General features: G+C 33.6%; 2 protein-coding genes across 7 annotated transcripts; one reads left to right on the top strand and one right to left on the bottom strand.

The window, feature by feature from the left end:
• The first annotated feature begins 26728 nt into the window (after positions 1-26728).
• LOC8276660 lies at positions 26729-30751 on the top strand. Its single transcript, XM_002520874.4, has 3 exons — positions 26729-27257; positions 27976-28106; positions 29736-30751. Exons 1-3 carry the CDS (start codon positions 26952-26954, stop codon positions 30493-30495), a joined length of 1197 nt encoding a protein of 398 aa, XP_002520920.1. The 5' UTR covers positions 26729-26951; the 3' UTR covers positions 30496-30751.
• On the bottom strand, positions 29752-52418 carry LOC8276659 (ENHANCER OF AG-4 protein 2). 6 transcript variants are annotated; one of them, XM_015720326.3, is made up of 14 exons: positions 51877-52417; positions 51594-51670; positions 48369-50513; positions 47756-48275; positions 46593-46701; positions 46388-46500; positions 46053-46240; positions 43716-44367; positions 43105-43600; positions 41598-41693; positions 41389-41482; positions 40466-40666; positions 32699-32816; positions 29752-30551 (listed from the first exon to the last, which is right to left on the bottom strand). In XM_015720326.3, the coding sequence occupies exons 1-11, from the start codon at positions 51985-51987 to the stop codon at positions 41412-41414; spliced, it is 4578 nt and encodes a 1525-aa protein (XP_015575812.1). In that variant the 5' UTR covers positions 51988-52417; the 3' UTR covers positions 29752-30551; positions 32699-32816; positions 40466-40666; positions 41389-41411. The 6 variants fall into 6 exon arrangements, with proteins under 6 accessions (XP_015575812.1, XP_048233917.1, XP_015575811.1 ...); XM_048377960.1 differs by lacking the exon at positions 29752-30551 and adding an exon at positions 32317-32358; XM_015720325.3 differs by lacking the exon at positions 29752-30551 and having other exon boundaries at positions 32438-32816; positions 51877-52002; positions 52142-52417.
• Between the last annotated feature and the right edge of the window lie 19671 nt (positions 52419-72089).

Genomic DNA, 72089 nt, shown 5'->3' on the forward strand with positions numbered 1-72089 from the left:
GTTCATTGGTTAGGCTTGGATCATCCAGTGGGGTCGGAAGTATATGAAAGTTGAAATGTCCAATGGGGTGTTCAGACCACAGATGTCCATTGAAAGTGCAGACTAATAGTGTAGAGACATCAGTCGTTCCTAATTCATTTCTTAGTTGGAGGGCCTGCTTCAGATCTTTTGTGATTGGTAGAGGAGCAAGATGCAAAGGTATATCAAGTGTTCTCCAATAATGGCAGATATTTTGAGTTGCATAAGTGTCTTCCGAGAACTGAAGGTAAGGCCCGTGGAAGATGAAAATGGCATGGTATTCCGAAGCTCTGGGATTATTGTCTGTAAATAATTTATTCTCATGCATAAGCTTAAGGAGTTTCCTTGTCCATTGGTACGGAGTTTTGAACCAAGTGAGGTATCTCCATGGATATGATCCCGAATTTGTTTCATTATTGAAGAAATGTAAGAGATCCATGATGGGAATTTCAATAGCATGATGACAAACTGTAGAGAGACACCATAAGAACCATAATTCACTTTTAATCTGCGGATGCGTAGGAGACAGGTGATAAATCAGACACCAAGGGTAATCTGGGAAAAAGAAGTTGGGTTGGATGGATAGTGAGAAAGTTTGTTAAAAGGTTGCCAAATAATGGAACATCATATTTCTGGCAAAATCAGTGACCTGTTTGGTTGTGAGGTTGGTGGGAAGATCTGGTGGTGAGGGAGGTTGCAGAGTGGTTTTTGAAGATGAAGAAGCCATAAAGATTATAGGAAGATTTACTGTCGAGGTGAGGAGGACTATAGGTTGATTTTGTGGTTTTGAAAGTCTGGATAAGAAATCTAGAATTAGATTTCTCGTCCCTTTTATATGCCGAACTTCAAAATCATACCTGCTGAACCATGATTTTAACCGCAATAATTGAGGTTCTGGTAAGGCTTTCTGGTTGGATTCAAGGATTTTTGGAAAAGAACAATTATCCATCCGAACCAGGAAGTGTTGTCCAATCAAAAAGAATTCGAATTTCTTTATCCCATATTTGACTGCCAAAATCTCCTTGTAGATTGTGTGGTAATGTCGGATGCATAACCACACAGTTATTCTTTGCCATTGAGGTTTTCAAGGAGGATGGCCCCCCATACATAATCAGACGCATCTGTCTGGAGAATGAGCTTTCCTGTGGACGGGATAGTAAGAGGTAGAGGATTGTGAGCCAGCTCTTTTAGTTTTCGGACAACTGTAGTCTGCTCTGTTCCCCAAGGAGGAGGGTCCTTCTTGAGCATTTTTTAGAGATGGCACGTGTAACTGGACAGGTGTGGTATGGCTTCTCTGACATAATTCAGAATCCCAAGGAACTGTTGAATTTGTTTTACTGAGAGATTTTCTTCTGAAAAGTGATCAAGTTCCTTTGTCAGATGGGGACCATACATGTATTGGCCATTTTTGAATTGCATGCCAAGGAATTCTATCTCTTGTCGGCCAATAAGACTCTTCTTTTCTGACAGCATGATGCCATATTTTTGAATAATGGCGAGGAATTGTTTTAGGAGTTAATAATGTTCCTCAACTGTTTCTGAGAATAGGAGAATGTCATCGATGTAGATCAAAGAGGAGTAAAGGATAGGCCCAAAGATCTCAATCAGGGTCTTTTGAAATTGTGAAAGGGCCGTTTTGAGCCCAAAAGGCATGACTGTCCATTGATACTGGGCATTAGGGATACAAAAGGCTGTTTTGTATCTCTCTGAGGGCTGGATACCCAGCTGCCAAAAGCCCGCTTTCAGGTCAAATTTGGAATAAAATTGGGCCTTCTGGATATAGACCTTGAGGTTTGAGATTCGAGGGAGAGGGAATTTGTTGTCTTGTAAGAAATGGTTTAGGGGCTTATAGTCTATGACAAGTCTCTTTTTCCCTCGTATCTTTTCAGACCGTTTCTCCACATAAAAGGCTTGACAAGCCCATTGTGAGGTTGTGGGCTCAATGGGTTAGGCATTCCCGATCCGGCAAAGGCTAGACATTCCCAAATGTGTGGCCTTTGTGGGGTTGATATCCTCATTGAGCTTGAAAGAGAGACTGATATAGAACTGGGAATTTTTCCATAGTGGAAGAGGGTGTTGGAAGTGTGAATGAGATTCTGGACAAAAGAAAAGGAATTTTTCTGTGTATTGCAAATGGTGGACCGGTATCTGCTATAGTGAACAGATTTGAGGTCTCTGTGTATAGTCGAAATTGTCTTTTGAATTTTAAGCCAGTGGGAAGAATCTGAAGCTTCTGAGCTTGATGATAAACATCAAACCCTATTAGGATGTCCTTGCTTGGAAGTTCCGAACCAATGATATGCGTCCATACTACGCAATCAGGGAAAAACGTATCCGATTGCATTTTGTGATCGAGTAGTTTTGAAGGTTTGACCATTGCCACTGAAAAGCGATCATGGGGCTTCCAGTATTCAGATGGAAGGACCTCTGGATTCATCATGCTTCTTTGGGCTCCAGTGTCAAAGAAAGCTATAACTGGAACAGGTTTTTCATATTTTGAGGGTAGGATTTGTATAGGAACATAGGGTACTGGAGGGATTTTAGTTATAGGCTGAGAGAATTCAGGAGTAGCGAGCTAGCGGGGAGTGGATGTGGAGAGAGCAGGTCGCATTACATCTCTCAGAATGTCTTCTTTTTCCTCTCTCAAAGAGAGACTGATCATCAAGATTGGGATCTCACTATCATCCGAGTCTGAAGAGGACCCTTCTGAGGATTCCGTGGAATTTAAATATTCCGCCTCAATTCCAAAAAGACTTTCTGGAGTAAGATTATCCTGTTCTGAGAGGAGAGATTATATATCCTCTTCAAATGAGTCTGGAATGGACATAGACATACTGACTTGTTGAATCATTTTCACGATTTTCCGGATTAAGGGACAGTTCTTAGCATAGTGTCCCTTTTCTCTGCAGATGTAGCATCTGTCAGATTTGTGACCTTGATTCCGCTTCTTTCGGAAATATCTGAACCCTTTTGAGCGCGTCTTTCTTTGTCTGAACTCCTTATTCCTGCGCGGGTATTTTTGGAAATGATACCCAGTTTTCTTCTTATGATTGGAACAGACACAGGTTGAGGCCTTGCACTTGATCTTGAGATGATTTTTATTACAGGCTTTTTGAACTATTAAATCTCGTTGAGATAGCCTTCTGAACAAATCCTGTTGGTCACAGAGTCTCTTGATGGAAGAGAACGTGAATTGCCAAATTTCTCCAAGAGTGATGGAGGTGACCGGTTTCTTTGTTGCAGCAATCATGTTGTTGACCTCTAGTTGTATTTCATCTGGTAATGAGGCGATGAAAGTGTACTTCAGTGTATCATCACCATCATGTCCTTCGATGACATAATAAAGTTTAGACATAGCAGAATAATGTCCTTCCAGATCCTTCATTTTTAACGAACAACATTTTTGATTAAAGAATTCTTGTTTTTGTTGTCGTATGACAAGATCATAACTTCCAAGAAATTGGTTATGGAGGACTGTAACCGCTGCTGATGGAGTTGGCAGTGTCACAAATTGAAGCCTGGTATACTCAAAGCTGTGACTGAAACCAATCTCTCAAACTTCCTGTGAACCTTGTGACGAATTCGGCAAGAACTTTTTTGAGTGTGGCCCCTTCAAGGGTCATTTGGAAATCGATCCATGCCAAGAATTCAGAAAGCTTGTCCTTCCATTTTGATGGAGGCAGGTCATCAAAGGAGAACCAAGGTCCCGTACTAGTTGTTGGTTTTGACCTTAGGTATGGAGCTCCAGTAGGGGCAAAGAATGACTGTGCATCCTCATCATCAGGTTCCACTACTTCTGGGCTGGGATCAGTAGTAGAAGTATTCATCAGAATTTCAGTGATATTCGCCATTTCTGAGGTGTTTGAGGAGAAATCAGAATCATAGGGACTGATGAGAGATTGTTCTGGTAATTTTTCTTTAGAGGCTAAAGAAGGGGAGATTTTCTTTTGCTGGGTTCTTGAGTCTCTTGGGTAAAGATGAGAGAAAGTGCCAAAGGGCTGGTAGAGAGTTTCTTGTTGTTGTTCTGGCTGTGGGAGAAAAGGAAATGAAGAATAGTATGAGGGAGCAATAGCAGAAGATGTAGAAGCTGCTGATGTAAAAGATGGGATCGTAGCAGTCTGATCTCTTCGAAGATCATGTTCAATCTGGTCAATTTGCTTTTTTAGCCTGGTAATTTCCTTTTCCTTCTGGGTGAAGGCTGAAGTGATTGGCTGAGGAACTCGAAGCTCTTTGTCTAGAGCTTGATATTTGGCAGTGAGTGTTGAATAGAGTTGGAGTACTTCCTGAGAGAATGTATCCAACTTGTGGTCCAGTTTATGAGCCAGATGTAGAGCTTGATCCAGTTTTCCATCTATTTTCTTTAGGTAGGAATTCTGGACAATGGAATTTGAAGTTTGCCAGTTCAGAACCTCTTCTGGTGGTGTGAGGGGTTCTATGGATCTAGAGGGAGTAATCCTTGAGGGAAGGATTTCCGATCTCTTATTCTCAATCTTCCCTAAAGGAGGGAAATCTTCTAGCTGAAACATATAACAACTTTGGATTGCATGGGGTGGTTGTACTGCTGGTAGATCAGCCTAGATCTCCTTTCTGCAAGTTGCAGAAGGACTTTTTCCAAATTCAATTCCCAATTGGGCCAAAAGTTCTTTCATTTCATCAAAAGAGATGTCAAGAACAGTCTTTCCTTCTTTTGCAAGAAGGTCTATGGCCTCGTTGAACATTGGGAGCGGTGCTTTGCTCTGCTTTTGTTTTTAGGGAATGCCTATCCAAGGACCGTCTGGATTCCGGTCATCCGGCCTTGGTTCTATGGCTGAGCATGGAGAGTCTGGAGTCATAACTCGTGGATTTTTATTAGAATGCTGAAAACAAGGTTCAGCAAAATCGAGATCATCTTCACAGGTGCATCCTGGTTGGCACATTCCTAGGTCAACATCCCAGATGAAGTGTCCTTTTACTTTAGCAGCATAGATCTGATGTCCAGAGGACTGGAATGAATGGATAGGGATCTTCTCCCTTGATTTAGATACAGGCTGTATCATTGATGCCTGGAAGATAGATGGTGCAGAAGATGATTCTCCTGTTTTTGTGAAGATCGTTTTTACTGTTCCGTCCTTTTGATTGACAAAAAGAGGATCGGTGGCTTGAACAGGCTTAGCTTGGGATGCCTGAAGCTTTTCATAATTGGTTACCCATTCAGTTGGGATCAACTTTTGCAGATCTTCTTTTTCCAACTGCCTTGGGGCCTGGACAATTGTAGGAATCTGGCCAGAGTCAACCATAATGAACAAAGCATCAGAGGAGGCTTGGAAGCCTGGGATTTGGAGATTAAAGGCATGATCCTGTAATCTGTAGACTATCTGATGATGTAGGGTCGCAGAGAGAGCATCAATTACTTGATTTGCCCCCGTGATCTGGACTTGTACTTTGAGTGTAGTTGATAGGTAGGGATCGTTGAGGGATAGATTGAAATTGGGAAAGAAAGTCAAAACAACACTGCCTGTGTTAAGTGTTGTGACTATCGTGCCAATTACTGCATGTTCGTACCTAAGATATCTGGTGTCCAGCAGCGACATACGGGCTGTAACCGGCAAACCCATCCTTCCATGATAGGATAAGACTAGTCTGACAGCTCCGAGATGGAGATGTGTATAGCCTTATTTCCTCCATTGTTCTATGAAGGATGTTGGGATCTCAAGGGTGACATATTGCTCTTGTGTGGTAGCAGTGGGAGAACATTGAGAAAGGGAAGAAGATTGTATATATTCTTTAACAGAAAGAGGTTGTTTGTGGATAATCTCATTGAGGCTCTTTCTAACAAAATTTTATTTTTTAAAGATATTATACGGGTTTATAATAGGTACAAGGGTGTTTTCAACTTGAACGTTCTCAGGTATGTGAGAAATTTCTACAAGATGGTCTATTTTGTTGGATATGGTTTTTTTGCAAGAAGGGGAGAGTTGCAGGGTAGAAGTGTGAGTAGTAATTTCTGAAGACATAGTGGTTGGGTTTCTCTTCTCTGTCACCATGGCTCTGATACCAGAGGGAGCCGAGAGCTGTTCATTCTATAATCTTCATGCTGTAAACTCAAGGTAGGAGAATGTCCTCAAGCTAAGATCATAAAGAGGCACCTCACCATGGGAGGTCTTTCTGCTCTTTTGGACTTCGATAGCCGAGTTAGCCCTTTTGGATCATAGAAGAAACAGATCGTGCAACAATTAGTTCATTACCAATGGATTGAGAGGAGAAAAGGAAGAAATTTAGAAAGCCATATGAGAGAGTATGATGGTTCTAGATGAAATGGAAAACTTACTTGATTTTATTCTCAATCGACCTCTCCTTATATAGAGAAGTGATAATACAAAACGACAGGGAGAGACAAGGTGGGAATCTTATCTTGATTTCCCACTTACAAAAGTGAAGACCCATAATACACTGACTGACAGCTCAAAGACTAATAATACACAGACTGACAGCTTCACATGCATCTTAAGACAAAAAGTCTTAATAATGCTGCTACTATACACATGTGGAAAAAAATGCACCGATATTAGAAATTCATTGAATTTTTTATGATATGGAAGGCAGAACTCTATATCGGCATTCCACTCACCGTACATATTACTTTTTAACTTTAAATAAATGACTATGTTAGTACTAAAACTTTGACACTTATATCCAAACGGTATAAATTTTTTAATTTGTTACTTTTTAGTATTATAACTTTTATTTTTGTTTTAATTGATGATATTTATTAAGATTTATATGACTTTTTATTGATATATTAATTTATATCATTGCTCAGATGAATTTTTGGCTACCACGTCAGTAAAGAAATAGCAAAATCCATCTAGTCATCAATTAAATTTTACTTAATCCTGTACATTTATTTTTTATTTTATTCTGTCCTTTTTGGACAGAAATTGTAGAGCGTGTATTGACTCACCGTAACTTGCGCGTGTGACACTTAATATTTGCCACTTAATTTTTCAAAACAAAACTACATTGTTTTGTTATTAGAAAAAGCCCATGTGAGCCACTATATGCCTATGCCTATCCAACATAGTCATTACGCCTATCCAGCAAGAACAGAGTAGAGGCATGAAATCAATATAGATTGGTTATCCTAAATCTGAATTTCTCCAATACATGCAAGATGGAAACGACAATTAAATGATAACCACTTACAAAAAAATAAGAAACTCAAAAAAATTTAGCATACATTTTCTTTCAACTCCTTGAGAGAAAAGCCATCAATCCCTACAAATTTCAGCTCTAGAATGTCATTGTTGACACAATGCATGTAACACAGAACAATTACATAAAAGACACAAACCTCAATTCTCGTAAGCAGACTCCCATTGTTCCACTCGATGCTAAGATATCGTCGAAAAGAACTGTATCATCAGTAATTTGCAACAACAACTGTTTGACCTCTGAATTTGTATCATCTATATTTCCATTTTCTTGAAAACTGAATGAACAACAATGATAACAAGCAGGAGAATTGAAGTTTCTATTTATGCCTCAACTTATGTACAGACAAACTCTAGTAACAACCAGGGTAGCTATATACATTATTGACTAGTTCTAATCTACAAGGATAAAAAAGAAATGCTCAAATCAATTTTAAGTGATTATTCTTGTAAAAAACATTTAAGAATCTGAAGTCCCTTGGGGAAATGCTCAGCCTCACTAGATGCTAAGATATCCATTGAAAAGAACCTACCTCTCTCACCCTTGCCGCCTTTTCTAGCAGTTCACACAGTGTCTGAGTCTTCTGTTTTTGCTTACATGCGTTGTCTTCAATACTCAATCTCTCTGTCTTGCTGCTAGCATTGTTGGTTTCTCCATGGTGGAATAACCAAGCTCCTCCATAACAACAACAACAATAGTTTATGTCATTGCCGCTATTAATGATGGCATCACAACCGTTGCAGTTCCAGTTGTTGTTCATACTAAATACCTCTACCGTAATTGGCACTACAGTCCTTGTCATAGCCCAGTTCGTAGTTGTTCCCCCGTTAATGCACCTAGGTCTCGTGCGTCTGTACCCAGTTAATGCAGCCGTTCCTAATTGATACACCATCGTAGCCTAGATCGCAGTCGTCCTCCTTTAATATATTGCCACGTCTTTTCTTTTATTAATAGAATTTAGAAATTTTTTATTTATTTGGATAGAAATTAATTAACACTTCCATTAGTTGATATACACGCTTCGTCAGAAAGGATGAAATAAAAATAAAAAATAAATGTATAGAGATTAAGTAAAATTCAATTGATGATGAGTTTCACATAAAAAATACCGAAATCCTAATGGGTATTGGTATTACTAAGAGTGTAAGGTACAATGTAATTCATTTTAAATAGGAATTTAAGAAACAATATATAGCTTTAGTATTTCATTAGTGTTTTAGGTGGGTGTTTATAGGAGAAGTGCTAGTTATTTCTATGCGGTCCTAAATATTAGAAATTTTGCTTTTTCAAGAGTAGTGCTTTGTGGCTATTTAGAATGATGGTTTGCATATTGAATATGTTAGTGGTCTAGACCGATTGTTGAGAATTGACGAGTTTTAAAATTCACCTTTAGGCAAGTCTCCTTCAGCTACTGTCGATTAAAATAAAAATAATGGATATAGTACTAAAGGAAATAAATTAAAGAATTGGTATAATTTGGATACGTTAGTGACAAAATTTTGGTATCAATGATGCAATTTACCCAAATCAAGCATGACATGGACAATGAGTGGAATGCTGACATGGAACTCCGCCTTCTACGTTATCAAAAATTGAACGGATTCCTAATCGGTATCGTCACCTGTAACGAGAATTAAAGTTATAGTATCAAAAAAAATTAAAGCATCAGTGATAATTAGAAACATCGGCCAAAGTTTTAATGGGGCTATTACCACCAAACAAAAGGATACCCTTGGTGTGCGAGAGGGTACTAGAGAAAAATCATCATCTTAGAAAATACCATGAACTTCTGTAGTTAATGGATATGTTATTTATAGTAGGGATGATGACAAAAAGCCATATTGAAGTTGCGATATAGGATGATGCAAATAGCAATCATCCAGGTGTGGTTCTTATTATAGGTATGGGTAGGTGGGTAAAACCACCCTTGCTCAGCTTGTCTACAATGATAGCAGAGTGTTTTGATCTTAAGGCATAAATCTATGTTTCTGAACAATTTGACATTTTTAAGGTAACACAAGATATTCTTGAGGAGTTCAATAAAAATAAATGTGATACTACTAATTTGAATCAACTCTAAATTAAGGTCAAGGAAATACTAATTGGGAAAAAGTTTCTGCTTGTTTTAGATGATGTTTGGACATATGAGGTTACTGATTGGGATGTCTTACATGTATCAGAACTTTATGAGATTGATCTTGGACAATTCAAATCAACTTTGGCTTATCTTTTGTTTACTGATGGAACAATACAAGGAGATTATATTTATCAACTCTTTTATTAAGAAATGATTAGTTAAGAAAGTATGGCTTTAGTATAGAAAATTAAGGCTTAAAACTGTCAAAGAAAAGGCAACTTTTGTACTTATTTTCTTCTAATCTTGTATTTGTTAATCCTTTATAAAAGGTGTAGTATGGGAGAGCAATATGTAACTTCCCATTTTTTTTTTCCTTTAAAACACCTATCTTCTCTCATTTTTCCTATGCAACTATTTTCTATTGAACATGGTTCAATTCATTTTCATCAAATCACTTCTTGTATTTTATAATGGTATTAAAGCTTCAATTCCTACGGGATCGTGAAGCAAATTCTATAACCATTTGTGAGGAAATCGAGTATTTAAAATCTGCTAAATCAAAACCCAAAACACCTAGAGTGTGAATGTTATTTATGTCAGTCAAATGGATTCTCTAGTAATTCTTCTTCCTTAATCTTCGTTTTCAATGGGGAACATTATCATATTTGGCACATCAAGATGAGATTTCATCTGAAATTCCAAGGTCTTTGGGAAGATGTGCTCTCAAAAGACAATCCAACACCTTCGAGAGCAAGTTCCACCATTGCTCAAATAAGAGCTTATGAAGATGAAAAATGAAAGAAAGACAAAGCCATCACCTGCGTTTATTCAGGGCTGACTGATCAAGTTTTTACAAAGATCATGGACTTAGAGACACTAAAACAAGTCTGGGATAAACTGAAAGAGGAATTTGAAGGTAGTGAAAGAGTTAGAATAGTAAAAACTTCTCACTTTAAAGAGAGAGTTTGAACTGTTGAAGATGAAAGTAAGCGAGACTGTTAAAGGGTATTCAAGTAAGCTGATGGATCTAGTAAACTAGATGAGGCGTCTTGGTAAAGTACTGCAAAAGCAAAAGGTTATGAAGAAGATCATGGTGAGTGTGCTAGAAAAATTTGAAGCAAGTATTTGAGCAATCGAAGAATTTTGTGACCTCCAAAGGCTCTCAATTGCAGAACTAATAAGTAAGCTGCAAGCACAAGAACAAAGAGTATTGATGAGATCAAAGGAAGTAGTTTAAGGTGCTTTTCATATAAAGCATAAAGAAAAAGGATATTGGAATCATCACAAGTCATAAGGAGATAAATCTGGCAAGGGAAAGGAAGCAAATTCCTCAAAATCAACAGCAAAGAAGGGAAGTTTTTCAACCTTCTCACACTGTAAGAAATCTAATCTTGTAGAGAAAGATTGATGATGGTTCAAGAACAAACTAAAGTAATTTTGCAAGTTTTGCAATAAAGCTGGTCACACTGGAAAGTTTTGCAAAGCCAAGAAGAAGAGTAAAGAATCTCCACAACAAGCAAATCATAATGAAGAATTTGAGGAATCAAACCCTAAAAATCTCAGGAAATCTCAACTAGCTCATTAAGAGTGGCTGCACCAATCACATGTCAAATGACCTGTCTTTCTTCAACTCTCTTGATAAATCAATTCAGCCTAAAGTCAAGATTGGAAATGGTGATCTAGTCCAAGCTAAAGGTAGAGGTTCCATAGTTTTTAACTCTAAAAAAGGTACCAAACCCATCTCAAATGTTCTGTATATACCTGAGTTAGATCAAAACCTGCTTAGTGTTGCTTAAATATTGAAAAGTGGTTATTGTCTCTCATTTAAGGATGATATTTGTCATATAGCTGATCCACTTGGAAATGAACTAGTAAAAGTCAAAATGGTGGATAATAGTTTTTATCTAAAACTTGATACAATCAATGATCATGTGTTTAATGTCAAAATTGATGAGAGTGCGAAACGACACAAGAGGTTGGGTCATTGCAAGTTCAAGGCTTTGAGAAATTTGCAGTCCACTAGTATGGTGTTGAACATGCCTGAAACCAATTTCATTAATAAAGTGTGTGAAAGTTGTATGGAAAGTTGCACAGAAAGCCATTTCTAACAAGTGTCTTTTAGTAGAGCTTCTCAAAAGTTAGAGCTGGTTCACTTTGACATTTGTGGACCAATGAAGACTGCCTCCTTGAATAAAATCTTGTACTTTGCTTTATTCATAGATAATTTGAGTAGAATGAATTGGGTTTACTTTTTTAAGTCCACGTCAGACGTGTTTGTTGCCTTTAAAAATTTCAAGTCTTGCTGAAACTCAAAGCGGCTCAAAGTTTTGAGAATAGATAATGGAGGCAAGTACACCTCTCCTCACTTTAATTCCTTCTGCAAAGATGCTGGCATTCTCCATTAGCTTAATGTTCCCTACTCACCCTAGCAAAATGGTTTCTCAGAAAGGAAGAATAAAATAGTCATGGAGATCTCGAGATGCTTACTCTTTGAAAAGAAATTGCTAACTTTTTTTTTGGCAGAAGTAATTAATACTGACGTTTATCTGCTGAATAGAATTGCCTACAGAGGCAATTGAAGGCAAAATCCAATTAAAATGTGGTCAGGGCATAAGCGATTTCTTTTACATTTCAAAGTCTCTAGTTCAGTATGCTACTCTCATGTTTTGATAGTTTAGAGAAGCAAGCTGAACAAAAAGGCTGTGAAAGGAATTTTCATTGGATATGCTGTAGAATCAAAAGGGTATAGAGTGTTTGATCTTAACACCAAGAAAATTCTAGTTGGAAGAGATGTAAATTTCAACAAGAATGCATATTAGGATTGGAGCAAAAAGGAGATTGCCTTCATTGATTTTGCTGCCATTGATGAGCTTAGTGCTCCAGCTCCAACCCAAGATCTCAATGATGAGGAAAACGCGAACAATTAATTCAATGTTGAGGCAACTACAAATGAATTGCCACTTAGAGCCAAAGCCTTGTCTGAAATATATGAGCATTGTAATATAGCTTGTAACGAGCCTTTAAGTTACTTTGAAGCTGCAAAGTCTCCTAAATGGTTAAAAGCTATATAAGATGAGATTGACATGATTGAGAAGAATGAGACATGGCAGCTTACAAGCAAACCTGATTCGAAGCAAGCAATTGGAATGGGTCTTTAGAATGAAGTTGAATCTCGATGCCTCAATTCACAAGCACAAAGCAAGACTTGTGGTCAAGGGCTTTGCTCAAGTCCTTAGAGTGGACTTTGGACACCTTTGCTCTTGTAGCAAGGCATGACACCATTAGAATGTTGTTATCAATTGCAGCTCAAATAGAATGGAAAGTCTATCATCTAGATGTCAAATTTGCCTTCCTAAATGGACATCTAGAAGAAGAAATCTATGTGCGCCAACCTGAAGGATTTCTAGTAGAGGGAAATGAAAACAAGGTGTACAAATTGAGGAAAGCTCATTATGGCCTGAAACAAAAACCAAGTACCTGGTACAACAAAATTAACTCTCATTTGATCCAATAAGGATTTGAGAGAAGTCTAAATGAAGCTATGTTGTATGTTAAACACTATGAAGAAGAAAAAAGAATCATAATATCAATCTATGTCGATGATCTGCTCGTGATTGGTATTGCCTCAAGATTTTTGATTGAATTCAAGAAACAAATGGAAAAGGAGTTTGAGATGTCAAACTTAGGACAAATGAAGTACTTTCTAGGCATAGAAATCACTCAATATGATTATGGTATTTTTATTTCATAAAAGAAATATGCTCTTGACATATTGAAAAAATTCAAACTAAGTCTTGCAAGCCTGTTGTAACTCCTTTAGTTTTGAATGAGAAATTATCAAAGAATAATGGCGAGAAATTGTTGAACCCATCCATATTCAAAAGCTTGGTTGGTAGTTTGCTCTATTTAACTACAACAAGACCAAATTTAATATTCTCTACAAGCTTACTGTCCAGATTCATGTCCTCTCCAAGTCAGACTCATCTTGGAGCTGCAAAAAGGGTTCTCAAGTTTCTGAAAGGCTATGCAGATCATAGCATTTAGTACCTCAGACTTAGAGATGCGAATCTAATTAGGTATGTAGATAGTGATTGGGCTGGAAGCATTGATAACATGAAGGGTTCATCATGTTATCTGTTTTCACTTAGTTCATAAGTATTCTCTTGGAATGCAAAGAAGCAAGATGTTGTAGCTCAATACATAGGTGGAGTTTTTGGAACAACAATCGGTATCTTTATTACATTGATTAAAACGTATTTGTTCTTGTTCATTCCTATCACAACAAGATGGAATTTACCTAGACTAAGAATAGACCAACTTTTAAATCTTGGATGGAAATTTCTTTTACCTATTTCTCTCAGCAATCTAAGCTAAAAGAATTTACAGATTAGATTGACTGCTCTTTAAAAGAACAATTAGTAGATATTTTAACTAAACCTCTTTCCAATAGCAGGCTTGATGTCCTGAAGATGAAGATATGAATGTCCAAGGTTAATCTCAAGGAGGAGTGTTAGAGAGATTGACCTTGAAATATTCAAATCAACTTTAGCTTATCTTTTGCTTAATGATGGAACAACACAAGGAGATATTGTTGCACTTGTCAACTTTTATATTTATCAACTCTTTTTATTAAGAAGTGATTAGTTCAGAAAGTATGGCTTTGGTATAGAAAAGTAAGGCTTAAAGCTGTTAAAGAAAAGGCAACTTTTGCACTTGTTTTCTTATAACCTTGTATTTGTTAATCCTTTATAAAAAGTGTAGTATAGGAGAGCAATATGTAACTTTCCATTTTTGTCCTTTTAAAACACTTATCTTTTCTCATTTTTCCTCTGCAACTATTTTTTTGTTGAACATTGTTCAATTCGTTTTCATCAAATCACTTTGTATTTTACAACATGTACCTTTAAAATTTAGGGTAAAGGGAACTAAGGTTGTTACAACACGCAATGCAAGTGTCACGTCTGCGATGTCCATTTTTTTAACTTATTATCAATTGTAAGAATTAACTAACAACAATGCTAGTTGTTTGCAAAGCGTGCATTTGATGGAGACTCGAGTTCACATTCGGAGTTGTAGAAAATTGGCAATGAAATTGTGAGGAAATGCAAAGGCTTGCTGTCAATATCTATTTTTCAGATCTAGATATAAAGAAAATTACGGAAAACCCGATGATGAAAGTTACTGCCTGTCTCGTGTCTTAGGAGATAAAGAAAGGGCAAAATCGAGTGAAGATTGAGAATAATTGGACTTAAAATTACTTTTCTACAATCAATTTGGACCCAATTGACAGAAAAATAAAGTTTGAGGGTAAAATGATAGTTTTTATAAGTTCAGGGACTAAATTATTAAAATTTTCAAAACCCTTGCCCTTTGGAGCCAATCGGCTCTACGTACAGCCGAATTGGCTTTACACAGAGCTGATCGGCTCTATGCAGAACTAATTAGCTCTATACAGTATTGATTAGTCATTTTCTGAAATTTGACACCGTTTTACGCGTATTTTTGACCTATAACGTCAAAATTGGTAAAAAAAAGCTTCTATAGGGAATTTATGATGATTATTAGGAATTTTAAATATTTTTCATGATAATTGTTTGAATATAAAAGATTTATTCCTTTTTATTTGATATTAATCTGATAAAGGAAAGTGATAATTATAGTTTATTTTTTTAAATAATTGAATATTTATTTATTTTTCCTAGGGTTTCCTAACCCTATTACTATAAAAAGGATGACACACCCCAAGTTTAGGGCTACTACATTCATCAAGGTATTCTTAAGCTGCACAAATTCATCATATATATAAAGAATTAGTCACTATGAAAGAACTCTAAATTAGAAAACCCATTTAGAATGACAAAAGTTTTTGAAATCTCAAAGTAGAATTAGATTCTCAACCAATATTCAATTCTGTAACCTCTTCATCTTTAGAGACTTGAAGATCAACATCGAATAGTGATAACCTGAGGGGTCCCCAAGTTCAACACCATCATTATCCTTACCTTTACAAACTGATTCTTTTATTTTATGTATTAGAAACATGATTAGGTTTTTTTAATTTATTGATTTTTTTTGTGTTTTAAATGATTAGAATAAGTTTTCTAGTGAATTAATATGCCTATACACTATTGGGAGTTTAATCTAATAATATAAACATGCTGGGAATTGAATTTAATAATAATAACATGTAAGGTTTTGGATCTATTAACATGTCTTTTTTTGGCTTTAGATATGACAGGCCAAATGATTAGGATTGCATGCTAGACTAATAGTCTTTTTTTTTTCATGTTTTGTAATTAAAATTGGTTTTAGGGTTCTATGATTAAAATATGAAAATTTCCTTTTTCATTTACTGTTTGTCTTATTTTCTAGGGTTTGCATGATTTACTTAGGGTTTTCACTTAATTTTATGTTTCTTTGCACTTTCTATTTAGTTTCATGAATTTTTAATTGACCTTTCATTTCATGTGCATGTGGAATTGGCTCTAGGGCGATCAAATCGAGAAAAAAATGCCAAAAGTATCAACCAAAGCCCTAGAGTTGATCAAATGTACATCCATTTTTTATGTATTTTTAAAATGTTTATGTATTATACTTAGTTTTAGGTGTTTTATTTTCAATTTTTTAGTTGTAGGTAGATTGTAATAGCTAAATTTACTTTTTACATTTTATTTTTCTGCTTTATTTCGATACATGCCAAATGTATGACTGTATGATAGTCTAATTAAAACTGGACATAACAGTAGACTTTAAAATTGGATCTAGCACAAAACTTACAGTCCATTAGGTAACTTAATGGTAATTGGGCTTAAACTCTAAAATCAATATAGACCCAATGGGCTTTGCCATGTTTTAGTTAGATATTATATTTAAGATCACTTAGTTGGCCATATCATAAAAATTAGTCTATTTAGATTTAAAGGGCTGGAATTCAAAAGCATAATTTGTAAACTGGCTAAATTAGGAAGCCATGTATATAATTAACTAGTAAGTTAGATTAATAACTTTGAATATGGGTTGGACTTGATAAAATGGCCTAAACTTCGGTGAACCTCATATGTTGTAGTGTTTTATGTATAGAAATATAATTGTTGTATTTATAGAGAATAGCTCGTCAAATAATAAAATTAAAGATAAAGTTACACAAATAGGAAAGTTGGCTTTCAGATCCATCTCTGGATTTGTTGCGTAAAGCTTCCTTTTGGAATCGAGAAACATCACTGATTAGTAAAAGTGTCCTAGTGAATTACTAAAGTGGCGAATCCCATCTCTGTGCTAGTCTCTATGACTAGTTAGTATTCCTAATTAGGTTGAAAAGCCTTGCAATGCCATGGTCACTAGAAATACTAGGGTGCAAGCCTGAAACCGCCGCCTACATTTGCCTTTAGCTTTAAAAGTATTAGGGGGTCTACTGCGTCTCAAAAGGAATGTTGGTGAATAGGAAAGATATTGTAGAGTAATATTTAGGATCTAATAAATCATAAGATTCTACCAGCATTAAGGTTGAGTTATCATTATTTCCCATCATATATGAAGAGATGCTTTGCTTATTGTGCTATATTTCCTAAAGACTATGAGTTCAAGAAGGAGGAAGTAGTTCTAGTATGGATGGCAGAGAGTTTATCAGAAGAAGAAGATAGAGGTGACCAATATTTTCATGATCTTATATTAATATCATTTTTTCAACAATCAAGTGGTGACCAGTCAAGCTTCATTATGCATCATCTAATAAATGATTTGGCTAAATTTGTGTTAGGAGAATTTTGCTTCTAGCTAGATGGTGATAATTCATGTAAAATATCCAAAAAGATGAGATATTTATCTTATACAAGAAGACTGCATGATGCTACTGAGAAATTTAAGTGTATTTATGAAATTAGACATTTATGCACCTTTTTACATGTGGATATTATGTAATGGTAAGGTAGTTACCTTGATGTTGAATTAACTAATGATTTATTGCCAAAACTTATGTGCCTATGAGTTTTATCTTTATCCTATTATGATAGTGTATAACTCGTTTGGCTAATTCAATTGGCAAATTGAAACATTTACATTATCTGGATCTCTCCAAAACATCAATCAAAAGATTATGTGAAACTATATGCAGTTTGTATAATTTACAAACTTTAATATTGGCATATTGTGTATTTCTTGATGAGTTTTCTACTAAGTCCATTATGTTAGTCAACTTATGTCATCTTGATATTAGTTAGACAATTTTTGGGAGAGATGCCATCACAAATGGGCAAGGTAAGTAAGCTTCCTAAAGTTAACTGATTTTATGCTAGGAAAGGGGAATGGGTCTAGCATTAAAGAGTTGGGGGAGCTCTAAAATTTCTAAGGGAAACTTTGCATTTAAAATCTTCAAAATGTTGTGGATGCCATAGATGCTTTTGAAGACAATATTGAAGAGTAAGAAGCACTTAATAAAACTAGAGTTCAAGTGGGATGGCAATGCCGATGATTCATAGCATGATAGGCAAATACTCGAGTTATTATAGTCTTATACCAATTTGGAATGTCTTTCTATATTTGGATATAGAGGTACTAGATTTCCAATTTGGGTAGGAGACAAACACTTCTTTCTCAAATTTAGTATCAATAAGGTTAGATGGATGCAAATACTGTTCTTCTTTGCCACCAGTTATATAGCTAGTCTCCTTCCAAAAATTGTAAATTTTAGACTTTCATAGTGTTATGATTGTTGATCCTGAGTCCTAAGTAAGCTATGCGCCCATTAGGAAGCCATTTGGATCACTCAGAACATTAAAGTTGGAAGGAATTCTAGAATTACAGGAATGGACTCCTTGTGTCGCTGACTGTGGAGTGTTCAAGAACTTTACATAATAGAATGTCCAAACCTAAAAAGGTCCTTGCCTGATCGCCTTCCTTCCTTAATAACACTAGAAATAAAGGAATGCCATAAGCTTCTGCATTCATTTCTAAGGGCTCTAGCTATCCATAGAATGATTTTTGAGGACCATTCTCGTAGTGTGGGAATAAGTGAATTTCCTTCTAGTTTACAATGCCTCCAAGTTAAAGCCAAGTTCAGCTCTATAGATTCCTTAGTTAAGGGAGCAATACTAGCTTACAATCTTTTCACTATTTTGGAAGAAATTGAAATAAAAAACTACTATTCACTTAGGTGCTTTTCTTTAGAGTTATTCCCCAAGCTATAACAACTTGAACTTCGGAGATGTAGAAATCTTGAATCCTTTTCGTTGCTTGAAGGATTACCTATCCTGAGTTTAAAAGAGCTTTATTTATGGAACTGCTTCAATTTGAAGAAGATTCATGATTCTATGCACTCTATCCTCTTTTCCCTTATGAAACAAAAAATAAGTGAATGTCCAAAATTGATGTCGTTTCTAGAAGGGGGTCTGCCTTCCAAATTAGAATTCCTTAAGATCTCCTACTATAACAAACTTGCTACTAACCGGTTAAAATGAAATTTGCAAACACTTCCTTCTCTTACCTACTTCAGTATTGAAAGGTGTAAAGATGTGGAATCTTTCCTAGATGAAACACTTATGCCCTCCTCGGTTATCTCTCTTAAGATGAAGAATCTTAAGAATCTCAAATATTTTGACTATAAGGGGCTTCAACATCTCACCTTCCTTAGAGAATTGACTATCTAGAAATGCCTTCAGCTCCAGTTCATGCCAAAAGAAGGGTTGCATGCCTCTCTTTCTTCTCTAATAATATGCGATTACACATTATTGACACAAAGATGCAAGTGGAAAGAAGGCAAATATTGGCCTAAGATTTTCCATGTTCCCCATATAGAGATCGACTCTAATATAATCACTGAGACTAGATTTTGATGCTTCCATCTTTAATCCTCCAACCTTCAAGTATTGCCTACTTCAAATTCAATTTAATTTCTTTCATTATCAGATGACAAGAACAACTTTTCCTACAATCTCTAAAACTACATGGTATATTTTTGCATATGAGCATGTTTTACACAATCTCAAGAACTAGTGGAAAAATAAGTTTTCTTTCTTTTTCCTTTTATACATTATAGATTTTGGTTTTAGACTTGATGCGTGGTTTTAGGTTTAGTTACATATATGGTGGAAAATATTTGGATAATACTAGAAAGTGAATCGTTAGTTACCTGATGTACTTTTGTCCTGCTATAGTTGTTTTAGTTATCTACTAATTAGGCGATGTGAGATAAATATTTCTAATACTTTTCCTCACAGATTCTTATATCGTGGACCCAGGAATATGAAGTTTCATCTACTCAAGATTAATACACACGTATATTATTAGATTATTAAGGTCAGGTGTGTATTTTGATAAATTATAAAGTCAACACTTATTTGGTTAGATGATAATTAAATTTTATATTATTGTTTGAATTGGTGAAGAGAGAAGGATGGAAATTAAAATTTATTTTGAGAAAAGGTTGAAAAAGTATAAAGAATGAGACATAAGAAGTTATAGTGGTTTGAATGTTAACAAATCTTACATCTATTCTCCAATTCATAATTAAGAATTTACTATGCTATCAATCTTTACAAATGGAGTTTTTCAAGCTCACTCTTAACTTGGTGTTTTATGGCTCGCACTAAACCTTACATCTTGTGTTCTAGTGGCTAATACATAACCTTTATAAGAGTTTTTTCTAGGCTAACCTTTAAATCTTACCCTAGTATTTAGGCTAACACTCAAACCTCTCAAGAGCATTCAAACTCTTATAACAACCAAGAATTAAGAAATTAATTGCGCAAATGAGAAATATTGAATGCACAATAGTATGGACTTTTTGGAGGTTCTTGATCAATAATAAATACCCATTTGATGTAGTTTTTATCACCTAAAACCTCAAAGTGTCGTTACACATATAACTAAAAAAACATTTACCATACTTTGCTTCAAGACAGTGCATTAAATGCACTTTTCAGAATTCAAAACCGCTGTCAAAATTCATGCTCTGCGACCACAAATCTTGCTTTAGGGTTGCGAATCTTGGACTATCACTAACGCCTATTGATGTGGCGATATGGCATTGGCAGCTTTTAAATGTTACCATTGGCAATTCCTAATGGTTCTTTAAACTTCAAGTTTTGTGGTCGCATCCACGTGAGGTGCGGTTCTGAATCTGAGCTTTCCAATCCATTTCCTTCTACCTTGAAACTTCTTCTTTTCGCAGTCGCGTCCATTCTGGTGCAATCACAATTTTAAGCTTTTGTGGACTCAAAGGTTTTGCCCTTAAATATTGCTTTTAGCAGTCGAGCCCTTTTGTTGTGGTCGTGATTTTTGAGACAACCTATCTTGAACTAAACTACAATATTAACTAAGAATCATTAGATCAATACTTCAATTTATTTATTAAGATCAAAATAAGGGATGACAAGGCACTTAGGTTAAAATCTTTTCCTTTTTTATTTTGACAAATAAATTGATCAAAAGAGATAAAAAAAATTAGAAATATTTTTAAAAGTGTGTAGAAAAATTAAGAAATTTTAATAACTCCCCTTAAGATATTACTCCCTTTCAATTTATGCATATAAGTTGTGAGTTATGTGATGCGTTATGTAATCTCTCCCTCTTTTGTCAAATTCAAAAAAGTGAAACAATTAGAGTAACTTATAGATGCATAAAAGAGAGAAATAAATGAGGCAATAAGGAGAAAAAGTAAACATAATAATAATGATTAACATTGAGAATAATGTAGAATTACAAGAGAAATGAGACTTAAGATCAAAAGCAACAAGGAAAAATAAATAAATAAATTGAAAATATGAATGCAAGTGAGATGAATGAAGAATGGCTTCTAAAGATCCTTTGACCCACTTGATTCCTCTTTATTCTCAGCCTCATCCTCACTAGACTCATCATCAGATAGACGCTAAGAATCTGGATGACAAGGGGGTATCCTATGGTGCTTTTGCATCTTAATAAGATCTTCATGGATATGTTAGAGAAGCCTATAAAACTTCTCAATCCTCTTAGCTTGCCTAGTTATGGAGATTATCATTTTTCCCTTAGAGGTAATCCTTCCTTGAGAGACACCTGTTTCTTGTTCAGACATTTCCTCTTCACTTTTGGTCTCCTCTACATCTTCATCTTCACCTTTTTCCAAACGTAACCTAGCCCTCTCCTCTTTGTCTCTTGTTAACTTTCAAGAAACTTAAAAACTCCAAAGTGAGTTCCTTGTACCCATCTATACTTGGATATACTATCTTCTCCATTTGCACATTATTGATGTCCTTTAGAATATCTTTATAGATACCAAGCTTTGTCAAATCCACATTGAGAGAGGCTCTTGATGCTTCAAACTTCTTCTTTGCAAGGATCTTATACTTGTTCCTTGCTTCTTAACTTATCCCCTTCATTTTGGTTGGAATGTATAGTGAAGAGGCAAGAATGTCTTCATCTAGGGCTTAACTTTTTCCCAAAGAGATTGGATGTGATGCCAAAATACCCAAGATCTCTTCTTTGTCTCTTATTAACTTCCAAGGAACTTAAAAACTCTAAAGTGAGTTCCTTGTATGCATCTATACTTGGATATACTATCTTCTCCATTTGCGCATTGTTGATATGCTTTAAAATATCTTTATATATACCAAGCTTTCTCAAATCCACATTGAGAGGAGACCTTGATGCTTTAAATTTTTTATTTATGATACATTTGATATTATACATGTTTGCATGCTTGATTTTGAGTTATTTTTACGGTAAATTATGTGTTTTTATATTAGAATCATCCTATTTTAGTTTTCTTTGTGTCTCAGGTGTTTTTTTAGGCACATCAGTTAGAGAGAAATCGGACCAAAATGGAGAAGAAACAGACGAAGCGGGCGCGTTAGACTGTTCAACACGCTGCCAACACGTCCGTGCTAAGAAGCACGGTTAGGGTCAGAGAGCGTGTTGAAATTCCTTACCCATGATGAAAAGAATGAGAGTAACACGGCCTAGGAGCATGCCCATGCTGAGCAGCATGACCTAAATCCTAGCCATGCTGAAAGAAGGCCAAATGTATAATTTTAACCGAATACAACATTGATCCAGGCCGTGCTAGTCAGCACGGGCCAAATTCAAGCCATATTGGATCCCGAAGTTTGATTTAAGAGAAAAGAAAAAAAAAAGAGAAAAGGGGATGCTAGAGAGAGAGAACTTTGGGGTATTCAAGACAGACTTGGAAAGCAACCTTCCAGACGATCAAGAAGAGAATAACGGAAACGAATTCCACTTCAACATTATCCAGATAGTTGTTCTTGAGGATTGGATTGAAGATTCAAGAAAAAGAAGGAGGAGATCTTGAGCTGTAGAGATTGGATTCAGAGTTATTCAAGAGGGGATAGCATTTATACCATTTGAGAAAAGGATGTACATGTTCTTTTCGATTCTTGTTTACTTTATATTTCATTCTTGTATTAGTTTAATTATGAACATGCCTAACTGATCTTATTAAACCCATTTGGGGTTGATCTTTAGTTATGTTAGGCTTGTTTTATGCTTAATTGATTGAATTGTTGATTTAAGATTGTAGTTTTCATTCAAGTATAATAAAATCTATTGTTTCTTCTTCATTGTTGAATCAATTTGAGAACTCCTTTGTAATTGAGAAATTTAATTGAGTTTGGACAACTGCTTGTGTGATTAAGTGATTTACATCTTAGAGATAAGTGTAATAACTTACTGGAATAAGAACTAGATATTCTTATTAGCAGTAATTTAGAGATTAATATTTTCTAAAATCAATTGTTAGGAAGAGATTCTAACTTTAGATCTTTAGGATTAGGAATTGGTTAACTCGAGAGAGAGGCCAATTCATTTAAGAAATTATCTATAGATCGCAATTCTTAATCAATCAATTCATAAATTATTATTTTTAAGCCGGCTAGCTAAAGGGATCCCCAATTGGGTTAACTCATCTCATTGTCTTTTTAAAACTTTCATTCTCTTTGTTAAAATTTAGTTTTCATTTGTATTCTCAATCATTTTTAGTTAATGATCTTCACCACCTTTTGATCGGTTAGATAATAGGAATAGCGTAGTAGCAGTAGCTTCTCAGTTCCCGTGGGATACGACATTGATACTTGCCGTAGCTAGATTACATTCAATAGGTGCACTTGTCTGTAGATTGTTAGTAGTGTTTAGCTCGCATCAATTTGCAAGGATCTTATACTTGTTCCTTGCTTCTTGGCCTGTCCCTTTATCTTTGTTGAAATGTCTAGTGAAGAGGTAAGAATTTCTTTATCTAGGGCCTTACTTTTGTCCTTGTTGCCTTGAGAGATGATCTTCTTGGGAGCCATTAAATAAGGGATGAAAGAATGAGGATCTATGTGATGAGAATTTGAAAAATCTTTGAAAGAATGCTTAGAAGAAAAGAAGATTGCATTTGAAAGGGAGTAGAGTGAATAGAGTGTGTGTCTACATTAATATGGCGAATAGAGATGACATAAATATCATCTCAATCATCACATATATGATATCGATCCATTGTCATGAAATACTCCTCGTTATTCTTGCTTTCTTTTTCAACAATAGCAAAGGCAACTGGTAATATAATAATCATTCCATTAACATGTTTGGTTATAAGAAGATGATAGGAACTAAGAAGATGATGAAATTTAGGAATTCATTTTCGACTTAATCGTGCATGACATTCTTAGGGGACTTTAATTCAATTTAAGACAAATTCTTTAATTCCAATTTTTCTACTAATAATGTGTGAAACAACAATATTTTATAGAATTTTAATTAGTATGCACGTGTTTACCACATCACACATTTTTAATCAATTTTTATTATAACAGTGTAATGCTAAATACCCCTAGGCTATGTTTGGTATATGGCAATAATAAAATATAATATAATCAATCATCTAATATAATGAAATTTTTTATGCAGTGTAATATAATAATCATTCTATTACCATATTTGGTTATAGTAAAAAAATACATATAATGCAAGGTAATCACAATTTTTATTTTAATATTTAATTTATTTATAATAGTCGGTGTAGAAATAAAATGCTAAAACAAATAATTTAAAAATAATATTTTATTTTATTTTATAAAAATATCTATAATTATTAGAGTTCAGTTACCGATCGATGGAATCTAGTCATCAATCGTCGAAACCCAATTATTGTAGCTGGAATCCATTCATTGGTTGTAGAATTCTATCACCAATTACTGGAATCTTATCACTGACCGCTAATTTTAGTCCAAATTATATATAGTTATTTAGTATGTTTTAAGGTTTTACCAATATATTTTTTATGTATAATTTGATGAAAATATGTACATACACTCCACTTTAGTTCAATTGTCTAATTTTATATGTTATTAGTCAAGAAAAGAATTTATGGAGTAAAATATGTAGATAATGACTTAATAAGATAGTTTGTTATCAAGACCTGAGGCTGAGATATGTTGACTCACCTATTTATACTACTGTAGGTTTTAATGATTAATTACCTAAGAATATTTTATATTTTTAATTATTTAGAATTTATGTTTGTTTATTTATTAAGGTGATAAATAGGAAACTAGATAAATATATTTTAAATAGACTTATCTTGGTGGAAGACTTCTTTATTTATATTTATGTAGATTTAGAACTATATCTATTAGATCATCTGCATCTTGTCCACCATTTCTATCTCTGTAATTCTTTTCACAGTTTTTCTTTACAACATTTTAGGAAAGTTAGTTTTAGTTCTTAGTTCTTTTTTAAAAGATTAAGAAAACTTTTTAGAATTTAATAGTGAGGATCAATCATCTGCATTATTTGAAAAAAGAAAAAATAGATCTTGAGAGAGTTTTATTTTCTTATTATTGTTATGCTTAATTATTTTGTAACCATGATCGTGGAATTCAAGATGTTAAACTAGTTCTTTAAAGTTTTTAGTTGAGCTTTACTATTTTTGTATAAACCTAATTAGTTTTATATTTAATGAATGAATTTCTTTATCAAAATGTGTTTATTAATTTCAAATATAAGTATTATTTGACCATCATATTAAATTAATGATTATGGTTGTTATAAAATTATTTAGGTCACTGAATTAGAAACATTATTTTTCTTCATTCTTTGTTAGTTTAGAAACTTTAGTTATTTTATTAGTTTGAGTAAATAAAGAAAAAAGAAACATTACTTGTCATTTATTATTTCGTGCTTATTATTTTAACAAGCGTAATACTAAGTAGTTAACGAGACCAAATACTCATTTCTTCATAAATTGTTCAAAATTATTTGTATTTCATATTTATTTTTATTGTTTGTATATTGTTTTATGGATATTATTTTCACAAAAATTAGTTTAGATGTTTAGATCTATCTTTTTACATTGTTGGTTGATAATTAGTTTTTATAATAAGTTTATTATAAATTCCTTCAGAGCGGGGTGATTTTAAAACTTTATTATTATTTTGTTCGTGTACTTGCGCGTACTAATTTGACTATATCAGCTAGAATCTGGCCATTGAATAATGGTAGCTGTGGTGGTTAGAGATGTTTAAATTATATTAATAAAAAAATATTATAAATAATTAAGATTACATATAATTTTTATATATTGAAATTATACTAAATTAAGAATAATTAATTACAAGATGTATTTCTGATCAAATTACATCAAAAAAATCTTCTACTATCATACAATGTAATAAAACATATAATGTAATGGTGATTTCATTACATGCTTTATTATATTGCCTTATTTGTTTAATATAAAAATAAAACTATATTTATTTATCTACTTTAAATTAGATAATTTTGCAACAAAGTATTTAAAAATTAAATTAGATCGTTGAACTGAAAATTAGTGGTCAGTCCGATTCAATTGTCTTGAATCAAATTGAATCGAGTTAGATTTACTCAACCGAAAAAACTAGTTTACATATATATATATATATAAAGTAAAAAAAAAAAGTTGTAATGCCAAAAATTGGAAAGGTATATTTAAAATTATTAGAATTTATATTTAAATTAAAATAATATCTTCTAAAATTTAAAATCTAAAATTTATTTTCTTATAATTTATATATTTTATATTTATTGTATTACTTATAGGATATAATTCTAGTGATATTTATCTATTTAAATTTATTTTTAATTCATATTTAGATTTTATTAGATATTATTAATAATTTATTTTAATTATTATTTTAAAATATTAATAAATAAAATTTAATTAATTTTTATTTGATCAATCTAACCGCTACACTAACTGATTCAACGAATTCAACTAGTAAATGATGTTTTAATTGATTCACGATGTGATCCAATTTTTAGAAAACATGGGTTGAAGCCACGGTGATAAATCTTTTCATAGTTTTCTCAAATTAAAACACGAGGAGAGAAGTTGGACTCTCAAATTAGACTTTATTCTAATAAAACATAATTATGTATTTGACTTTAGAAGTTAAAATAATAAATGATAGCAAGAAATGGTGATAAAATATTAAATATTAATATGAAGAAGAGGCGAGAGGAATTCACATTTGACTTTCCCGAAAGTACAGGGAAGGGCGCAAACACCCGCGCCAATCTCATAATAAAAGTTGTTTTCTCTTCTTATTATGTTTTTTTTCATTTTCCTTACAATATTGATTCAATTTGATTAATAGTTTGATAGATCTAATTAGACTGTGATACATAAGTGTTATTGAGATTAGTTCGATTATTATGGTATCAAATGGATAGCGAGATGGTGAATTACAGCAATGGAAATCACCATTGCAATTATAATTACAAGAACAGCACTGAATTTTGTAATGATTACTATAAGAATGAAGATGAGGAGGTGGATCCGCTGCCAATAAGCCGTGATCACGGCTATGACACAGTGAAAAGTCGTTTTCTGATGTCACCCACAAATTTTTATCCATTTTCATCAGCGACAAAGGAACCATCTTCGCCGGCTCGTCGTCATGATTTCATTGAGCATCCTGTTTCCAGGATGGACACTCTTGCCGGGGTCGCCATCAAGTATGGTGTTGAGGTGAAATCTCTGTGTCTATCTATTGCTGCTGTTGTTTGTTATTGTTTTTATGGATTCTCAATACCGTATTTGTATGTTTGGAATGTGAATATCTATTACATGAATTCCCTGTCGGTTATAGGAATCATTTAGCTGCAGATTTGATGCTTTTAGATTAAAATTTGCGGCTTTCAAGCCTAATTTCAAACCCTTCAGAAACATAAAACAAATAAATAAGCTAGAGAAAATAATTAGAACAGATGCAATGAAATTATGTTAAGTAGGATGGCTATTCTTACAGTTGTCAACTAAATCTTAAGAGAAATGGCATACTAGTTGCAGATTTCCTGTCATAGGTGCTTTCTACATAAGCTTAATGGAAGAAGATTTAGTTGGTAATGCGTATCTTTGTGATTTTGGTGTTACTCCATTTTAGACTATCTTTTAAATGCAACATCATGCTCAACGTTTTTGCCTTTCTGTGGGTGTTTTGCACATTCACTTTTGATGTATCTAAATAATTATATTTCCTTCTGACCCATTACACTATGGTTTATTATTCATGTGTCCTGCCATTGTTTTCTTATTTTCGGTATTGATTATTTAGCTTTTCAGTGTTAAAAGTGGTCTTCTACTGTCATGTTTGCTTTGTTGTTGTTTTCTCTTATGTAGCTCCAGCATTGGTTAACAATGTAAAATTTTTCCTGATCCCATGAGTGTAATTGTTTGTGACATTTAGGTAGCTGACATTAAGAAAATGAATGGTTTGGTCACGGATCTTCAAATGTTTGCTCTCAAATCACTTCAGATTCCATTACCTGGAAAACATCCACCTTCATCTTCCTTATCAAATGGTCATGATACTTCAAGGTATTTGTTTAATCTTTCATTCTCATATTTTGACATTGCTTTTCGTGTTTTATTGTAAGAAATTTCAACTTATAAATTTGTCCATGAGCTGTGTGAAATATGTAGTTTTTACCTGTTACTTATCAGTATATGAACCGAATAAAGATGTTCTGGAAATGTTGGCATATGCCATATTATTTGATCTGTTTTCTGGATGTCTGCCTTTTTTTTGCTTTGGGCTGTCACGTTACAGTACAATTTTGGTTTAATATGACTATAAATTTTATATAACATGAATTCTGTCTATGCTATTACAAGAATTACTTATGATTATAATCAACAAAATTACCACAATCTTACGTCATCTTCCTCCCCACCATGGGCTCTAAGCATAACCAGATCTGAGTCAATTCTGAGTTCTCGACTATCCCCTCGGACCAAGCTTGATTCACTCACATGAATTCAGGTACAGCTACAACCAGGGAGAAGTCGTAGGAAATTAAACCTGTCCTCAAAAGTAACATATGACATTATCACGGAAAACTGCTAGCTTCAGGGAAATTCCAGAAGGAAGTGGAATCTCAGCTCTAATCTCTGTCTATATGAAACAAAGAGAGCCATGCCACCACCACCATAACTATCATCCACCATCATCAGACCACAACATTCCAGCCATTTTAACAATAGTCTTGCCACAACCACCTCTAACCACTTCTGCAACAACTACCATCACCACTACATATTCTTTAATTAACATAATTAAATTCACAACTTAAATTAATTTCACAGCACTTAGTTAATTTCATTTTTATCCTTACAGTTTTATTAATGCTGAATAAGTTTTCATCCCTTGAATATTTAGCTCTTAAACTTTCAGTTTTAGCAAATACCCTTAGGCTGGATAAGTTGTGGCTCATTGCAGTTCACTCCATGCGAAAGTGTTGAAGCATATGGCATTTTAAGTAGATTATATCAGAAAAGCTAACCAAAATACTAGAACCAAATGTAGGTGATGAGACATTGAACTCAATCAACTAGGACTAAATGACTGCTGATGCTATCATCTTTTGTGGTACTACTGGTGCTGATACTTTGTTCATTGTGGATGGTTGGAGGGTAACATTGTTCAGGTTGGTAGAGGCATTGATATTGTTTAGGAGGAATACTAAATGTGGTTACCTTTTGATGTATTGCAAAAGTGGAAAGAGAGAGGTATATGCCAAAGGAGGGTGGTTTATAGCAGAAGCAGGTTGGAATTTAGCAAGATAAGCAGCTACAGCGTCCTGTTGCTGATGGTTATATTGATTGGGGAGACTGTCTGCTATAATATCTGAGTTACAAATTTTTATACTTCCAATCCTCTTTCTCCTCTAGCCGGATGATAGATTTCAATATAATCTTTTTTCAATATTATAAGTTTGTCATCTTTCAGTGAAACTGTCCCGAACATTCGTTCTTCCCTTGCTCTTTGATCAATATCTTGGCTATAACCCTTTTGATTTCAAAGCTGTAGCGCAGCTGGAACTCTCATACTCAAGGCATATCTTATTTATCTATTTACTTTTATGTATGTGCTTCTACATATTTTATTTCTCTAGATTATGATGCTAATATGTCTTAAGTACTTAAAAGTCAAACATCTTTCTGCAGAAAGCAGGCCCCAACATATCGTGCGCATTCTGACCTCTTTGATTCATTTCAATCGTTGAGGCTTAATTCTTCAAAACAGGAGGTTTCTCCAGCCATGACTACTTTACAAGGTTATTATGGCCTTAAACCATTAACAGATCCAATGATTTCCAATTTTGAAACAGTAGACTACAGAAAAGGAGACTGTAATTATCAGGACGACATTCAATATCTCAGACCTTCACCATCATTAGATACACCTTTGAACCGCCACCGGAAGTCCAGGAGCTTAGTTAATGGGTTTCTAGAAGAGCATAATAGACTAGCTGACAACCAGCATTCTACTGAAGCACGGGAAAATAACTTAGAGAAATGGAATGAGAAATTGGTCAGGAGGCGTCAAAAATCTGAAGCTGACTTCTCTTCCATCTACCCTGAAACACTAATGAGGGAGGATAGCTGTGTTGTAAGTTCACCAACCACAGGAAAAAGCTTAGCTATGAGGTTCAAAGCAGCAAGGCGAACTGGTTTGCCAATTGATACTGAAATAAACTCTCTGACTGATTCCTTTATGAACAGTGCATTTGCTAGCGTAAGAAAGTCATCAAGCACATCTAGTTTGCAAGATCAGGAAAGTAGCAGTTCCTCCATCCGGGCAGCATCCAAATGGAGTTTGAAGCCTGATTTACAGGCTCTTTCAACATCAGGCATTACAAAACCGATGTTTGATGGATTGCCAAAACCAATAACCAGTAGAAGAAATAAAGCTGCACTTGATTAGGTACCCCTTTATACGAGTATGCTCGATTTCATTTTTGGTCCATATTTTGGCAGGCACTGCATAGATAATTCTCAAGAGTAAATAAAAAATAAACTTGGAAAATGTCAACATACTAGGTTCCCATTAGTTTGATACAAGAGCAGTGTTCACATAGATTCAATTTGTAGATTCATGATTCTGTTCTGTATTAACAATTTTTTAAGTCTTATTATGGACTGGAAAAGTGGGTGCAATAATGCGGACATTAATATCTGTATTTAAGTTTTACGATCTGTGAAAGAAAATAGGTAAACTTTTCTCTTCAAAAAAGAAAAACTTTTTTAACCCTGCAGTTCATTGAAATCTATTAAAATTATTTTTCAAATAAATTTCCCTGTCTAATATGTTTAATAACAATTACGAAATATATTTCAAATAAAATAAATATTATATTAAAAATAAATTGCAATAAAAAAATTCAGAGAGAAAAACATGCAAAAAAAAAAAAAAGTAAAATAAGATAATAAAGTAAAAAAAATTATTGTCTTATTGACTTACTAATATAAATTTTATTCAGAATTCTACTTATTTTATTAAATTTTAATTTAGTTATAACTAATTACATAAGATTAATTCCATAAAATTAAAATAAAAAAAAAAAACATTTATTCAATCAAATCCCATATGACACAAGATGATAGCCAAAAGAAATTTATGCTCTTCAATCTGAGGATGAAGCCTAGCTGAAGGATTTTGTGATGTGGTAAGCATGGGAGATTAGAAGGAAAACATCTTCATAAAAATGGTTCAGTAGGTCAAATGAAGCATCACTGGAGAATTCAATTAAAAGTTCAAGCTTCTTCCTTGCATCAATTTAGCAATTTGAGATTCCATCTTCACAAGGATTAAGAATTTAAAACTGCAATGGATATTAAGCATTTTGAAACTGAAATGGAGACCTGGGACAATCTCAAAAAGCGACCCCAATTGAGTGGAGAAGCTGGTTTTCAAGCTTCGTTACTACAAAATAGAAGCAAGTTAAGTGCTTCTTTGTAGGGTAGGTGGCACCAATGGCCATTAAACTTAGCCGATGTGTGCTCGATTTGTTCATAATTGGTGGTTGATATTTACTTTTGACTAATCCCGATCAAGAGTATAAAACAGCTACTGTTTGATTCAAATCCAATAATCAAGTATATGACTTATTCACTATATCTAAAAATCAACTATATATACATGAGAACATATATGTATATAAAATACAAGAATTTTTAAAATTTATTTAAAAATTATATCAAGTAATCCAGTTTGATAAAATTTAACTTAATTATATTGAATTTCAAAAATTAATAACGAAGCGTATTTGTATAAATTATGAATGAATTTCATGAGAACAGAAAAAGAATCATTCACATCAAACACAAAATGTAAAAGTTTAAGGTGACACTACCAGAGACTTCTCTTTTCAAGAGAAAGAAAAAAAAAAATTAATTTTTTTTTCTTATCTTACTCACACTTGTGGGTCATATTACATAATTTTTGAAAAATAACTTAAAAGAAAAAAAACATCTCAATCGGTGCCACTTCAACATTACAGTTTGTATTTATGATCGGAATAAACAGTTTTACTGAATTAAGAATTAATTAATGATTATTGACACCATATGAACAAACTAAAATTTGCAACTTCAATGGAATCTACTTCAGGGAAAAACTTGCCAACCGTTCATGCAAACTATCCAGAATTATTTTCTATGCAAAGTTTTCAAATATGCATTTTATATAATATAATATTATTTAGTTATTGGAGTTATTTAAAGCATAAATATAAATGCGACAACCTTAACCAAGAGCAGAATTTTGCAATAAATCACTTGAATAATTCTGATGGAAAAAAAGAAAAAGAAAAAACAACTCCAATTAGTTCGAAAGCATTGCATCTTAAAAAAAAGCTTCTTGCTGCTGCCAGTAATAAAACTAAAACATATTATCAATTGAGTTAAATATAATACAGAACTAACCATTGCAGTAAAGATATTCACAAAGAAAATTAATACTTCTGTAAATTAGTTGGTATAACTTGAAAAAGAATAATAATAATTTTGAATTGTAAACCCCCTTTACTTTTCCTTTTTTAGATATACTTGCAGAAAAGCTAATCTCTACCTACTAAGTACAAAATTATGAGCATTGTTTGGCTTGAGAATCCATGGCTAAAATTTACCTCAACTTTTTGTAGAAGATTTGTGTGCCAGGTATGATTTTATTCTTCAGTGTTTACCACAATGAAAAACCATGAATGACCAGCGATTGACCTGAACCATGAATGACCAGCGATTGACCTGTAACAACAAAGCTTGCAGTTATCATTCTTATCCTAATACTTGATGCCTGGCAGTAACAACAATCAATCATGCAATGCAGCCTCATAAGAAAGACATGGACTTCTGTTTGTTTTCATAGGGTGGTGACTCTGACCAACCCTCAAGGAGAAGGCAGAGGTTGACAACCTCTGAATGCATTGGGCCAAACCCAGCTATATCAAGCAGAGTTCTCAATCTTAAGTCCAAACTCTTATTTGAGATTTCTCCAAGAAGCACAAAAGACTTCAAAATACAAAGCATCTCCCCAAATTTTTGAGGATAGTGTAAAAGTATTCAGGTCGACAGGGACATGACATGATAATCAATCACAATTCATGCCACAAAACAAAACACATAAAAGTCATTTCCACAAGATCATCACACATAATTAAGGCACATCCAATAGTTACCACCCCTACAGGATAAGACTTCTGCCAACAAAAAGCACAAAAGATAATAAAATACAAAACAACACTCTAATTTGTCCAAAATAAAAAATAAAATTAAAAAACAAAGGATTCCTCTAAAATCTCCGAATACAGAACATACAAAAGAAATCAGAGGAAGGGTAGAGCCGAAAATAGCTGTAAGATTAAAAAGAAGGATGGCCATTTCATTCTACTTCAATCATTAATACCATAATATCAGGCATTTGTGAAGAGCATTTTCCCCATCTCTTCCACTCAAAAACCTATAGATCAAATCAACAGCAAAGCCTCCTAACTTTGACATAGGAGCACACCAGTCACAGAACACCACAAAACACTGATGCTATCAGTCGGGCAATCTCCAAATACAGAAAATACAAAAGAAATCAGAGGAAGGGTAGAGCTGAATGTAGCTGCAAAATTAAAAGAATAATGACCACTTCATCCTACTTCAACCATTAAAATTATAACATCCGGCATTTGTAAAGAGCTTTTCCCCATCTCTTCCACTCAAAAACCTATAGAACAACTCAACAGCAAAGCCTCCTGAAGACACCAGTCACAGAACACTAGAAAATGCTAATAGTCGGTCCATAACGTGCTGTTCTCACTTCCTTAACTTATCTTGTCCGAAACAGAAAAACTAATTAAAAACTGGCTACAGGCCGACTGGAGTACAGGATACACCTTGGCAGTCAGTAAGGTCTAGTCCAAGGGTCGAGAATACAAGTATGCTCTCTTTAGTTTCTTCGCTACTGCATACTTCCAGTTCACCATCCATAAGTCAGCATCTCTAACTAAAAATAAGAATGTGAAGAAACGCCAACAATTTAATACTGTTAGCTGCTGTATATTGACTTGTTTTGTTATATCATCCAAAAGACTATAAGTAACTTTGGGAAGCAATTGCTAGTAACCATATCATTTCTTTCTTCAAATGGCAGAGCACAGACTGCCCACAACACACGTTAAATAGCAGCAATAGCAATAGTAATCAACACTTATCAATTAATTAGTTAAGACTTAAAAATAAACACTCGGTTGAAAAGAAATTTCCAGTATACCACAACATCTACACCTGGCATGCATTTGAAAATAGTATGATCAGAATAAAAGTCATGTCAGTTTAAAAAAAAATGAAACATAATAGGAAAGAGATTGATGTCCACTTTACGCAAATGATTTGGATAGCTAGGAGCTTAAGTTCCGGTAAATCATAAAAAAATGTACAGGTCGCTGTTTAGCCTCCTTTGTGAAAGAGTGAGAACTGTCCATTGTTTGACTGGCCTATGCTACTTTTAGGACTGGTTGGTTTTAGCCAAAAAAATCTGGGAACCTGAGGATTTTATTAGCAACATTCCAACAGGAGCTTGACAGGTTATGCAGATTAAATATGCTTCCCAGAGAAAGCTAACAAGAGCAAATAAGTGAAAAAGAAACAAAAACAGGACATAGACCACACTGAATTCCTATCCAGAAACAGTCATATTGGCGGGTTAATGAAAATTTGGTTCTTAAAAATTGTGGAAGAGCAACCCTTAATATAATATATGAATAGTCATATTGGCGGTTAAATGAAAAATTGGTTCTTAAAAATTGTGGAAGAGCAACCTTTAATATAATATATGCAATTACTAATTAGTATTGAAATAACTGATAAACAGATGAAACAAAAGATACCACCATACTGAACCTAAATGAGATATGGAAACAGCTGCTACTTAATTCCTTTTTTTTTTTTCAAATAAGATGAAAATTCGGTGGTTTTAATCTTCTTTTAGTTTAGCTGAACTCTTCTAAACACTTTCAGAATCTAGTTCAAAATCCTTGGAAAAAATAATCAGACTTTCTAAACAAAGAATGAAGACATTTTCCCCAGTAACACTTACTAGATACTAAGTAAACATGAATGTTAATTATCTAGTTAATTTACTGCTCATTATCTCATGGATTAGACTACATGTTTGATAAAGAGAGAAAGAAAATGATAATACAATCGCATCAACCAGGTTAAGAGTAGGTGTGGTACTTAGTGCCTACAAACAAGGACAAAATCTATAACTGCAAGCCAAGCCGCATAACTTACCCGACCAAATGCAACATCTTATTCCAAGTAACACTATATTAAAACAGTATTACAAATGGACTTTGCAACACCATGAATTTATTTAGCATATACTACATAATAATATGCCGTGTGTATATCAAACTGCCACCATTTCTATCCTCATTCATATACAATCTCATAGTACCAAGTAAAATGGTGAACCTTTCACCAAATAATTTGAGAAGTCTTTAGCAATAGCATTAACCCACAGAACAATGGACCTGATTTAGAATTAAAAGCAATGTAGAAATAAAACCTCAATCTATTCATGAGAAGACCATCGAGATGTCACAAATGCCAGGAAATCAATTTTGCAAGTGAATGAATGTAGAAAGACATGCATAACAACAACAGCAGCAATAGTAGTAATAAAAATTGAAATAACTTTGTTTATTATTTCCACCTTTCAATGGTTAATGATAAGTCCAAATAACACTCTGAAACTCTTTATCTTTCTAATACATATCAAAAGACTTTGGGAAATTTGGAGCATGAAGGTTTTATGAACATACACAATTCAATTTGCATATAAATGAACAATTATAGTTATAATTAGACATCATTTAAAGCACGCATCAAATGTTCACTAAATATAATATTGAAAATTAATAGCACCAACTCTTATTAGCCAAACGAAGCCATTTGCACTAAATGTTTTTGCCAGTGACATTTCTTCCTTTCTGTACCAGAAAAAATCTAGCACATACACAAAGATCAGGACAGAACCAATGTTGAGACTACATACTAATTAATCTAAAAGCAACGGATGATAAATATACAATTGGGTAAATTTAATTAGCAGCTCAAAGCAATAAACCTATCAAAGAGTCTGCTCAAACTATTTTTACACCTTCGAAAAGGATACTTTCTTTATGAAATAAATGAGCTATTCTGCAAACTATTGAAAGATTTTAAAGAGTTTGAAAAGGCTTTAAGGAATTCGCAATCTGATGAGATAACGTACACTTTTTACTAATGAGTGCATTTCTTGCCATTGGTTAATCCTTCTTTGCCCATTAATTTACACCACTGTTGTTTCTTTTCATATAGCTCTTTTAAATATATCCAAAAAGGAAAAATGTCAAGAACACGTATACTTTCCAAAATAACTTTCAAGAACCATAAGACAAATTACCAAAACTTGAGCAAGACTAATAACTAAGGCATATATGTCAAATAAGAGAAACAGTGGAAACTATTCCCACTTTTAAAAACTATGAAATGAGAGAGATATGCTAGACCTCTAGACTATACATACTGTATCATGAACACAAGCAGTAAAAAAATGAAGTAAATGTTTTACTGAAACCCAATCAAATGCGTCAAATTAGTTTATCCGAAAGTATCAGTCCTTTCCCTATATGCAATCCACAGGTAAAACTTTTCAGAACTCCTGTAAATTGATCTATAAATTGAATGGTAAGAGTTAGAAACAAAATACCTTGCAGTTAAACAAATTTGGAATGCACATTTGTCTTTGAATATAGTTCAGTAAATGTACTTTCTAAACCATGTCATTCTGATAGAGAAACGACTGCAAAATAGGGGGTCAACAATATAGGTTTCCCACCTTGTATCATAATGCTATGATCTCTACTTCCAAACCAACTCAAACTCTTTGATTAACTATAATGAACCAGCCCACACTCTTTCCCAAATAGCAATGCAAAGAAAATGACAAAGGAGTAAATGCTCTATTTCAGAATAATTATCTTGTTACTGTCTCGATATTTAGTTAAGGTTCTTTATGCCCTTTCTTGGACTTTAGACTTTATTAACTTGGATGGCTAAAGAATAAACATTTTCTTTTTTCAAAAAAAGAAATGGTTCTATTAGCATCTCCATGTTCAAAACATCTATTTGGATTTACATTCAAAACAAGAGATGGAAATCCTTGCCCAAACCTCTCAGGTAATTTGTGCCCCATAATGGTTTAGCCACGGCAAACACCCTCCCATTTGAATATTCCAAATAACATATGTGCGTCTGTCAAATAATCTTGTGTCACGAATTTGAAATGAATATTTATAAGAAAAAATATATTGTTTAGTGCACAATTTTGTTAGTTTTCTTAATATTGTGTTTGATTCAAGTTCAACAGATAATTCATTTTATTTCACAGGCAATTTCTAAAAGAATTAAATTCATTTGCAAATGAAATATGTTGTTTGATGTGATATGTAATAAATGTAAATTTCAATTAAAAATTGACTTAGAGTTGAAGAGATAACAGAGAGGAAAGAAGAAAGAATAGATAAGAGAGGAAAAAGTATTTGAATCAAAAAGCAATTTGTCATGCCAAAATTTATCTCATAAGTTTAGAATTCATTTGGAGATTTTATCAAATTTGATATAATTCAGTTTATTTAAAATCAATTCCAAGGATTTAACAAAATAGAATTCCAAATGAATTGTCATTATGCCACATACAAAATATCTATTTATGAATGAAACCCATAGTTCGTTTATAGTTATTATAGTGTAATATCATATACTAGAACCTAATAACCATAGTTATTTAGAAACATAAGAAGCATCAAGAACCCCAGGTGTCTTGGAGCCTAAGCATGCAGGTGCGCGCCTCAACGAAGTAAAGCGCAAAAAAAAAAGTCATACAAAAATCATTAACTAAACATCAATGTTTTCTAAACTAAAATAAATTACATGCATAAACATAATTTTACTTAGCATATTTCTAAATCCATAATAAAAAGTAAAAGAAATGCACAAATCATAATACCATGATTAGACACTTGCAGTCCTACTAAATAACTATAATTCATAAACCATATTTCGTCAGACAACTACTTATCATACTTGGGCTCAATATAATCATCCTGTTCATCTTCATTAACTTCCTCAATTTTCTCATGGTCGCTTTCAATTTTCTCTTTATCATCTTCTTCAAAATCAATCTTTTCCTCATCTCCAAGTACTGGAGGAGCATTAACCCTCTTTCAAAAGGATGCTTTTTGACTTGTAGAAATCCTCATTCGAGATTCTTTTAATTTCTTGAAGTAATAAGGTCGAACATTTGTGAGGCCCAACTTACCATCGATAGCCCATTTAAAAACAAAATTTAGGTCCAAATTCACTAAGGCGAGCCTTTTCCGAGCCTCGCCACATCCTTTGATGCAGGCCTTAGTAAAGTTGCTTGCCTCTAAGGCTATGAGGCATAGAGGCTTGAGCCTCATGGGCCTTGAGCCTGAGGCACCTTTACCAACTATGCTAATAACTTAGACAATAAAATATGACAAACTAATATATTTTTTTAATACTTTGAAAATTATGAAAAATAAAATGGCCTCGCCCCTCCCCAATATTTTTTCCCTGCCCCAACTCCACTCCAATTCTTAGTGGCGCAGGCATGGTAAACTAAAAACCCAAATGCCATTACCATTCCCATTCAAAGCTAATTCTGTAAGGATTTTGTGATATATATGATTGCAATACTCACCTTGAAAGAAGAATTCGAACAATTAAAGAACCAAAAAAGTGGCAGCTATTTTCCTGGCATATCAGATAATTAAACTCGGCAGTATTTGATCTTTTTGTCCTCTCTTTACTAACTTCTCATATTTCCTCTGCCACCTAACTGGGTTCAAGTAAGCTAGTTACACCAAAGGGATTTTCCTAAATCCGACAAGTCATTTGTGTAATAACCAAATATGCAATATTGAACCTAGAAGCTAAAACATATACAACTCAAGATCTCATCATGATTTGTTGGCAGTTGTTATTTCACATGTGCAGGTGAGTATCATCAATGACAATTTAACCCAGATAACAATAGGAAAGAAACTTTGAATGACTTGACATTATGTTATATAGATATAACTCACAAAGAAAGGAAGAATATTATCTGTCCAAATAGCAATAAAAAATGTTCAAAGAAACTCTGTTACAGCATTTTAGAGATGAGGAACTGGAAGAAGAGCATAAATCTGAGAGCGAACCATTGTTCTTGCTCAATAGAGACGAAAACTAGACTTGATATCCTAAATGCCAACAACGAAGACATGGAGTAACAAGATGCTAAACTATACTACTGCAAAGCCATTAACTTCACAAGTTTTCTGGATCTAATAAATTTCCAGTTAGTCCATTTGTCTGCAGAACAAGTAGACAGTGTGGTAGAGCAAATCATGAAAAGGGTGGGTTAAAAGCAAGAGAGTTAAGCTATGAAAAGAGCAATACGCCTCTTGAATAAATTTGTCTCACCAAATACTGGAGAGAAACTACTCTATTTAGTGGCATTTCAAATTTGCATGAACCCATGGGCCCCATTCATCGACATAAAAGGCAAAGGAACGGGCTCCACTTTCTCACATGTTTTCATACATTTCTAATATCAGATTATGAAAATTGATATAAGAATTTCCTATCCCTAAAACTTTGCTCTTACTTTAAATCTACTAAACCTTTGTCAGCCACCAAAAGGATCAACTAAATAAGCCCTTCGTGAATATTATTGTCACAACTAAAAGTAAAATCAACTTCCACGCACAAAAAGACCTAAGTTAACAATGGACTTGACAAGTTATCCACTTTCATATCTTGCTACTTGATTTTGTAAATCTGCAATAAGAAATACAAACGGTGGTTTCCTGCCAAAAGTGGAATTTAGCCTTATCTGTTAGTAACCAAATTCCCAAACAAAATATGTATGAACAGGAACATCCCAGCCACCCTATCAAATTTCTCCCAATTAACTAAAATGAAAAAAAGAAAACAAGAAAAAACGAGAGCACATCTAAAAGAAATACAACACATAATTAACCACAACCATTAAAGGTAGTCGTTTAAGTTAATTGCTCTATATAACAAAGGGAAAAAAAACCAAAACATGTATAAATACCATACCGAATACATATAAGCAAATTCCTTTACAAGGAACTCGAGTCATAGAAAGAATTCACTATATGCATGTCGGCACAGATTTTTGGGGAATGGTATATCAAAAATAAGCATGAAATAGACAATAATCTCCTGAAAGGACCCTTAAGTTCGTAACTACTCTTATATATCACTTGAAACAAAATTTAGTAAGAACTTGAGAGTAATTACAGAAGTTGAGAAACAGATGTACTAACCAAGTCAGAAACATGGGCCTATATTCCGACGAAAATGTTCCCCGATACATTGTCAGAAAATATTACAATATACACAGTCCTGCCAACAGCCTCCACGAGGTCTAATAGCTGCCTCAAATGCCGGTGTATCTTGTCCAAAAGTGGAACCTTTTTGAGGTGTATTATAATGTGAATTCAGAAATCATTTTCCCGCCCACAACACTGAGAAAATGAAGTCACATAGATGAGAACCATCACACAGACATTACACAAACACACTCAGAGAGAGACTTGTGCTTAATATTATAAACCATCCATTGAGCGACTGAAAATTACAACACCGAGATATCAAGATATACAGAGTAATAACGCATCATACAGACATTACAGACATGTGCTTACTGTCATAAAACCATCCATGTGGGAAACTGGCACTTAAAGATCACAAAAACCATCAAGGAAATCATTCAACTTCTCGAGTCATGCCATAGAAAAAAAAGGTTTGCAGTAAATAAACTATCAAAAGGATTACATACATTACATAATTTCTTTTCCATCAGAGATGTTAGAAGTTAGCTTATAATTCACATTTTAAGACTCAATCACACGTGATGTAATTAGTTCACTATGGCGCCCAAGTGCATGACAAATAGTGATATTAGTTAAAGTATTAGTAAAAGAATTGTAACTAAAGAAAGAGCATATATGAAACATCATGTTATGGACCTAATAAGAAACAGTCTTGTGTCCCTTAAATTGCACTGAACTACAGAACACCTTTCCAAACTTTTTCACACTGTTTATAAGCCCTATTTATATAAGATCAATTCCATGACAAATACATGAATCAATATAACCACCAAATCTTTTATCATCCGAATCTCAAAAGGACCGATCATTTAATGAGAAGTCCAAAGGAATAAAAGAAATGAAGAAATACATACTTAAGGAAGCTTTAGGCTCATCCTCAAGCCGGTCTCCAGCAATTAAGGGCCGACATGTCCGGTCTACATGGCAACATGTGTGGAACACCATGACCTGTTGGAATACAAAATCAACATCGACTCTACAGTCTTATTGGAGCTTAACTACTCAAATAGTTTATAAATCATATCGTAGACAAATAAGAGAGATTTTTACTGAGCAAGGTCACCTGGAATTGGAGCTCCAGCAGGTAAATTGTTAGCAGTAGAGAGCTGAAAACCAATATTATTAGCAGGTGGCCTTTCAAGGGGTGGCCGAAAGTAACCTGCCATTAAAAATTTTAATAGTATCATTTTACTGCATAGCGTAAGAAAATAAAAGAAAAAGAATAAAAAGTAAAGGAAAAAGAAAAGAAAATATGCTAAAGAGAAAAGATACATGGCAACCACAAAAAATAAGGAATCCTCCCGCAGAGGATATAACACACAGAAGACAAACAATGAATGAAGTAGTACCCGTCAATACAAAATAGGAAGAAGAAGATAAAACATTGCAAATTAAATTTTCCAGTATTCACATTCCAAAATGCAGATATAAAAGTGACTAAGTATAAATGAAAAATTATCTCACACTTATTAAACATTTGCGTGTATGCACGTGCATTGATATGGAACCTCTACATCCTTCTAGACCCAAAAGAGCACATAATCACTTCATCAGATCTTAATTTCAAACTTGAGAGATTTCAGAGTTCAATACAAAATAAACTTGACAATTAGCACACAATCCTTTTCTCTCCCTTATCATGCCTTCAGAATCATTCGGACATGATCCTTTAAGCATGACATGTACAGGCTTCATTAAAGCAATCAATGGCACTGGAAGCAATTGAACTAGTACCTATATATGCAATGCATAGAAACAAAACTTCAAGAAACCTAGTACAGGAAGCCATTCCGCTAGTACCTCCATATGTAATGTACAGAAACAAAGCTTCTAGAAACCTGGCAGATGCAGAAGTTCAGTTCCACTAGTACCTCCATATGCAACGTACAGAGAGAGAACTTCTAAAAACCAAGTGTAATAATTTTCTAAGAAATGAAATAATATTGATTAAAATCATTAATCCTAGTTAATAATACAAATAAAACCATTAGGACATTGGGTTCACCTTGGCAATAGATTACAACCAATCACACTAATCATTCTTTTTTTTTTTGTTACATTTAAGCTTGGAGGAGTGAAGCAACGAAGGGGTACAACTAAACCAACATGGAGATAAGTGGAATAAAATGATCTAATGACTGCATCTATCCAAAGATCTAATCAAAATCGTTTGGAATGGAGAAAGAAAATCCATATAGCTAACCCAAATTCGACTTAGTGAAGTTGTTACATTATAAGAAATAAAAACAAAATAAAAGAATCACAATGCCCCATCATGCTAAACACCTCCATCTGCTGCCATTGACCACTTCAGAACACACTATAAATCTGCTACACCAGGTAGGATATCAATGGAACACAAAAGAATTCAACATCATCATCAGATGAGAAATTAATAAATTCCCCCAGGTGCCTCCAGTCAAGTGTAAGAAAAACAAAAAAAAAATCAAATAAATATTAAAATCTTCGAGTAGAAGTGTGAGAAAGAAGAAAAACGTCTCAACAAAATGTCTGTGTTTGGATGAGAATAATATCCAGGAAACAGAGACTAGCAAGAGTATAATGCATACCTTCTTGGCCAAAAGATGGGCCAGCATTTGAAGGAGTTCTTCCACTCATCCATGTGCCGTGCTGATTCTCTGTATTAAATTCATTGGAGGGCACCCTCCACTGTTCATCACCAACAAATCGCCTTCGTCCATCAGGATGAGAAGGCAACGGATAGAGACGGGGATATGAATGCTGAGGATGATGCTGAATGGCAGGCTGTGCAAAGGAAAAATGACCAGACGTAGTTTGTGGCAGGCTCGGATGCATAGGTCTTTGCACAAAAGGTGCAGTGCCTGGTTGAAAATGTGGGTTTTGTTGAGAAGCTTGGGGTTTTAAATACAGATCGTTATGCCCATATTCCAGTTGCCTTGAAGGATTAAATCCTGAAGGTTCTCGAGAATTGCAAACTACAGCAGGTGTGAAGCAAGGTGACTGTTGAGGAAACAATTCACTTTTTACAACAGCATCCGAATGATTTGTACGAATATTTCCTGACATTTGAGCCAGTTGGTTACCCTGCAAACAAAATAGATAAGTCAGCACAAACAACCAACATACTCGAAATAGGGGGGATAGATATTAAAATATATATAAACAAAAACACTAATTTTTGAAAAAGAGAGGAACATACACTGGATGTACTGCAATACTCATGAGGTACAGCTGGTGGAAAAGCCAACTGTGGTGAGGATTGTAGCGAGGAAACTGATGGTATAATTGGTTGAGATGCCAAAGGAGGTTGAGTTGGTACTGACAGTTGAGGTACCAACGATTGTGGAGGGCCTGAAGGTGGTATATGAGGAGGAGGTGGTTGTGATGGAAGAGGCGGTGGAGGAGGAGGTGGTGATGGAGACATTGGGAGTGGAGGCGGGGGTGAGGGAGGTAAAGGTGGGGGTGGAGGAGGAGAATCAGGAGGCAGTGGTGGAGAGCCCTCTGGCAGAGGAGGCAACTCAACAGAATTGGTGATTACAGGTTCCAGTACTGAGCAATGCTGCTGTTCATCTACTTCAAAAGAACCACCTGTGCTCAAAGGCCGTTCATCCTTTTGGTGTCCAGACACATCTTCCATCTCAAGCTCACCATCCACATCCTCTAAGATGCAATGACGCCTGTCATTAGGTGTAATAGTATATGTTTCTGATTCTCCTAAAGTACGGTTTGCTTCTGCTAGTGATGAGACATCAGCACCTTCCTTCAGTGAACTGCTAGGAAGATCCTCTTCCTCATCTTCATCTTCAAATACATTAGAAGATAAAAATCCAGGCAACTGGAATGTGGCATTACTGTTGGAAAAGCCAAAAGAAAATAAGAAAGATAACCACTACAACTATGACATGATGAAATTGAAGAAAAATGATGCAGCACACTAACAAACCTCAGTTATAGACAGATAAATTGCAGTGACAAATATAAAATGCTATAAATAATCAAACAAATTTAACATAAATAATACAATTACAGTCCTGTTTATACATAAAATCAAGTTCATGAAAGCGAACCATGCACAAATTTGAAATAGAAAAAAACAGTACAATCCCAAGAATTTAAAAAAAAATAATAGGAAGTACAAACGCATGAATCTGTGAATTCTCTCAACCCTCCAAACAGTGTTTCCAGACTGCACATTTATAAAATTGCAATTTTCCTAATAACAGTCCATTATTAAGTTTAAAGAATTCTCAATTACATTTTTCCTGTTAAGAAATTCAGAAGCAAATAAATTTCATGCCGGGGATTGTTTAATCTTTCTGGTAAAAGCATTGACCAATTTTCCCATTGTGAAATCAAGGAATACAAATTGCTTGTAGTTACAAATCTACAACTTGCATCAGATATGGTAATAGAGCAAAGCACCAAAGGGCAAAGTATCAGAGCTTTATTTAATCAATATAAATGAGCAAAAAGAGGAAAGGCGGCCCAAAGAAATATAGAATAAATAAGAATCCACTAACATAAGTCACCTTAAAATCCCATCAAGAGTTCTTGTTTAAAATACAATTAAATAAGAGGGAATACCAATTCAAGGACAGTGATCTTACCATAGTAATACCATAGCAGTGTTTCTACATTCCTACCTGCTGTTACTTTTGAATCTTATGCTAACTTATGTTGTGGTAACGCCTTATTTATGTTTTTAAGTAATCACTTTCCAGAAAAAGCAAATAAGAAGCCTTAGATGTATAAGGATAAATAACTGTAACAATAACGTGTTGCACACATTATAGTTCATGTTTGAATAAAATATAGTATACCAGCTAATAATTCTGCTAAAATCATCAATCAGCACGTATATCCACATCCTAATTAACACTTAAAAAATAAAAAAGATAATAGATGCACTGCTTGTAACTTGTTTAGCACATATATGCTTGTACCCACATACTTTTGCCAAGAATTTAATCAGATACTCTTTGCATAAAAAATCAAATAAAACCAGGAGGCACCCATGACAGACAAGTCTCTTGAAATTCTCCTTCACAATCAATAATAATCTTTTTCAATATCTTTTTTTTGATTGGATGAATTGACTTCTTGATCTTGGTGAATTGTAATAAAAAAAGGGGTAGAGAAAATGCCTCGAGCCAATGTTCGAGTACCACGCGCTATGGCGCTGAAGTAACCCATGCCATGGGCACCTCATTCTTCTAAGATATATGTTGTATAAAAAACTATAGGCATAGAGGCATCCTATCAGAATTTTCTGAATGCATATGTCCTCAACATGCATATATAAATAGATAGAGCTCAATGTCAATGCCCAACTGTCCCAAGCATCAACATGTAAAAGAAAAAAAAAACTCTGTACTCCAAGTTTCCGATAGAAAATGTTTGGAACCAGCAGAAAAGATGAAGGTAGAAAGCACCATTGCAATAAAAAAAAAGTAATAACAAAGCCCATTACAAGTTTGCAGCATTATAATATTAAAGAAAATTAAAACAGAGGAGGGAGAGTAAAGGAAACCCAGACCTTCCATACTCATCAACAAGCATGCCTTCCATTTCTCTGATAGGATCATCTACAGCCCGCTCTGCTCGAGATGGACGTCTAAGGGAAAATCCAGCAGAGGAATCATCATTTGAAAATCCAATGTCATCCATGTAGCGCTTCAAAACAGCTTCAGGTAGAATTTTCCTCTCCAGCCACAAACGTAAAACCTGGTGAAAACAGTATGTCTAGTTTTACAAAGACTTAAAGAAAAAAAAAGAGATAAGGGATCGTGAAGGGAAGGCAGGAAAAGCATGGAGTAAGCCTTTGAAAATTAACAAGACTTCCTACAAAGGCACAACGAAAAGAAAATTTGCCTTGAGACACTGACGACGGTTTTCACGAGCACCAGAACCTGGAGGCGCAGCAGCACCCAGAAGGCGTGGCAATGCTGCCTGAACTGTTGGTACATATGAAGCTCCAGCAATCCCTGAAACAAATACAATTAGCAACAAAAATTGAGTCATAATAATTATGAAATGCAGAATCTGAAGAATAATCAGTAGACATGAAAAAAGCAACCTTTTTGATTATGTGAGCACTGGGTGATTGAATCGACAAGAAAGAAGAGGTCCACTTTACGATGGAAACTGGGCTCAATTTCCAATTTTCGGATTAGAAGTTCCACAACCTGCACAACCATTTTACCTTGTCTAAGTCTTATTCGAAGGATGCAAATCTCTTGCACAGAAGATAACATAAAAAAGCAGTCACAACTGCAGAAAGCAAATAAATATTCTTCTATGTTTCTCGCTTCCCTTTCACAAATTGCCGAGTTAAAATAGATCATTATTCAGGGTAACCTCTACCGATGCACTGTCCGTACTTTCTGCTACACATGAAAACTGTCCAATTTCACAATTTGTGCTTACTATAAAAAGCATGAACGGGATATGACACCAAAATTGTACAGATTTGCAGTGCAATGATCCATCAGGAAGTTGAATAACATAAAAAAGGGTATGGTTCAGCTACCAACAATATATAGAACCATAAGGTAGCTGATTTGGCAAAATCTTAGCACAAGATGTAACAACAGCAATCGCATGAGCTCAAAATGGAACACCATACAGTAACTTTTTACTACCTTAAAAATTACTTAATAGTCACTAAGGCTCACACTTCCATCCAATGGAGGATACTGGAAGCAGCCAGGAGTCTAATAATTTCACCTAAAGAATAACTTATCTGTGAACTATATGCTAAACAACGTCTATGATCTCCGAAAACATCTGAAGAACAAAATGATCAATAGTCCTCAATCCCCTATAGTACTGCAGCATCAAGCAACTTTGTCGACAACAATAACACCGGCTTTAAATGGATAAGTAAATAATCCCAAAAAGAAAAATGAAGACAAAAGAACAAGGAAAGGAATTACTCCCGCCATCCAATCTCCAATATATCATCCAGCAATGAGGTCATAAATATTGTTTATGTGTATCCATGTTTCGATCCACCATTTCAGAACATGAAATATAAGGAAAAAATAAAGAAGGGCCACTTAATTTTCTAAAGATCAGCACAGGAGGAAATCAAATGCAGCCTCCATATTATAGGGAAAAAATTACTACCAATTAGGTTGTGGCTTAGTACATCACATAAAAATCAGCAAATTTCTTCTGCATGATCCAGTTCAATAAATCACAGTTTATGAAGAAGGGCGAGTATGTCTTTAGCCGTACCTCATTGGCAATTCCATACTTGGCACAGTCAATGGCAAGACGTGTTGCACGTCCTATACTTTCTTTCGTCCTTGATAAAGTCTCAATCATCCCTTCAAAAGCATCACGAGCAACAGCAGCCTCAGTGCCACCACTCAGTGAGCCACCAGCAGCTCTGTGTCCAGAACTAACTCGTCGTTCCTCAATTTCTTCAGCATCCACCTGGTTGACTGACTCCAATTGACCACCATGAGTAGATGGAGAAACTAAATTTGTGCGATGATGGAAATTCTGTAAATCTCCCTGTAACGAAAAGCTGGTGCCAGATAAAAATGGTTGGGCCGATACGAGGCCCGGGCTACTTCCTTGAGGATCAGTAATAGATAAAAAGGAACTAGGGTTCCCAAAAGAAAAGTGTTGCAAGTGAGCTTCTCTCCTCTTTGCTTGAGCAGCTGCAATAAGATTCTTCATTGACATCACTGAATCTGGAGTCTTGGAATCAACCAGCAAATTGCTTCTTTCTTCTGTGCCACCTTCAAGTCTGTAATTAGACAAGAAGATAAAACATAGCAACTTAAGAAACCAATAACAATTATACAATAATACAAGCATTTCACCAGGCAAAGGATTATACTCTGTCGGGGTTTCTGTTAAAACAGCAGGGTCATTCATCCGTGCTTTTGGAGTATTTTTGGGTCTTTCTCCAGAAATACCTGGTCTATTTCTTGGATTTGTCACATTATTTTCAGAAGAATGACTGTCCAAAACCGAACTTGAGACCTTCATGAAGCTAGACTGAACCCTCTTCTGAGTACCAACTGTGGAAGCTTTAACTAAAGGTTTCGTGGCTTTCTGTTGTTCGATAGCTGGCTTACTGATGGAACCTGAATGAGGAGACCCCTTGGGGGAAATCAGTGTTGATTTGGCATCTCTAGATGATGACTGCTCAGCTTCTGATTGCCCAGGATTAGTAGAGGCATCAGTATCAGGCCTCTTATCACTTTTCAGATGGCTAGGAGAGAAAGAATCGCCATGCAATTGTGAAGATAATTCCTTTGAACTGCTATGTTCAATTATGGTAGATTCTTCAACACTTGGCTTAAAATCAACAGAGCTTCCATGCTGTTCATAAATAGAATTTCCAATGTGTGAACCAGTTCTTGTAGAGGTATCAGCAACAGCTGCAGGTGCTCTGACACTTTTGGTGGATCCTCCATGAACTGGTGTTTTGGGCTCCTCATCTTCATCATCATTATCATAAAGGCAAACAGCTCTCCGTCTTTTGGGAAGTTGATTAACTGGAACTTTAGTATTATTAGGAGTAAATTCAATCTTTGGCTGTAGAGAATCTTTTCCAGCTTTATCATTGGAATCAAGGGTAGCAGAGTCGGACATTGCCTCCAATGCTCGCCTACGACGTTTTGATACAGGCAGCACAGCTTCATCACTGGGAACATTGGATTTTACCTTCCCTGATTGGGCAGTAGCATCAGACTTGGCTGTACTGATTTGGGCAGATGCATCAGATTTTGCTGTACCTGTTTGGGCAACTCCATCAGGTTTAACTTTTCTAACTGGTGTAGGAGCATCCGATTTAGCTTTACCTCTTTGGATGGAGGCATCAGATTTAACTTTGCTTGTCAGGGAAGAAACATCAGATTTCATTTTCGCCAAGTAAGCAGAACCATCAGATTTCACTCTTCCTGTTTGAGCTCTCAATGCCAAAAGGATTTCTCTTTTCTCATGAAATGCGGACTGTTTGATCTCTTCATTATTAATAATTTTAGAGCTTGGAGAATCACTAATGTTTTTTGAGATGGATCCCTTGGCAGCATCACCTCCTCCACCTACACCTTTCAACTTTTTTGCAGGATGCAAAATTTCTGTTGTTATACCAGGCACAGATTGGGCCCTCTTTCTCTTGTCAGAGATCTCAACCGCATGACTAGATACATTTTCATGCAGATTGTCTGATGCCTTCAAACTCCTTTTAGCTACTAGAAGTTCTTTAGACTTTTTCCCTGTTCTGGTTCCAGAATCTGATTTAACAGCATTTAGGGAGAACTTGGACATGGTGCCACCAGAACTATCTTTTTCATTTACTCCATCTTTCAGTGGCTCGGAATTATCAGGCACGAGAGAGCCATTGGTCCTGCTGCTATTATGCACATCAGCAGAACTTTCAGGTTCTCTCTTTGATTCGATGACTATTGTCCTAGACTTGTGGCCATTTGTCGATGTTGTCTCACCATTCCTAGGGTTATTGGTGCAATCAACATCTACATTTACATCACCAGAGACTTCATCCTTCACATAGGAAGGATCACCCAAACAAGATGTAGATGATACCACCATCTGTTGCTGAGGACTTGAAATCTTAACCTTCTTCTCAGAAGACATAACTGGAGATGAATTATCTTTCACATCACAAGATAAAGTAGGCTTAACATCTTCACGCTCAGTTTGCCCTTGTCTATGTGAACAATGCTTTAACTTAGAACTAGAATCACCTTCTTCATTCCATGTTTCTCCCTTTGGTCCACCTGTACCCATTTCATCATTTACTTCAACCTCTATCTCATCCTCTTCTATGCCATCAACAGATGGAGCCTCACAGCCAAGTGCACCACTTGATTTTTCCTTGTCTATCTCTTGAAATGCTGTACAGATTTCCTTAACAGCTTGGGCAAAATACTTGGTCTTACCTTGACATCGAGCTGACAATTTATTCATCAATTCCCTTGTAAATACCTGAATATCAGCAGGTGCAACAAATGCTCTGCATAAGGAGAGAAAATGAAGATTGAAATGAGAAATGGAGTCCTCAATCAAGTAGCTTATGAACATAGATAAAGACAATACATCTTCCTCATTCCAATAGTAAAGGTTTTGACTTCCTTTTTGCTTCTTCTTTTTTTTATACATTTGCTAGTATATTTTTGCTATAAAAAAGAGGTAGAGATAGTGATAGTCAGAAGAGATACCAGGGGAATAGGGTGTATCTCAATTAAATATTAAATGAACCCAAAATCTTCTCATCTAAATTCAAAGAGTTTGTTGCATTTCTACAGCATAAAACTGAATTCCATATTTAAAGCAAAGCATACAACAAGATCAGAGAAACAAAGTTAATCAGATCCTTCATTGGATAAAGACTTCATTTGTCTAAACATAAAGGTTATTATGGACTTGCTTGCTGTAAACTTCATAACTTCTCAAAAATATGGTGCACCCTGTCCCCAACAATCCAGGGAAGATAAAAAATAAAGGACAACAAAATAGAATAAAAACAGTATCTAATTTACTAGAGCATGTATATTACTACAATTATTAATGATGATTATCCATTGGCGAACAATTATGCAATCCATGTTTAAGAACACATAGACTTCCTCCAAAGGATTTAAGAGTGCATATTTTGGGAAAAAGTTTAGATAATTATTACTTTGGGTGTTTCAATTATTTAGGGTATTTTTGTATATTGTGGTACCCATACAATTTTCCAAAATGAGGTTGGCTTTTCTTATCATGAAATGAAATCAGATTCAGAGTATCATAAGTATCTTTTTGTACTCTTATTTTTGCCTTGCGTTATTCTACATCACATGGAGCCGTCAGATATAATGAGCCCAAGGAAAGCATACTGACAATTTAGTGAAAACTTTGGAATTAAAAATTGGCAACAATTAACTCTGCATGTAGAAAATCAATAGTTTGCTATCATGTCAATGTAATTCATGAAAACTGAAAATGCACAATATAATGAGTTGCTAAACCAAATAAAAGACTACAACATCGTCCTATCCAAGAATTCTGCAAGCAAAAACAAACGTATTGAAATTATATAAAAAGCACTCACATTTCTTCAGTTCCAAAAAACTGGACAAAATATTTCTTAGGGTCAGGGGCTCGCTCCCAGTCTTCAGGACGGCTTATCTGAAAATTAAAAAATCAGCTATATACGATGGAAATAATACTCCAAAGGGTGCTAAAGACAGATAGTCGGTAAATAGAGAAATTTAAAACCAAACTACAGAACAGCAATCTCACAACTGAAACAGATTCAATTATTGATAAACAACCAGAAAACTAATTAATTGGTCAAATTGAAAGGAATAAATTAAAGAAAAGAAAGAACATACCTTGGCAGGCCAAGCAGGGAATCCTTTGACTTTAGCAAGAACGAGATCGCCCAACTTCAATTGACTCTTCGCCTTTTTTTTGTTCGCTCCTTTTTTACGCCCCGGAGCCATAGGCGTTGTTTTTTGCTGATTGCACGACACGCAAAACAACACGATAAAACCCTAAAATTCAAGAGAAAGAATCGAAACCACTAGAATTGGAGAATAGAACCGAATCAAATCGTATATAATAGAAACCCTAAATAGATACTCGAATGAACCTCACCAAAGATTCAGCCGGCGGCAAATAGCCGGTTAGGGTTCCGGCGACGGGGAAGCTATGGTATCGGAATATGAGATAAAGCAAGGGGGTTGTGCATTGAGAGAATGTCGGGGAAAGAGGTTTTTATTGGGGCGGTCGAGAGATACAAGAGACAGAAGAAGAGAGACTAGATTTCTTTTTGTGAGAGGGGCTCTTTTGGGCGTGGGAAAGAGATGTTTTACGCGGATGTCGTTTTGTCGGCGTTTTTGCGATGGTTCAATTGCTAAAATTTTATGTTTGCCTACTAGCCCGCTTGAATGGGTGGGTGCATGCAAGTCGGGTCTTCAAATCAAACCACTTCCTCATTGTTAGTTTTGGATAAAATCATTATTAGCCCTTAGGGTTGGATAAAATTTATCCAACAAGTCCATAATCCAATTCTGCTCAAGTTCGAGTAGGATTCAGGTCTCCATCATCTTTTACGCACTATCCGAATATAGTTATGTAAATAAATTTTAAATTCGTTGTCTTTTCATAAAACCGGGCAACAAATAATTTATCCTTTTAAATCCTATAAAAAACAGTGCAATAATTTTTTTTGCTCAGACTTTAATAGTTCATTATTTTTATGTTTAACGATTTTGCACAATCTCAATTATCTTTAAGAAAAATTATATAAAAGGTTCTCAAGTTGATCTTTTTTAAAGAAAATTCATTAATTAGAAAACAACACATCATAAACTATAAGTCACAATATTATAGGGATGCTCATGCCAAATGATGAACCAGCAATGTAACGTAAAGTCCGAGCAAGATTGTGAGCTATCACATTAGTTTGTATAATATTTGAGAAAAAAATTAAATGATCAAGTAGAATCACTTACCTCGTGATGATTTCACAAGTGTGTTTAATTGAATCACTAAGTCAAAAGCACAAAGATCATTTGAAAATTGCACTCTTCACAAACCAAAACTTGCATTTTAGAAATTCAATTGTAGAGATCAATCGTTGTTTTTCTTCTTTTTAAGAATAGTTGTATTTAGAGTTAATTTTTCATTCTTTTTATCCATTTTCACGTAAATTAGATCCATGTGGCTAATAAGAGCTTAACCTTTTAGCCTTTTTAGCTGTAGCTGATTAATTAACTTAAAGATAAATAGGTTTGGGTCAATATATCGTGGGTTATCCGACCTGAATTTCAACATCTCCCACCCGCACATGATGGGTAATACCTTATTGCGAGACTTTATGTAATTGAATAAAAATACACTTTCCTACTGGTAAACGAATTATGCCACCTAGCAAGTAGATTTGCACTTGAGAGCTTATTACTTTACATCTGTTAAGAATAATATAGAAGTTTCAACCCTAAACAAGATAATTGAAAAATTTAATTAATCATTCTCGCAGTCCCCTAGACTTCTCCCTTTAAGAATATTACACCATATATGATCCCTTAAAGGGCATGTTTTGTATATGTCAATTTTGTGTATCCATAATTAAGTCATGCTTCTACTAAGTGATAAGATTGGCTAGCTAATGAACACACTAAACAAAGTCTTTCTTTCTCATTTGAGATTTATAATCCATAATTATTTTTCTAAACACGTTCTATAGGTTGAATCATCCATAACTATAGTTACATGGTAAGATAGAAAAACACCAAGTATAAAATATACTAACAATTTTCATTTATTTAAATAGTACAAAATAAGCTCAACAATGTTTGACAATTATCTAAATTCTATGCAATCCAAGAGATTTCACATGTACTGAGAGATATCTTGAATTTCTTGATATTGGCATGAGCGGATCAGGGATCGAACCATTTTGATCAAAAAACCATAAATATATATGTTTCTTGTAGTTTTACTTATTATTTTTTAGTTTTACTATGATATTTGATTTCTTTGGTGAAAGCACTACGCTGCTTGCACGTAATTGGTATGCGAATACAATCATTACTAGCGCGCTTTGCACAAATGCAGCTAAAATTTAATCTGCTCCAATGTAGCCAGGCTTAGCTAGTATGTACTTACATCCTCTAGGATGCTTTTAAGTAAAAAGTATGAGATGAGATAGTTCGTTAAATCAAGATTTCCTCCCCAATCAATGTTTGAATATCTAATTAGATGCAATTATGATCCTTGATAACACAAACAATAATTCATAGTGCCTTTGAGATATATTAATATCTTTTTTATAGCTTTTTCAATGCACTTGTCTAGAATTTGATTGACCGACTAATTAGCTCCAAACAAACCTTATATATAGAATAGCATATATAAAACTTCCTACAACACTAGCATATGGTACAATGTATATTTTCTTTTATTCTTGTGGATTACTTGATGAATCACCGAGTAGGACTAGGTGATTGCCTAGCAGGATGATCCTCAATAAAATACCTATAAAAGAGTAAACAATGAAATCACTAGAGATGGATTCCTCATATCCCACTCACGATGCTAAAAGTTAGAATTAGAGAGGACATGGTGTTGTTAATATTATTAAAGTGAATGTAAGGTACCTCAAATCTGAGGCAACACCTCTTTTTATAGTGTTAAGTTGGTGTCCATCCATATTTAAATACTCCTCATAAAAGGAAAAGTTAGTAGGCATTTGGATTCATTTGGATTATCTCATCATGATCTCTGACCGCTTCTATAAAATGTCGGCTGCTGCCCTTCGATCCTGCCCATTTGTGCCCATCAAGATAGGCATAATAGAAACGTGAAGCAAACGAACATTACAAACAAAATTTTATTCTTATTATTAAAATTTTGCTTCTCTTTTGCTAACATGTCGTTACTAGAAGTCGGTTTGGTAACTTCTTCAAAAGTGGGTCGGTCTTCTCTTTATATGCTTATTATTATACTACAGCTTTGTGAAATGATCTTTTGCTATAATCAAGAACTTTCTTTGACTCGTAACTAGGGGAAAAGGACCTAGTATATCCATCCCAGCTGGCTATGAAAGGCAGGGGACTTAGAAGAGGAGAGATCGAGGGTTCTTGAACTAACACATTATTGTGCTCTTGACATTGATGCATGTTTGAACAAGGAGAGTTACATCTTTGTGCATACTTGGCTAGTAATATCCTTGTTGTAATATATGGCCTCATAATTGTTCCGCATTGTGCACCATATACACATATATGTGCCGTTTACTTGTTTGATCCTCTCTGAATTTTAAGGACTCTCCTCTCGCCTCCTCCGACGACACTTTGGAAGCTCCAGTTATGCCATGTTGTTGGATGCTCAAAAAGATAACATAGCAGAGTATTTGAATAAAACATGGTTCGGTCCTCTAAAGATTACTCCTACTCCTACTCCATCAACATTTAGAGTTGCATCTACATTTATCCTCCAAGTGATCAACTCTTTTGTTGGGTGTTCCTCAATTTTAGGCATATTCATATTTGTTATAAAGTCTGCTAAGACTTATGCTTTCATGGCAGTTTGTGGTTCATATTTAACTTTAAATGCCTAATTTGGATCGGACCACTGTCCAGGTGTAGTCGTTGGAGAGCTTTGAAGGTTGGTTGATTAGTTAACCACCAACTTTGAACTGCGACGAAAATATTGTCATAACCTTGTTATTATCATGATGATTGCAAGTGCCAACTTCTCTATGCTGGTGTATTTTATTTCTACTCCTTTTAAAACTTTGCTCACATAATAGATGGGTTTTTGCTCACTTTTTTCTTCCACGATCACTACAGATACTATCGTCTCATTAGTTGCCGATAAGTATAAGTATAGAGTTTGTCGAGCAGTGGTCTGCTAAGTAGAGGTGGGGAGCTCAAGAATGTCTTTATCTTCAAAGCCTTTTAACACTTTTCCATCCGTTGAAATTTTTTGACTTTTTCCAATGTCTAAAAGAATGGCAAGCATCTTCTAGCTAAATAAAAGATAAATCTCTCTAGAGCAGTAACTCTCCTATTAAGTCTTTGTACTTCATTCATATTGCTCGATGCTCTCATATCTATTATTGCTCATATCTTCTCGGACTTTGCTTTTATACCCCTATGGAAATCATAAAACCAAGAAACTTCCCTACTCTAACTCCAAAAGTTCATTTTTTCGGGTTGAGATTTAGTCGATATATGTTCAGAATGGCAAATGCTTCCTCTAGATCTCTCGCATGATTTTCTGCTATCTCATATTTAATGATCATGTCATCAATATAAACTTCAATGGTTTTGCCTATTTGGTCTTCAACCATCGCATTTACCATTATCTGGTATGTTGCTCCCACATTTTCTAGATCAAATGGCATAAATCTATAACAATAAGTTACAGTATTAGTAATAAAGGAACTCTTCTCCTTATCTTGGTTAAACATGGGTATTTGGAAATAACCTTGTGCAACATCTATAAAACTATACACCTCATACCTATTTGTTGAGTCTACAAGTTGATCAATATTTAGTAGAGGATAATTGTCCTTTAGGCAAGCCTTATTAAGGTTAGTAAAGTCAACACACATCCTCCATTTGACATGAGGCTTCTTTACCAGGACTATATTGGCCACCCACTCTAGGTATATAACTATTCTTATGATACATGCCTTTAATAGCTTGTTTACTTTTATAACAATTGCCACCTATCTTTTTAGTGCATGATTTCTCTTCTTTTGCTTCACTGGTTTGTATTGGGGATCTATGTTTAGCTTATGAGACATAATAGAAGGATCAACTCCTCCTATCTTTTCTGGCATTGAAGCGAACAAACTCCTATTTTGAAGAGAACCGTTTTTATTTCTTTAGCTATTGCCTTAGGTAATTATATTCCAATCATTACCTTCTTCTTCGGTTATCCTTCAAGTAAGAGTGTCCTCAGCTCTCCATGTGGCTATACTTTTATCCCCTTCTGGCCAGGCTGATCGATCATACTCTCCACTTGTAATGATTCACACACGTCTTTCAAAGATGTCATATAGCATTCTTTAGCCATCTTTTGATTTCCTCTTATAATGACAACTTCTTTTAGTGTTGGCATCTTCATTTTCAAGTAGGAGACACATGTCATAGCTTTCCTCTCAATTAAGAATGGTCGCCCTAAGAGGGCATTGTAAGAAAATGGAATGTTGACCACCATGAACTGATCTTTACTCTTTTCGTTAGGCCCTTCAGCCTATTGCTCTTCTCTTTTGTTTCCTCACCCATCTCCAGATTAAGCCAAACTGATCCTTCTGGTTTAATGAGCTATCCTTATAATCCTTGTAGAAGAGTAGGGACAATTTTAAATCTAAAATTGCTCCTCCTAGTGCCTTATAAGCGTCAAGCGTGATCAAGTTAACTAAGCTACCATGGTCTATCAAGATTCTTCTTACCTTGAAATTTTCTATGTAGGATGAGATCACTGAAAGGTTTGAGTATGGTATATCTATCCTTTTAGCGTCCTCATCTGTAAATACTACTGCGGGGTTAGGCTTTTATCACATTTACCATATTTTCTCTTTTCCCCTTTTTCTCAGTTCTTACCACATAGATTGTTCCTCCCAAAATTGTCTTAATTTCTCCATCTTCCTTAACCCTACCTTCCCTTTCATTTTCTCCATCTCTCTTATCCCTTCTCGGCGATCCTTTCTTTTATCGATGAACTCTTTCAAATGACCTCTTTGGATCAATCTTTCTATTTCTCTATTTAGATCTCTACAATCTTTTATATCGTGCACATGTTGGCTATGGAATTTGCCATATTTGCCTTATTTATACTATCAGCACTTTCTTCCCTCATGTGCCTTGGCCACTGCATATCCCATCTATTCCTCTGAATGTGCATCAAAATATTTGATGGGGAGCTATTTAAAGGGACATAATTTGGTTCTTTAAACTTATATCTTGGTCGGCCATCTGATCCTCGATCGGATCTGCCTGCTCGATTATTATCTCGCCCTACTCTTCTAGGCTACTTATCCTTACTTTTATACTTTCTGCTATCTACATCTTTTCTCTTGCATGTTCGGTAATCCTCATCCAAACTTATAAAACTCCATGCTCTCTCTATGAGCTCTTGATATGTATTAGGTGGGTTAGTAGTGAGAGAATCTTTAAAATTAGTCATGTTTGTATTATCGGTCATAGCATCTATGACTGTGTCGTGGTTTAATCTTTCCACCTAAACAACTTCCTTATTAAACCTCTCCATATTTTAGGATTAAGTTTTTTAAGATCGCTTGACCTCTTCTTTGGAGGTACACCAATAATGAACAGTGCTCGAAAAGCTAAAGCTAATTGTTTGAAATCTTGCATGGACTCCTTGGCTAAGCTTTGATACCACTTTTGAGTAGCATCCTTTAGTGTTCTAAGAAAGACTCTGCATAAGATTGAATATGATAGATCTTGCAATCCCATCTTAGTTTGAAAATTCGATATGTGACTCTCCGGATCTTCGAGTCCATTATAGGAATCCAAGACAGGCATCTTAAACCCAACAGGGAACTTAGCTATGAGAATGTTCTTTGTTAGACGGTTTCCAACCTCGGAAATGTCCTCCCTTAAACATTTTGTCCCTTTTATTTATTGAAAAGCTTCAAAAATATCTTATTTGTATTATCTTCAACATATCTTGTTTGTATTAGCCATGAGAATTTATTATTGCTCTTAGAACTTGAGCTAGCCTCCTGATCTCTGATTGTTCAGTTTGTTCTATTATGCTGATCTCCCAAAGGATTGATCACTTGTTGATTTACTCCTTTTGGATGTTGTATCATGTTGTTCAAACTTATAGTCCCCTGGTAGGATGGCATATGGTTTTGATTATCTAGTAAGATTAGGGTTGGGTAGCCCATTATGGCCTGGCTTAAAAGGTTTTTGGTAATGTCATTGTCTGCATCTAGGCATTATATTAAGCCATGATAACCTGAGGCGATGGAAATTGGAGGGGCTAGGAGAAACTGGTCGGTGTACTAGAAATTGTTGGCAAATTCATAGTTGGTGGTGTTAATATTTGGGGGCTAGATGGTGTTTGCATATATGTGTCTATTAGACCAAAGGGACCAGGAGAAAATTGAGGGAACAATGGAATTCCTAGATTAGAGATTTCTCGGGCAGCCAAAGGAATGTAAGGAGACCACAAGAGGGTTATCTAGGTAAGGCTAGAAAATATGAGAAGTTCCTGAAGGAGGTGTTTGAAACAGGTTTGGCGGTGCTAGTAATACGTGTTGCTGAGTAAGGATAACTGCAGATGGTATTGAGGTCATAAGCGCAAATGGATTTATAGATTGAGATGAACCTATTGGTTGGGATGAATCAACAGGCTGAGATGTCTCTAGTTACTCAGCATTGCTAGCATTCACCGTTGGGGGAATGATTGGTGGTGGAGGAGGTGATGATGTAGTACTAGCTCTTCCTCTGAAAGGATCAATGGGTACTACATTAGTTGCAGTAGAAGACACGATTTTTCTCAAACGTGCTTCCCACAAACGACGGCACATGATGAATCACCGATTAGGACTTGATGATTGCCTAGTAGAATGATCTTCAACATAATACTTATAAAACAGTAAACAACGAAATCACCAGAGATGGATTCGCCATATCCACTCTGATGCTAAAGTTAGAGATTTCAGGGAACAAGTTGTAGGTTGTATAATATTAAAGTGAATGTCATGTACCTTAAATATGAGGCAACACCATTTTTTATAGTGTCAAGTTGGTTTCCATCTATATTTGAATAAAATACTCCTCCTGAAAATAGGAGAAGTAGATATGTTCTGGATTCTTTCATGATGCTTGGACTTGCTCATCCTATCATTCTTCCTGTATTATTCGGCTCTCCTCATCTTAGCTGGACTAGGTGACTTTATGCATAATGATCAATTAAGACTTAAAGTTGCAGCCTTTGGCACATGAGTATTCCCATACTTGTAACTATTGAAATAAATATTTTTCAATTCATGAGAGTTTGAGTTAAATGTTATTCTTTCCTTGTTGATTTAGTAAAGTGGAGTTTATATTTATAGGCAACGAAAACTAGATGTTATGAGATGCAATTTAAAAATCTTATTTCAAAAACTTTGACAATTGAAAAGATAGGCTTTTGAAATGCTGTAGAAAACTGAAAAAAAATCAGTTGATAATCAGTCAATAATTTTTTATATTTTTTAAGAAATTAAATTTAATTGATAAATTGTAGATAAAATTATTTTTAAAAAATTATATATTAATAAAGAAATTTGAACTTTTTGAAAATTAAAATTATTAGTATGAACATGAAAATTGAAGAAGAAGAAAATATAATTATAAGAAAAATAAAAGTATTCAAAATGACTAACATTTCATAAATTAAAATTATATTTCAAAACTAATAAAGTAAAATAAATATAAAAATTAAAAAAAGAGAGAAAGTATGAGAGTAAAAAAATTTAGTAATAGAAATAAAATATGCAAGAAAAACTATAAATAAATAAAATTTAAAACTAAAAAGTTAGTATTTTTTTTTCAATTCACATTAATATAACTAAGATAAAGAAACATAAATAATAATAAGAATAGACAAAAATAAAAATCTAAGTATAAAAATTCAAATAAACTTAATCCCTCTTATTGATGGATTTGGAGAAATCGATACATATATATATATATATATGTATATGTATATATATATTAAAATTATATTTCAAAACTAATAAAGTAAAATAAATATAAAAATTAAAAAAAAGAGAGAAAGTATGAGAGTAAAAAAATTTAATAATAGAAATAAAATATGCAAGAAAAACTATAAATAAATAAAATTTAAAACTAAAAAGTTAGTATTTTTTTTTCAATTCACATTAATATAACTAAGATAAAGAAACATAAATAATAATAAGAATAGACAAAAAATAAAAATCTAAGTATAAAAAATTCAAATAAACTTAATCCCTCTTATTGATGGATTTGGAGAAATCGATACATATATATATATATATGTATATGTATATATATATTAAAATTATATTTCAAAACTAATAAAGTAAAATAAATATAAAAATTAAAAAAAAGAGAGAAAGTATGAGAGTAAAAAAATTTAATAATAGAAATAAAATATGCAAGAAAAACTATAAATAAATAAAATTTAAAACTAAAAAGTTAGTATTTTTTTTTCAATTCACATTAATATAACTAAGATAAAGAAACATAAATAATAATAAGAATAGACAAAAAATAAAAATCTAAGTATAAAAAATTCAAATAAACTTAATCCCTCTTATTGATGGATTTGGAGAAATCGATACATATATATGTATGTACATGTATGTACATGTGTATGTACATATATATGTACATATATATATGTATGTGTATATATATATATATATATATGTATGTGTGTATGTGGGTGTATGTGTGTGTGAAAATATTTTTTCATATATGTTTTCTCTTTTCTAAGTAGCACTCTTTATGTTTTCTTGCCCATTTCTTTCAATTTAGACAAATCTAATTAAGACTTCTCAAAACCTTCTCTTCTTGTTTCTCATATTAATAGATTTTCATTAATCTTTTACTACAGTTTCAATCTTTCCTTAAATGTTTTTATACTGTTTCAGCTCCTTTGTCCTTTAATCTTTCAATGATCTTTCAGTTTTTCACTCTTTATTCTTTTGAGTTTGTGTTCAAATTACTCAGAGTGTTTTGTAATCTTCCAATGATTGTTCAGTTTTTTAGATATGACAATTAGATCGAAAAATTTTGTGAGTTCATAGATCCAGTTCTAAACTCACCACCTCCAAGAGTCTTTGCAAAGGGTTTTATCTTTTAATGTTAGGTTCAAGGACAAGATGTATAAATCAATTTTTTGGCCTCATCTTTTACGCGACACTTTCTTCTTGGGTTATAATGAAAATGGTGTATATGCTCTCTTTTATTACTTAATTTTTTAACGGTATAGTTCCATTGCTAGAACTACTAAGTGTATGAATTAAAACTATTTTATTTTACAGCAGCTAGTTTACAAATCTTTTGAGATAATAATCTTATACATCAGGATCTAAAGCCACATGTTTATCTGATTCTTAGTCTTGTAATGTTCGAATATGAATTGATTAAACTGTAGGCAAAAACTCGCTGCCCGGATATTACATTCTCTATTTTATTAATCTAGTTAATCACAATATACAAATTAGAACTTGAATGTAGGAAATAATATTGTGTATTTTTTTAGTTGTACCAGTTACAATAGCACTATATAAACCAAATCTTGATTGTATTTCATTTAAGCCTTATGAGGTGATAGTTGTTGCTAATCACAAAGATATTGTAATATGGCATCTAGAATTGACCCTAATATGGATGGAAAACTATCATCGGAAAAGGTTGCTTTGCTCTCGAGATTTGAAGGTGAGATATATCTATACTAACATGTGGAATAGTTTAGCTCAATTTAAATTCGCTTTATGGGAACATCTTAAGTTGTACTATATTGATAGTGAATTCTAAAGAAAGAGATATTCCAATTTAGTTGCTTATATCATTTAGACAACTTTCAAATGGATAACTAGGAGAACTCGATACGATTAAAGTGGCTTTCTCTTAAATGAGAAGTGGCTCTTGGGTTGTTCATCTGGTTTTATTTTATTAACTTTATTTTTTATTGAAGATTGTACTTATTTGTGACCATCAAGTGTGGCAGATGAATGAGACATGAGTGGAATGACCTTAGCAACCACAAAAACTGATGCAATCCAACTTAAATGGCATTTGGCATGAGCAAGCTACATTTGATTTCAATTAAGACCCTATGCGGAACATTTTTCCCTCAAATCTTTTTCAACTACCTGCTTCCCAAGGAAAAACATGTTTTCAAATGCTCCAGTTTGCTTGCATTGTTTGTTCTAATGTTTATGTTTGTATTGCAAAAATTAAGAGCACCCACACCTTGAATTATTTTCATCCATCAAAATCGAGTGATCTTTTTGGAAAGTAATTTAATATCTAACAAAATGTATTTCAATACCCTTACCTTGTTATGGTTATTAGTTAATTCTCAGTATCTGTTGATACTGTTGTGTTGTATATGTTGTCACTACTTCATCAAGTGGTGGATGAGTATCGTCTTTTATGTCATATTAATTTAGTAATCATAAAATTCATAATTCATGGCAACAAGCAAAAGATGGAGCTTTGAATCATAGACTGTAATAGGTGCAGAAGATGACTTATGTACCCTAATTTAATTCTCTCTATTTGATTCATTATGTTTTTTTTTGGAGGTTTGTCCATTTTGCTTATATTGTTTTAATTATTTGCTCTTCTTTTTAATAATTTTTTACCAACATTGAGTTTGTCTCGATGGATTAATCTTATATTAATTTTTTATTCTATTTATAGACTGTTAATAATAAGAGCAATCAGTTTTAAACATTTATGGTCACAAAAGGACTCATTTCATAATCAACTATTTACTATTGTCTAAATAATTATTTTCAAGTATGTATTGCAAGTTTTAGATGAGACTTTTTAAAAGCATCAAAATCCTACCAAAATTCATGGTTTTTACAACCATCCACAAGAGATTGATCAGTATGTTGTCTTAAGTGTGAATTCTAGATAATAGTGCATTCTCAGCAACTAATGAACTAGTATCTCCTTTCAAACCTATAAGGAAGAATGTTTTACCTTGACTGTAGGCTTGATTGAGAAATTTAAACTCTTCATTTTGCAATCGTGAATTGGCTAGTGCATTTTCTGAATTGATTGATCCTATGGATCAGGTATGTATTAATACATTTGCAAATATGCTATTTTAGTTTTATTCTTCTTGTAATGTGTAAATATAAATGATAGATTTGTGGTTATGAATTATGCTATAATAAATTTTTCTTTCATTATCAAGTTTTTATACTTCTAATATTGGCCGAATATTCTTGGATGAGTTGTTGAGATAGGAGGTTATTATTAATTTATATGGTTTATATTAAACTTGATAATGCAACAAAATTTAGAAAAGAATTCGAAATGTTCTTTTTTCTTTCTAGATAGATAGAAGCTAGCCAATCGATAGATTCTCCTTAATGATTATTGTCTAAGCCTTGATGCCATTGTTTACATCGTAGGTGTGTATCTGAATAAAATAAACTTTTACCTTTATCTTTTATTTGTTGTACTCCAACTTTTGGTATGTTTATGATCTTAACATTTCTCCTTATATTTTTTTATTTTGTGGTTTTAACATAGAAAAGAGCTATTTGCCTTGAACTTACCGATCAAAATACGAATAGTAGAATGTAGTAGGATACTTCGATAATGAAATACTACTAACTTGGGCAGTAGCTTATCAAATGACTGTAAATTATTTTATTTTATTTCATTTTTAATGTATTGAACTGAAAACTCATGTTGATGGTTAATGAACTAAAACTCATGTTGATATTTAGTGAAGTAAAGTAAGAAGTGTAGAACATCTGTTGATTAGTAAAATAATGGCCTATAGCTTTGGTGCTCCTCTATCTTTAGATATCTAAAAAGGCATCTTTGTGAACTAAAAGAATGTAGCTTATTCTTTGGACAATCTTAGTGTGTCACAATTATTCTTTAACGAAGTTGGGCATGTGGTTGTCTTACTGTTGATATTTTATTTTCATGTTCTCTTATTGTTTTGTTGCCTTCAATATACTAATATGACATGTAGTTCAAGCAAGCATGTACCATTAAGCCCAGTGCAAGTTCTCACCATCTCCCGCTTTGCTCTTTTATTTTTCTTCTACTACATCATGATAACTATAACTTGGTTTTAATAAAGGTCCTCAATTTAATATATTTTTAGAGAGGATGCTTGGAAGTGCAAGTGATGCAACATAATGAAGAAAGAACAACTGTTTCAGAAGCATATAATATAAAAGAGAAAAAAGAGAAAACGAGGATGATTCATATAAAGTGACACTTGATGATTGGTTTTTAATGGCTTTTGGAATATGGGGTGCCTCCTACTTCAGGAATGGTAATCACCTTTACACTGTGCTTTTATATATTTTCTTAAAGAATATCACTAATGAAAATAAACGCTATCTAATGAAACTCTTTTTGGTAAAAAAATTCGAAAAGGTTTTCAAACTATTTATTTATACTATTAGAAATATGTTTTATGGTAAATCTATTTGGCAATATACACAAGTTACTCTTTGGAGATAATTTAAGATTGGACTTTATCTTTTCAATTATTAGAGTCGAATCGGAATCTAATATCCAAAAAGAGATTCATGATTTTAATAAGTTAAACTCTAATTTGCCTTTTTTATTATATACTTTTTGGGGAGAAAAATATTAATGGGAAGAGCTTGTTTTGGATTACGAACTTGGCATTGACAGACTAGTGGATGGGCTAAAGTGAGAGAATAAAATATATTTCGGGTTACAATCATTAAAATATTCTACACATATAGGAAATAGATATCTTTTTAACCTTAATTTACTTTTCTTCTTTCATATAGGCCTTACCTCATTTATTTCTTTATGCTCTTCTCTTTAATTTTTGATGTCTTATTACCTTCTTCTTTTTTTAACTCTTTTCTCCTTATTGTTATCTTATATTATACAATAAAAGAATAAATTGAAAAAAATCAATTACACATCAATAAGTCCAAAATAATATAAATACAAATAAAATGAATTTATCTTTCACTTAAAAAACTACAAAATACATTCACATATCATTAAGTCCAAATATAATTATATGTGTTAGGAATTGATATGTAAACATAACAAGAGGTGCAACGGAAGCAAAATAAATTTTTTTAATGCCCATCAAGGATCTCATTGATGTAAAGAAGTCATAACATGCAAAACAAGCAAAAAATGAAGAAGGCTTACCAAGGGAATATGCCGCTAATTCCAAGGAGTGCTTTTAGCTTTGTTGATTCTTGATTTTTCAAGAATGATTGATGCACTTCAAAGCTACTCAAATAACCAGCCTCTTTTGGTTATCCACACAAGCTTCTAAGCAAAGATCTTTTAAACAATTTTTAAAGATTGAGAAGAGATGTAGGACATCAAATATTAAGTCCAAGCAAGGGAGATGAATCAATTAATCTTATTGATTGATTCACCTAGGTTATTCTTCTCAAGTAACTATTACTCTCAATAACAACATTAATCCTTGCAGCCCCATGCATCTCTTTCTATATATAGTATTTTCATCAAAGTCCTTAAAGGTTTAAGATTATTATAAATCCCTAACTTACTTTAAGTTGGGTTTATTTTTCTAATTGGACTTTAATTAATTAAAGTTTAATCCATGAATAATAAACTCATCATAGGTCCATTATACAAGGCTCATTAGTTTTTAATTAATTAACCTTTAATTAGGCCCAATATGTATGAGCTTAAGTCCAATACTTAAAGCCTCATTTTAATTCTCACTTAAAGCCTATTTGTGTGTGACCCAAGATGTTTCTAATATGTCGGCAATGAATATGGATTATGGATTAAACTCATTTAATTTAATATTAATTCTCTAATTAATTTAATCCATATTCATAGATCAAGATTGGCATTTAGCAATGCATCATGACCATCCAAATGTGTAGGAATGATAAAGTGCTTTAATCAATCTTTGTAATGAATAATCCTATAATATAATTATGGGCGGTGGTTTCGGGTATGCACCTAAGTGTCTTTAGCGACTACAACACTTTAAGACTTTTCAACCTAATAGGAAACACGCTAACTAGTCATTAAGACTAGAATGGAGATGGGAGTCGCCACCTAGGTAATCACCAGGATACTTTTACTAATGAGTGACGTTTCTCAAATTCCATAAGGAAACTTACGCCATAAAATCTAGAGATGGATCTGGAAGTCCACTTTCTTATTTGTGTATATTAATCTATAATTTTATTATTTAATAAATTATTCTTTATAAATGTAAGCAATTTATACACAAACATACCAAATAACACACATAATTCACCTAAGTCTAGCACATTTTATTTAAGCCCTATCTCATTTTTAAGTTGTTAACCTAGTTTATTAGTTAATTATGTATGTAGCCCACCTAGTCTAACCCAATTACTTTTTATGCATTTGATTTCCAGCTTTTAGACCTAATGGACTACTTATTATGGTAAGGCCCATTCATTGTGATACTAATTCTAAAGAAGCCCAATCCTAAATAAAGTATGCCAAGACCCGCTAAGTCTACTTAAATTTTAGGATTTTAGACCTAGTTAATGTTGATTAACCTATTAGACTACAATATTCATATTGGATCCAATTTTAACCCTAAGTCTATATTGCCTATTTTAATTAATCAATTACATAACACATATTTGATGATCATATAGTAAACAAAATAAACAAAGTAAAGGCATGAAATAAATGTAATTACTACAACACGATCTACAACTAAATGGAGAGAGAAGACTTAACAACCTAGACTAGAGCGAAAGCAATACAATACATCAAAATCGTCCAAAAAGAAAAAATTAGGTCGGGTTTCCAATCGATCGATCGGCTCTAAGCAAGAGCAATCGGCAAACTACTGTAATTGACTCTCACACTTCACTTGCCTCCCCAGGCCTCTGGGTCTTGACAAGCTTTATGTTGATTTGTCAGTGTTTTTTGCGACCCGAGTCAAATTTCACATGCACAAAGAGTAAAATAAATTACTATATGAAATAAAATAAAAATAAAAACAATAGGAATCAATCAAACGACTAAAAAAAATCCTAAAATTGATAAAAAAAATTCTAAAAAACTAAAAGTAACAGTAAACAAATAGATGACAAATCAATCATGCAATCCTATTAAACATATTTAATTTCTAAATCATAATGAAAATATAAATCTAATCATTAATCCAATTACATATATCTAATTAGATTTAAAACCCTAATTAGAAAAATTATCAATTTTAAGACCTTAAAGTTCTTATTATCGGATTCAAAATTCAATTAACATGTGAATTCAAAGAAACGCTAATCTAATCATACTAAAGATAAATAACAACCCTAATCGTGTTTCTAAAAATAAATAACAAAAAGGAAATAAAAAGGAATAGAGGAACTAAATTTAGGATGATGATGAATATATGTTTAAAGGAACCCTTAGGTTGTCACCATAGTTGATGAATCTATGAGTCTCAAGCGATGAGGATGCAGTTGAGTCAAAGACTAAGTAGGAATCTAGTTTTGGATTTGATGTTGAGAAAACTTCTGTCGATTTAGAAATAAGTTTGCAAAAATAGAATTCTTTCTTCAGTGGCTTCTGTTTTAGTGACTTGAGTTCTCAAGAATGATAATATTATGTCTGGCCTTTCTCTCTATTTCTTTTTGTTTCTCCTTCTAACTTTTTTTTTGTGTTATCAGTCGCTAATCCAATTAATGTCACGATTCGATCTGGGGCCGTGGGAGAGATGAATAGGCGCGTAAAGAAGCACCAAAGTTAGTAAGTCCGAAAATAAATAATTTAAATAAAATATAATTTTTATCCAATATACCCGGTTTCATCGAGCGACTGGTAATATAGAACCTGGGCAGGTACACGGGGAAGCTGCACTCCGGTGTCACCCTCTTGGTATGGGCCAGCTCTTGTAGGGCTGGACAACCTTTTGCCTGTGTACAGCCTACGACCATAGTTTGAAGTTGGAAAAAGAAAATGTCATACTAGCACTCGAACTTATGACCTTGACTTACTAATTAAGTTAAGTGCTATTATACCAACATACTACCTACTCATTTACATCGTTTATAATTTTCTTGTTATTAATAATATATTAAACAAAACAAAACCCCAAATCTAAATGAAGCGCAAATTGGGACAGGGTTTAATAATTGGAGCTTTCACAAAATGTTTCGGGCCGGGCTCAGGGCTCGAGAGATATTAAAAATTTACTGACGCTACGGGCTGGGCCCATGGGTCTGGTCTTGTCCAAAATCAAGTCAGCTAGGCAGGGAGGCAGTGGCCTACACTTGACTAATAATCATCTACACATTTATTACATAATTCATATCAATTCATCGGAATACACAGTTAATACAACATCGGTGGTTTGACATGTCAAATCTTAATGATAAGTTTTAGAAAAATTCACTACTACTTGAGTATCTAGATTTTTAATAATTAGAATCTGGACGATAAAATTAATTACATTAGCTAGGAGGTGTGAGGAGAAAATAGGGTAAAAGAAATAAAGGAACTATAGAAAACTTAGCTGTCTCCTAACAAATTAAGTTTGAGATTGTGAGTTTCAAGAATGAGTTAAACTCATATAATCCAAAAATAAATACAACCATCTAAATAAAATAATTATTTAAATAATATAAGATATTATATAATAATAAAACGAATGTCATGTTATAATTCAAAAAAATACAATTTTAACATTGATAGGACAAGTACCTCAGTAGAAATCTAAACTCCAATTTTATAATCCTTTCGGCTCTCTTATTCCAATAAAACCGGTGCCGAGAGAGAAAAGTTCGATCAAGATCCTTAAATTCAGGCTGGTCACTTAATTAGCAATACAGCCGGTGCCCAGAGAGCAATGCTCGACTAAGTACCTTTCTTTTGGCAAATCAAAATTTCTATAAGTCTAGAGAGCTATACTCGACCAGGGCACATCACATGAATATTTTTCTATTACCTATTTCTGATTAGTACCGGTTTGTACACAATCCTGATGCAACCCATTAGGTGACATGTTCTACTGCTGTCTCATTCTCAGTCACATTACATATTTACTATCAATAATATTAAACGTAACATGATACACAAACAATCAAAATATTATTCGATTTAAGATTAAATAATAAAATTAAATAGCATCCGTTATGACGAGCATAAAATTTATAATGCAATATTTAAAATAATAATAATAATAATAATAATAATAATAATAATAATAATAATAAAATTTGATAATAATAATACTACTAATAATAATCATAATAAATATTAATCAAATAAAGTTGCATTTAAATTTGAATATTGACATGTGCAATTTGATTATATAACTTTAACTCATAATTCTGCCAATTTCGTCTAGCTGCTCCTATGCCTCTAGCGAAGCTGGCTGAACTGTCGGATTATCTATTCACAAAAATAATTAAATTAATAAAATATTTCATAATCAATCATAGGCCTAAACTCATATAATTAGATTGCCCAAAAATCCTGATTGATCCCGACTTGAAAATTCTACCGAAAATTCAGCAGAACCTCTCCTAAAATATGAATATTTACCTCTCGCAATATGGGTCAAGAACCTGCTAAAAACACTTTTAATATTCATCAAATATTTAACAGGACTTGAGTCACCTATAGCTGCATTATTTTTCCGATTATGTAATACAATACAGTTCACAATTAATAAATAAAAGTTTGACATTAATATTTATTTCACAATCCAAATCACAATCTATTTTTCAAAATTCTAATTTAATTATTCATAGCCATAATTATTATAAAACCAAATAATTATTAATTACACTAATTAATCAATAATATTTAATTTAATTAAATTTATTTATTATTTATAATTAATAATTAATGTTGTTAATATTTTCTAAAATTTTCAAATAACTTTTTGAGTCTAAATAAATTTTATTAAGCCAAAGATCTAAAGTTTTATATGTCCGAAAAATACCGGAGTCCGTAAGCCGGTACTACCAACAGTGTCAAAATGTCACAACCAAATTTATTTATTTCTTTTTATTAATAATTAATATTCATTAGCATGTCATTAAACATGTCATTTGCATCATGATTATATATGATCTATTTTATTATATTATGTGGTAGATAAATAAATTATTTAGTTACATATTGATTTAATTGAAAAGTAATGATTTTGGACTAAATTGAAAAGTTAGAAAGAAAGAGGATTAAATTGTAATTTGCCTATTTCTACACCAATATACCACCTCTTTCATTTGTTCTTATCTACGTATGCTTTCCAATTTCCTTTTCTTCTTTGTCTCTCTCATTTTTCTCCTTTCCTTCTTCAACTTTGATTTTCCAAATCAAACTCTACAAAACTTTTAGTAAGTGAAAATCAAATTCTTCTTTTAAGCTTGAAAGATTTGATCTTTCTTAATCAAGGAAAACAAAGGTGAGTAATTTTAATTGCTTGATTTTGCTGTAAATTAGGGTTAATGATATGAAATTGTTGATGATTATGTGTTTTGGAATTGTTTAATCAAGAGTAAACATGCTTTTACTTGTGATCTTGAAGGCTGAAATTTCGGGCAGATTTTTCACTTATTATTTCCGTGACCTTAGAGGCTTTATCTCGAAAATTTTCAAACATGAAAGTTGTAGGTTTATGTCTCAAGAATATCTCTGTAAAATGGTTTTGCAGATTGTTGAGTGAGTAGGAACTTATGAGGTTCGATTTTGCTGCTGCTCTGTTTTTGGTTCAGCAGGTGACCTGGTTTTTGTGCTGACATTTTGAGGCATTTAGAGGCTGAACCAAGCAGAGAGTTAAACATGAAAGTTGTTCATTTATATATCTAGTATATGTCTGCAAAATTTCATAATTTTTGGTCAAGTATAACGTGAGATATGTTGAACTTAATATGGCCTGCCCGAAACTGTTTTAAGCAGAAATCGGACTTAGGATTCAGAAATCTGTTGCTAATTTTGTGTTTTATAACTTGAGCTAGAGAAGTCCAAATTGAGTAAAATTAGTGTTTATAGAAACTTTAGAATGTTAACTTTATATCTGGAGAGTTTCATCAGAAAATTCATCCGTTTGATTGGTCATTTAATAGGAAACTTTTTGCTGTTCTGTTTAGATGGAAATTTGAGCAGCTGTATAGAAAATGCCATAACTATTTCTATACCAATGATTTTGAAGTGATTCTTTCTGCTATGGTTTCTATAAAAATGGAAGTGTAATTCTGAAAATATGAGATTTTTATTAATTGTACATAAGTTTTGGTGTAATTTCAAAATCAGTACCTACAAGCTGCCTTCATCAACAAATATGTTGATTTGTTGTCATTCATCTCATGCATCATATTAATATCTAGAATATATGTTATTTT

This window comes from Ricinus communis, chromosome 8 (assembly GCF_019578655.1).
Source record: "Ricinus communis isolate WT05 ecotype wild-type chromosome 8, ASM1957865v1, whole genome shotgun sequence".
Taxonomy (NCBI): Eukaryota; Viridiplantae; Streptophyta; class Magnoliopsida; order Malpighiales; family Euphorbiaceae; genus Ricinus; species Ricinus communis.

What these genes read in the sequence shown, in the direction of transcription:
- LOC8276660 (XM_002520874.4), top strand. Translation starts at nt 26,952, where the DNA reads ATGGATAGCGAGATGGTGAATTACAGCAATGGAAATCACCATTGCAAT. An exon ending in CCATCAAGTATGGTGTTGAG is followed by an intron (nt 27,258 to 27,975) that starts GTGAAATCTCTG and finishes TGTGACATTTAG; the next exon opens with GTAGCTGACATTAAGAAAAT. An exon ending in AATGGTCATGATACTTCAAG is followed by an intron (nt 28,107 to 29,735) that starts GTATTTGTTTAA and finishes ATCTTTCTGCAG; the next exon opens with AAAGCAGGCCCCAACATATC.
- LOC8276659 (XM_015720326.3), bottom strand. Translation starts at nt 51,987, where the DNA reads ATGGCTCCGGGGCGTAAAAAAGGAGCGAACAAAAAAAAGGCGAAGAGT. An exon ending in AGTATGGAATTGCCAATGAG is followed by an intron (nt 46,702 to 47,755) that starts GTACGGCTAAAG and finishes ATGGTTGTGCAG; the next exon opens with GTTGTGGAACTTCTAATCCG. An exon ending in GTGCTCACATAATCAAAAAG is followed by an intron (nt 46,501 to 46,592) that starts GTTGCTTTTTTC and finishes TATTTGTTTCAG; the next exon opens with GGATTGCTGGAGCTTCATAT.